The sequence below is a fragment of the Periplaneta americana genome, chromosome 8 (genome assembly GCF_040183065.1).
Source record: "Periplaneta americana isolate PAMFEO1 chromosome 8, P.americana_PAMFEO1_priV1, whole genome shotgun sequence".
Classification (NCBI taxonomy): Eukaryota; Metazoa; Arthropoda; class Insecta; order Blattodea; family Blattidae; genus Periplaneta; species Periplaneta americana.
The window spans coordinates 184509098-184581186 of NC_091124.1; the positions used below are offsets into that span (position 1 = coordinate 184509098).

At 35.9% G+C, this 72089-nt stretch overlaps 1 long non-coding RNA gene across 1 annotated transcript; it reads right to left on the reverse strand.

Moving 5' to 3' along the window:
• Positions 1-27789: 27789 nt before the first annotated feature.
• LOC138705286 (uncharacterized) lies at positions 27790-37159 on the reverse strand. The gene is made up of 2 exons (XR_011333682.1): positions 36449-37159; positions 27790-29387 (listed from the first exon to the last, which is right to left on the reverse strand). It is a non-coding gene; the product is annotated as an uncharacterized lncRNA (long non-coding RNA).
• Positions 37160-72089: the final 34930 nt, after the last annotated feature.

Below are 72089 nucleotides of genomic sequence, written 5' to 3' on the forward strand. Positions count from 1 at the left end.
CAAATCCACATTTCAAGCACTTCTAATCGTTTCTCTTCACTTCACTGTAACGTCTATGTTTCTACCCCAAACAATGCCACACTCCACACAAAGCACTGCAATAGTCGAACTTGTGTCCCGACCGTCCGAAATCGCAATTCTCTTTTGTTGAAAACAAATTTTCTTATATATTCAGGGTGATTGACGAAGTTTTACCGCCACTTGAGGATAGCCTTCCTGAGGTGAAATGGAGCAAAAAATGTAAATAAAAATAGGATCCGAGTTAAGTCGCTACAGGTTATTGAAAATTTGAATAATATCACTACAGAAAACACAAAAAAATGGATACAGTTCTCACTTGTAATTGCTTACTTGTTGTAAACTTCAGTGTGCTCATCAACTCATAGTTTTAATAGAGATTTTCAAATGTGTCTCCTTCCATCTTCACACATTTGGCCGCACGCATATGAATCGCGCGCGTCGCATTTCTCAACTTATGAGGGTTATTCTTGATGATTGCTGCAGCGTCCCTAATCCACAATTAATTCTTCACATCTGTTCACCTTAATCTGTTACACAAGATCCTTCACCCAGTCGACCTGGTTGGCAAGTTGGTATAGCGCTGGCCTTCTATGCCCAAGGTTGCGGGTTCGATCCCGGGCCAGGTCGATGGCATTTAAGTGTGCTTAAATGCGACAGGCTCATGTCAGTAGATTTACTGGCATGTAAAAGAACTCCTGCGGGACAAAATTCCGGCACATCCGGCGACGCTGATATAACCTCTGCAGTTGCGAGCGTCGTTAAATAAAACATAACATTTTTTTTTTCCTTCACCCACTTCCATAAGCAATAATCAAGGAGTGTTAAATCTGGGCACCTGGCTGGCCAAGGATGAGGACCTCCGTGACCAATCCGACGGTGTGGAAAATACTGGATTAGATAATGTCTCACTGCGAGGTTAACATGAGCAGGCGTCCCCAAGTCAGAAGTGGATACGAAATCTCGTTGCAAGAGGAACATCGTCTGGTAATTGTGGCAATTCGTTTTGTAGAAAGAGTAGGTACATGTCACCATTTAAGTTTCCGATAAAATAAATGACCCTGTTAGCTAATCATACAGAACACCACACCATACATTTACACAAAAGCGATGTTGAGAATTGGTTTTCTCCGTGACTTTAGAATTAATATCTGCCCAACTAGAAGACAATATGTGTCACTATCAAGATAACTGGTGTCAGCATGTGAGGCGTATGTCTAGGACTAGGATCCCTCGTGCAATCCTGCATTACCAAACTAGAGGGAGGACATCAACTGGACGACCAATGAGGAGATGGACTGGAAACTTTTGTGGACCGTAAAAGTTCTTCTGGGACTATAACCTGTGTGGCTGATGAAGATGAAGATGAAGATGATGATTATTATTATTATTATTATTATTATTATTATTATTATTATTATTATGGTCGGTCTTGGCCCTTCATGGGCTGTAGAGCAAAGGGTTTACTTTTTTACGATATATTGCTTCATTTTCTTTCGTAATATTATGTCAGATGTTATCACTTTTGACTAATTTCTTCTGGGGCCAACATCACATTGAGGTTTTCTATTCCCTGTGTAAAAAATCTCTGGTAAGAACACAGCCGAAATGACGTCAGTAATAGGCACGACTTAGTCTTAGGCAGCAGAGTTGTGCTGAATATGCTCGATTGCATTGTACATCCTCGGGCTCACGATATATATATATATATATATATATATAAGAAGTAGAGACCTTTTGCTCCACCTTCATGATCTTGGTTTCCGGGCTATAGAAACTGTGAGAGAAAACAGAATGGATGCCTTTACTCTTCAGAATACGAAATTACTACAGAATTCAGTACGAGAGGCCTACGATTATACATTTGACACTAATAGTGAAATTGTGTTCGTGAAGTGGGATGACAACAGATGTGTACCTGTAGGATCAAACTTTGATGTAGGGGCTTCTGCAAGCAGGTGGGACAGAAATGTAGGACAGAATATAAGTGGGCAACAACCACAGGTCATATTTTTCTAGTAGGTTATTTTACGACGCTTTATCAACATCTTAGGTTATTTAGCGTCTGTATGAGATAAAGATAATAATGCCAGTGAAATGAGTCCGGGGTCCAGCACCGAAAGTTACCCAGCATTTGCTTATATTAGGTTAAGAGAAAACTCCGGAAAAATCTCAATCAGGTAACTTGCCCCGACCGGGAATCGAACCCGGGCCACTGGTTTCGCGGCCAGATGCGCTAACCGTTACTTCACAGGTCATAAAGAAATACGGTAAGTACATGGGTGGAGTGGACCATCATGATTGGTTAGCAGGGAAAAAGTGGTACTGAGATCTCTTTGTCAGAATGCTGGATATGGCTATAGTAAATTGATTATCTACAGAGAAATGCATGGACGAGACTCCCTGGACCTACTTGAATTCCGACGATGCTTGGGTGTTCAATATCTCTAGATGTTTTTGAACTGCAACAGAATGGGGCGCCCTATTTCATCACCTCGAGGAATGAAATTTGGTATGAGGATGGATAGTAGAGGTCATTTCATGGCAAAACGACCCTCTCAGAAACACTGCCGGATAGAATGGTGTAAATGCAGACCAGTAACATTCCGCAAGAAGTGTGATGAAACTCTCTGTCAAAGATGCTTTGAGCCTTACCACACTCGGTAAAGACAGACATTATTATGGATTAAATTTATGAAATAGATACATTATTTTCGTTTTTTTTTTAAATATAAATAATTTGGGCTTTAATAGGTTATTGGAGGTAAAACTTTGTGAATCACCGTGTGTGTGTGTGTGTGTGTGTGTGCGTGCGTGCGTGCGTGCGTGTGTGTGTGTGTGTTTATGAATTGGTGAGTCGTGGAAGGCACTAATTACACTTTGTGTGGTTTCGGTAAATCAAAGGAAAGCGTCGGAAAGTTAGCCTTTTTAAATTTACGTTTATTTTATTTTTCAGAGTTGTAAAGAATGGATCATTGACGTTGAAAATTGAATATCAATTTTCATTTTGTATTTTACTGTAGTTACTCTAATGTATTGTAGTTAGTTCCTTTCAATTCTACTTGAAAGTTCAAAAAAAATAAATTGGCATTTCAGATTACTTTATTGTTCTGCAGACATAAAATTAAATTGCAACCTCTGAAATAATAACTGGACATAATGCTAAACATTATAAATCATTATCATCATTACAAAGTAAAATTGTTTGCTTCTTTGTTTGTGAATTGCAGTTCACCCCTTATAGCCCGCCTAACAGAATCAGACAAGTAGATGATTTTCATTTCATTTCCAGCTACTCGCATCTGCTACAAAAATCGATTTGTGGTCTCCCAAAATATAAAACACACTTCATTCTTAGTTAACACTTATGTAATCACTGATGAACTATTAAGTTATTGAAGAAGTAATAACTTAACAGTAAATCATTGGCAAAATTATCATTCAAGTATGACAGATAAAGCTATACTTAGCTTTGCATGAATGACATATGAACGGATAAGATAAAGTTCAGAAGCTGAATCAGTTCAAAGAAAAAAATGCAAATTAATAATGAAAGAATAACGACAGAATGAGTAGAATAAGAAGGCAGATATGTTTTGTACATTCTGCGTAAAACTATTTTCTAGAACCTAAGATCGTTTTTCTTTGACAAGAATCCGACTTGACGAAATCGAACACATTTAAGTGGATGCTAAATACCTTCATAAGCATAAGGGAAGGAGATTAATGGCGATATGAGTGGAGTGAATGCCGACACCTCGTACAGAGAGGCCCTTGTCCGCCATAATCCAGCAGGCCACGGAGCGAACAAACACAATGACCCTACTTGCCTACATCACGGTATTAACCGATTTCCCCAGAGTGATGCTTTCACTCAAGGGATAGTAATTCGACCACAGTGGGTCCATCACCGCTGGGATTTAAATTACACCCTCGGGAAATCGGGCACACTCCAATGCTAACAGGGTAAATTGTTAAAAATTGATACTCTGTTTGGCAATTCGAGATTACAAAAAAAAAAAAAGCGTACGAGATTGAAAGTAGTCTTATTGGCCGGGAAAGCTGTACAACAGGGACCGCTGTATTCCCAAAACAAGCGAAGTTGATCTCCGATCTCATTGACTGGTAGCAAGGGCAGCTCAGGGGTTTACAAATCACATTACGCTGATTGGAGGCATACCCGTGAACAACTGGAAAAGTTCGAAAAAGTGATAGTTTAATTCCTTCTTATTTTATCCTCTCGTCATGTGGTACACCTATCTACCGTGCCTCCCTTTTCAGTTACCTGTCATCATATCATAATCTCTTCACACGCACGCAAAATAGCCGCATACTAGCCATACCAACACATAAGACATCATCGTATTTATCATCATACACAATCTCGCTCTCGCGCTTGTGGAATACCCTACCCAGTGACATCAGAGACTGTCGGAATTTAGTAGCGTTCAAAAGCAAGCTTATTAAGCATTTTCTTACTGCGTAGAGGAGGTTTAATTTTTACTTAATCAATAAAAGAAATGCTTCTCTCTTCTTAACTTTTACAATAAACTGTCTAGCTTTTATTAATCAGTTAATCTTTTAGTACTTTGATTTTTATTGTTTTTGTAAATTTAATATTAATTGTAATTATAATTGTAATTGTATTCTTAATATTGTAGTTGTAATCCCCTGGTAGAGGGGAAGAGAAGGCCTGATGGTCTTATCCCTACCAGGTAAATAAATAAATAAATAAATAAATAAATAAATAAATAAATAAATAAATAAATAAATAAATACACAATAAAGGTTTTTCGCAAAAATCGATTTCGGAACTTTTAGAGAAAGCTAGAATGAACAAATTTTCCCTACAACACCAACACGGACCATAATATCACAGTCTAGTATATACAGTCGCGAAGCTCAATAGTAGTAAATATGCAAACATTAGTTAGTTGCTCACCACTAGGATCGCTAATATCGCCTCATTACAGGCAATGCAAAATAGTACCGTCACAGTCTATTGTTTCTAGCACCCTCAAAACTCAAGCTTCGTGACTGTATATAGTAGACTGTGATAATGTCATACTTGCTGACTGAAATTGAAACATCAACACAGAAAATATACAATGCATGTTTTCTTCTGCCCACTACTGCCGTGTGGCTGGTTGTAGCAGCGCCTGCAGTCCACAATTTTGTAGTAACCGTTAGCCTGCCTGACTGTAAAACAAGCGGACCCAGGTTTGAATCCTGATTGGGACAACTTACTTGGTTGAGTTTTTTTCTGTTTTTTTTTTTTTTTCTCAACCCATTAAGGGCAAATGCTGGGTAACTCTCGGCGGTGGACCCTGGACTCATTTCGCCGGAATTATCATCTTCATATCATTCAGAAGCTAGATAACCACAGCAGTTGATGAAGCGTCGTAAAATAACTCACTAAAAAATCAGCGCCTTCCTTTACGGTTGCAACAACTAGGAGCAACGACGCTAAATAACTGAATAACTTATTATCAAATAGCTAACCAACAAACTTGACTGACTGGATAACTACGATGTAGATTCTTGATTTTCGGCCACAAGAAAAAGAAACATGGAACGTTCGAAGAAGAGGCTGTTTGAATATTTCAATTTGAAACTGGCTTTAGAGTTCAATTGTTTGAAGGAAACTGTTTTTATGAATTTGTTTTATATAAGATTTTAATATGTTTAATTTCATTGGTAATAAAGTGTGTAATCACATATTTATTTCAACCTTTCAATAGGTAAATAAAAAGTTTTCCTAATGTTTAAAAGTTTTGAAAAGAAAATATCTCTCTGCAATGAAGAGTAATAGAGCAATGTATGGTTAAAACTGAACCACATTTGAACACTGTGAGATAACCTGTTTTCATCTGAACGCGTCTTATAGCCTGAGGTGTGTAAACACGTGGGGTTGTAAATTCGAATCCCCCGTGAGACATGATTGTTTGTCCTCATGTAATTGTGTTCTCCCGTGTCGCCATATCGAGGACTTTCCACCCCCTAATCTAAGACTCCTGGGATCTCAATAAGACTATTCCAAACCATTCAGGATAAGGGCTTAGATTGGTGGTTGTCAACCTGTGCTCCGCAAAACATTTAACTAAGGTATTGTATACACGTCACTTAACCTTACTGAAAATACAGAGTTGGATATATTTTGCTTTCTTCATCTAAATATTAGAGATGTGATATTATTGCAGCCGTGGCGAAAATGTAACTCACGAGCACATTGTGGTTCGCAATGATAGCTGTGCATGTCTCTTGCTTCCCCAACCCCCACCCTCTCATCAATGTAGTCAAAGTCCGTTCCATTCGTATTTGTCTCTGACCTGCGAGTGGCGTATCGTCTAATGTCTCTCTCGAAACCATGTACCTCTACAAAAACGAAAGTTTCAAGGAGGATGGGCGGACGCATTTTTTTGCTGACAATATGATGAGAATATTAAATGTATGATTTGTTCACAAGTATTACGAGGAAAACGGTTGTATAACATAAAACGATATTATACTACATGTTACGATGAAACATTAAAAGGTTTTTTTCAGCAGATGTACGAATAATGCGGTTAGATCTTCAATTTAAACTCACAGATTTACAATGTAATGTTACAATGAAAGCTAGATGTAAGGACTTGATAAATGTTGAACTTTTCAAATCTTTGCCAACAAATAAATACAAATATACAAAGCTTCGTTCTTTCGCTTGCTCTGTTGAAGCCAAGTTCGCTACAACTTACGTTTGTGAACAATTATTTTCAACAATGAAAATAGTGAAAACCAAATTTAGATCACGACTGACAGACAAATACCTTCGTGATCAACTACGACTGGCAGTAAGTGACATAATTCCTGACTTTTAAACTCTGTCGCAGAGAGACATTCTGAAGACAGTTAATTTTAGGTTGTGATAATGTGTCCTGTTTTCCTTTTTCATTTCTTTCTTCGTTACACGTACTAAACATTAGTTTGTAGCCTTGTATTGTATAAAATGATATATAAGTTCTTGACGTAAGGAAAATAAAATAAGTTAATAATTCAGATAGTTGCTTCACTTCCCCTTCGGGTGTCCGCCTCCCTCCACGGGTGCTATGCACGTTGCAGGTTACACAGTGGCTCGGCGCACGATTACATTTTCGCCATGGCTGCATTATTGGTATCACGTTCCAGGTATCTTTAAACACAATTCTCCGAATATTTCGTACCGATTCACTGAAACGAGATGGAGCTGCGAGAAAAGTAATTATGAAAGATAGTTTCGGTCTAGCCTCTACACGGAATTTTGAAGCTGATGAAATATGTATGTATTGTTAAAGATATATCAGTTTTAGGTGTAAGTCTCTTGTATATGGTTAACAAAACATAATTTTAAAGAAAACATACAAGGTGAGCCAATCAAACGGGCGATTTTCAGAGTCGTGTTTTTTTTTTCGGCTATTGTCGGTATTTTAATTGTTACATTCAACAATCTATTCTTCGTTCGATAGCATTTGTTTATAATGGATCGTTGGACGGGTGAACAACGTATTTTTGCTATTAAGGCACATTACAAAAATAATGATAGTTAAAAGATGCTGATAGAGTAAAGCGCATGACTTTTTGCCAACAATCCTTGGATGTAAATGTTAACGAAGACATTGTCCACAATATGCTGATGACTGATGAAGCTCATTTCCATCTCCCTGGGTACGTCAACAAACAAAACTTTCGTTATTAGTCACCAACTAACCCTTATTAAATGCATTAAGAACCATTACATAGTGTTAAAGTTACAATTTGTTGTGCAATAGTGTCATTTGGAATCATCGGTCTTATTTCTTTGAAATCGATAATGAGATCTGTTACTGTAATATCACAGCGATATGTCCGAATGATTCAAGAATTTATGTCTCCACAAATTTCCAACAATCCTCTCATCAGTAGGATGCTGCGACCAGGCACACGGCTAGACGTTCCATGGATGCATTCAGACGTTTTATTTCCAAACCACATTGTCTCACGATATGGAAACATATCCAGATCTGACAGCATGCGACTTTTTCTTATAATAATAATTTAATAATATATATTTTGATGTACCGAAGTACATATGATATTTCCATGCAGATATTCTGCGTCATCATATGATGAAAGAGCGATGGAAGTATCATATGTACTCCGGTACATCAAAATATATATGATATGCGTAATAAATCACTTGTGATTGAAGACGGCGCCTATACCGTCGGATCCCGGCCAACCAGTCACTCATTCGAGTGCACCTCAACACAAGTATGGACTTCGGTCCTGCGTTCATAGACATCTAAGACGTAGTGCAGAGGGCGGCCACTAGAGGGAACTCAAGAGATGGAGCTTAATCTGAGACGATTCTAACCGGCGTCGGGGTTGTATCCGGCGTGGCTTAGTGGATAAAGCATCAGCACGTAGAGCTGAAAACCCGGGTTCAAATCCCGGCGCCGAAGAGAATTTTTCTCCGTTCCATCACTCTTTCATCAATTTAATAATAATTTAATTATTTAATCTGGCAGAGCTAAGCCAGTAGGCCTTCTCTTCCGCCCAGCCAGACTCTAATTCTAATTATATACATTTGGTTACATAGTTATTACATTAGTATCTAGACCATAAAACAACATGAAAGTAAATAATGAAAGTTGGATAAGTAATGTTAGTGTGACAATAATAAACATTGGTAAGAAATAGTAATAATAATAATAATAATAATAATAATAATAATAATAATAATAATAATAAGATAATTTAAATATTTATTCTGTGATATATATATAACCATTAAACATTGAGAAACCTGAAACAGCTATTATTGTTAACAAGAATTGTTAGAAAAATATTTCGTTAGCCTATTCTTAAATTGGTTTGATGTCTGACAGTCCCTGACATTCCTCGGTAGGGAATTCCAAAGCCGAGGAACAGCCACTGTGAAAGAAGATGAATATGAGGATGTTCGGTGGGAGGGACTGGATAATATTGAGGAGTGTTGTGATCGTGTGTCTAAGTTATGATGGGTGGATAAATTTTGAAAACGAGACGCAAGATAGACAGGAGTGGAGAAATGCAATGTGTGAAAGAGAAGGGAAAGACAGTGGATTTTCCTACAATCTTCTAGACGGAGCCAGGACAACATTTCGAGGGATGGTGTTACGTGATCAGCCCGGCGAATATTGCAGACGAAACGGACGCACGTATTATGAACACGTTGTAGTCTCTGCGCCGAAGTAACGCTTATGTCAGTAAACAGAATATCACAGTAATCGAAGTGGGGCATCACGAGTGTTTGCACTAACATTTTTTTCATGGAAAAGGGTAGAAAATTCTTCAATCGCCTAAACGAGTGCATTATTGAGAATACTTTTTTGCAGGTTTCTGCAACTTGAATGTTCCAATTTAAACTTTTATCCATATAAATACCTAGATTCTTTACTGATTCCCTGAACGGAATTTCGATGCCGTATATTTTAATCGGGGAAAAATTTGGTATGGTAATAGTGCTTAACAAACGTGAATGGCCCAAAATGATTGACTGTGATTTTTCTGGATTTAGTTTAAGTCGGAATTTCAGTGTCCATGTCCAGATTGAGTGCAGATCGTCATTAATTTTAGTTATTGCATCATTTATTTTGTCAGTGTGGAATTTTATGTATATTTGAAGATCGTCTGCATAGAGATGGTGTCGGCAGTACTTTAGAGATTCCGATATGTCGTTTATATAAATTGTAAATAGTAAAGGGCCAAGAGCAGATCCCTGTAGGATCCCTGACCTCACGGCCTGCCAAGAGGAAGAACGATTTACAGCTATCACACTTTGTTGGCGGCCATTAAGGTAAGAGGCAAAGTCAATGTCTACAGAATCGAAGGCTTTGCTGAAGTCAAGTAAAGTCATTATTGTCAATTTACGTTCGTCCCGGGCCTTATGGGGTTATTCAAAGAATATGGTCTTAAAAAATTCACCTCTACAGAATATCGAAGAACCCAAAGAAAAAATTCGCCATGAGGTTAAAAACATAAATAGTGATCGACTTTACTTCGCAATATTTTAAAATCGATCTTAAACTAAAAATTCAATGGTGATCGACTTTACCCTATTTAAGCAGGTAACTTCGATCACAAGTCAAATAAAAAAAAATCAGTTTTTGATAGATTGTAATTCAATTCTTGTAACGTGTCTTCATAAGTGAAGGATATGACGACAAAATGCTATTTTCTGAGAAACTTCGCTCTATTGCATAACCTCAATATCATTAAAAAATTGCAAAATTTTGATCGCCTTTACCCTCTTCTACGGTACAGTCCAATGGGGTGTAGAGAAGGGCATCTTTGGACAAACACTAGACTTTCTAACAATGTGAGTTTCCCTGATGTGTGGTCAGCACAATGCAAGTCCACGAGGGTGACGTCTCAGGCGAAGTACAAGACGAGAGAAAAATATTCAATGTCGTGGTATATTTACAAAGATGAAGCTTCCAGTACGTCATAAGTGGCAGTTATTGATCAGTCAGATGACACTGAGAAATACTTTGAAATAGTTATATAATCCTGATACAAGTAACCCAAATTTTGTTAATAATGTTAATAATTGTACATTTTTTATAAATTACAAATAAATAAATATTTTGCAGTTCATTTTTAATTTTCAGAGAAGTCTATATTGTATCTTAACCGCACACAAATATTTATTTTCGTAAACATTTCATTACCCAAAATAACTGCACCAAATTTTTGACCTTCATTTAAATTCATATGATGCCAGTCAAATACTTGCTTGATCAATATCATTAGTAGTGATTTATTTATTCAATATTTGATCTTTTTCAGTCAATTCTGATACTTGACTTGCGCCATACCACACGTTCATTACAATTACAGTATTGGATATCGACAATACATCGCCATATTGGAGGAACAGCATTATCGACAAAATTAAATATACATCATTAATCAACATCAAACAACCCAGCGTATAATACATTGGCATTTATAATAAAACCATATAATCTTGAAAAATATTCAAATAATTACGTGACACAAACCATGATGCATACGTTTCTCAATGGTGGAATTATTATATATTATTGTGAAACAGAAATAGGAATATAATAAATGTAATTACTGTAATTTTGCAACTCTTCACATTCATAATACTTTTTATCTTAGTTTTATATTTTATTATTTTTATCACTTTTAAAACATGTCATTTTAGTATCTCATATGTGAAGACTTGCATTTATATATATATATATATATATATATATATATATATATATATATATATATGTGTGTGTGTGTGTGTGTGTGTAAATCAATATTTTTTGTAATCTATACGTGTATTTTAAGTAAGTGACAATCAAGGCAGTCATATAGAATGCCAATGTGTATCAGAGCAATGTTGTATTTTAATATGTCTCATTTTGCATGCCACTAAGTATGTTTTGTATTTGTAGATATTATGTAGAGAGCACTGATATTGCTGAAATGTACTTCGTATCTGATGATGTTGGCGTAGACCAACGAAAACGTTCATACGTCTTTTAAAATATGTAATGTAAAGGTATAGCACCTTAAACATATGCTGTGAAGTCAGTGACTGAAATAAATACTTTTAAGATAGAAATAAATAAATGTTAACTAACCAGTGTATATCAATGTTGTAAGGAACTCAGTCTATAATAGGTCACTATATATAGTGTCGTTCCGGTGGTCGCAGACTCGTTATTTTTCTAAGCGTAGGGAGCACTGCATTTTTACTGTTATAACTACTGAGAGGAGTTAAACACCAAGTTGAATTGACATCACGTGTTTTATATAAATGAGGGGCTATGTTCTGATATATCAGGACATTTCTTTGAAAATAATGCCCATACCTCCTTTAATATTTTCCGAACATATTGTGTTTAACTGGGTTCTATACTACGAAGCACATGTTTTTATTTTATCTTATAAAAGGGAACGTTATCTGGCGAAATACCTGCATTCAAGAAAAGGTTTGGGAACATTTAAAGGGCAATAAAAACCCGAATAAGATTAGAAGTCCGAAGATTTTACGAAGGCATGGCGGTAATAATTCGATCACAAATGAGCTGCTGGTCTGACAAACATTTTCTCTACAGAGTATCGTATACTGTTCGATTCTAGTAGTTATAGCCGACACAAGAAAAATCAGCTAGAGAGAGGGACAAATTTGTAGCCTCTTTCATTTTGGTGTGATCATCATTTCAATTTGATAGTTATCAAAATTATTTAAGTATTTTTTCTTTTCTCCATAGAAATATGATAACGGATATTTTTTTAGATAAGATCACTTATTTCCTCAAAGCAATATTATAATAGTGTACTTAGTAAAGTAGGAATTGAAAAAAGGAAATAAAGTTTCTATTGCATTGTGAAGGAAAGTACATTTGCTGTTAATAAGCAATTCGTGGAATCTGTATCAAAAATATTTTTTGTAGTCAAAAGCTATTTATTATTTATACAGGGACATCATTTTATTTTTACTTGCATTTTTATTGTACCTGCATTTCTGAATGTACTTCACTCTCACCCCTCCACTAATGTCCTTGCTCCCGTCAGACACACAAACTTACGGCCGCTGTTGCATTCGAAGTCTTCAAGCAGTGAAGTAAACACTGCAGTGTATAGTGTGTTTCATAAATATGATTGCGTTTTCTATAGAAAAAAGAACCTATATTAATAATATCGTACTAAAAAATTATATTCAAGAAACGGTAAATTCAATTTCAGAGAATATGCTTCAAAATGTTTTTAATAATATGCGTACTGAATTGAAGCCTGCATTGTAATGAACGGCAACCATTTTCAGCAACTTGTTTAAAAATTCAGATTAGCTTATTTTGAATTGAGGTGGCTAGAAGCAAAGGAATGCTAGTGACATTTGTAATAACATGAGTTAAGTGCATCCAGTGTAAGCAAAAGTATCTAAAATTTTAGTGGCAAAGGGATATTTTAATCGCATCACACATGAAAATTTAAATAAAAAAATTCACCGATTTTACGAAAGCTTAAATATTTAAACCCCATTTTCTCAAAAGTAACTTAAGTGCACTTACAGCCCTTTACTTATGACCCCCCTCAATTTAAATGCACTCTCTATATTGTATGATAACATAAATAATTAATATGCTAAATAAAGTAGACATTACATAACGAACATAGCCGCCTGAAAAGTTGAGTTTTTGAAAAAAAAATGTTACTACTCTACTGTATTTTAATAAATTCCGTAAAAGTGATGATCAAACTGAAAATCGTAATATCGTATTTCCCTACAACATAAATGGATACACTACTTTTCTCTCCCCCTATACCTAGTAAAATGATTTGTTTACATATTGCACGAGTAACATCAAACTCCTGTAATGGAAGGGGGAAACAGTGTTTCCGAGTATAGCCAGGTTAATGTTAAAAATGTTGGTAAAAATAAAGTGATGTCCCTGTACATTCTATTTGAATCACTAAAAAGAAAAATAATCAGTAAGAATACTGCATTATTACTGACTATTGTGCTTTTCAGTGGTTCAAATAGAATGTATAAAAAATAATAAACAGTTTTATGTCTCTCCTGAAAAGTTTGGAAAAATCACATACGTGGTATTAGATCTGGAGCTGTGCTCGGGCTTGGGTTGGATCCCTCGTTTGGTCTGATTGGTTGGTTTCTTCCGAGGTTTTTCCTAGCCTTGGGGCGGATGCCGAGTGGTCTATGGCGAGTACTCGGCCTCATCTCACTTCATCCCTGTTTGGTCTGATTACCTGGTTGGACTTTTTCCGAGGTTTTCCAAAACCATAAAGCAAATGCCAGGTAATCTGTGGCGAATCCTCGGCCTCATCTCATTTCATCTCACTACATCTCGACAAAAAATTGTAATGTAAAATTTTGACTTGTTTCACATTTAAAGCTTCAGTGTTAATGTAAGATCTATGGAATACAATAAATGAAATGAAAAAAAATTAAAGAGATCTAAACCATCGAAATTAGACCTTCGAAATCTTAAAAAGCCTAATTTATTTTACAAAATTGTGTTGGAATTGAACGGGTTACATTACTTCCTTGTCTATGCGGATGACGTGAATATGTTAGGAGAAAATCCACAAACGATTAGGGAAAACACGGGAATTTTACTGGACGCAAGTAAAGAGATAGGTTTGGAAGTAAATCCCGAAAAGACTAAGTATATGTTTATGTCTCTTGACGAGAATATTGTACCAAATGGAAATATAAAAATTGGAAATTTATCTTTTGAAGAGGTGGAGAAGTTCAATAATTTGGGAGCAACAGTAACAAATATGAATGATACTCGGGAAGAAATTAAACACAGAATAAATATGGGAAATGCCTGTTATTATTCCGTTGAAAAGCTTTTATCATCCAATCTGCTGTCAAAAAGTCTGAAAGTTAGAATTTATAAAACAGTTACATTACCGGTTCTTCTGTATGGTTGTGAAACTTCGGCTCTCACTTTGAGAGAAACAGAGGTTAAGGATTTTGAGACTAAGGTCTTTAGGAAAATATTTGAGGCTAATAGGGATGAAGTTACAGGAGAATGGTGAAATTTTAATAACGGAGAACTGCACGCACTTTATTCTTCACCGGACATAATTAGGAACATTAAATCCAGACGTTTGAGACGGGGCAGGGCATGTAGTACGTAAGGGCGAATCCAGAATTGCATATAGAGTGTTAGTTGGGAGGTGAGAGGGAAAAAGACCTTTAGGGAGGGCGAGACGTAGATAGGAGGATAATATTAAAATGGATTTGAGGGAGGTGGGATATGATGATAGAGAATGGATTAATCTTCCTCAGGACAGGGACCAATGGTGGGTTTATGTGAGGGCGGCAATGAATCTCTGGAGTCCTTAAAAGCCAGTAAGTAAGTACGTTGATGTCAATACGGTGAAAGAGTTTCAAAATATGTAAGTTCAGCTCTTCTTTAGTCAGTTGACCTCTTGTTTTTGAAGAGAAGGGAAAATATCTCTATCGACATTTATGAAAATCTAGTATAAGCACGTTATTTCAATTTTCTTCAAAGCCAGTGAGATTTGTGAAGGATAAAGCAGTTGTGTGGGAGATTTAGCCTGTCATTGTAATCCCACAATTTGCCACCATCCCCATATCATCATATCATAGTTTCTGAGTAGAGTGTGTAATTTAAAAGCGACTTTAAATAAGGACAATGCGTTGTCATAGGAACGCTGATCGCTTAGTATAATATTGAGAGAACAAAGAGGATTAGAGGAATGACGAGAAAATTCAAGCTCATGGGCTTTCTGCAAACTCAGTTGTCTGTTCATGATTGAGTTAATGCTTAGCTGCTCACGATGTGTACAATAGAATTACTGGGATGTGAGCCACCATTTTAGAGATCAATATTTGTTGAACAGCTGATAGGTTAGGTAATATGTTTGTGTATACAATTCTGGAGTCGGCGTGTGTGGCTACACCGAGAGAGTCCAATCCGGCTTTCGTATGAGGAGGGACGGATTTAGTATTAACGCCGATAGGAATAGTTCAGAAGTCCAACACAACTGAAATGAAGTTAGCAGCATATAGTTTAAATTTAACAGTGTCATAAAGATTACCCACAGTTTCACATTATATATTAAATTTATTGTTTTCCATAATAATTTAGTTTCTCATGTTGCTATCTACGCTATAAAATTGATTCCTATGTCATTGTTATATCTTAAAATTGATTTCAGTTACCTCGATCGGCAGGAGCACACACGCATGGATACACTTTCTAACGTGGACAGATTTGCATCAAAACGGACTTCACAAATTAATAAGCTTATACAAATTTATCCACATATCTTACAGAAATGGTTAAGGTGTCATTTTAAAGCAAATTACATCAATTTGAAAATCATGTTTGGTCCGATAAGCTGTGCCTTAATATTCAAATACGGTATTATTCCTGTTGAATCTTTCGCACACTACTTTTAACACTAGAATATAAATAATTGATTAAATGGCGATCTTACTCGTGTTAATTGTGTAAGCATGTGCGGCTTACAGCTGTTTCGGTGCTTCTTCACACCATCCTCAGAGCCTACTAGATCTCGGCGTCATCTCGAACTTCGCTGCCTGTTGTGTGGGTGCGTTCGATTGTTGAAAAGTGTTGAAATGTGGTGTCAAATAGTGTGTGTGTTCTGAAATTGATCTGTGTGTTGAGAATTTGATTAGGGTGTGTTTTAGTGTGTCTGTATATTTCGTATTGTTCTAGTGTGTTGAGTTTTTGGTTTTTGGGTTGTATGTGTAGGATTTCCATGTCTATATTTATGTTATTGTATGTATGGTTAGCATTAGTTATGTGTTCGGCATATGTAGATGTATTGTGTCCTCTGGTTATTGCTTTAATGTGTTCTTTGTATACAACCACACAGGCGTATACAAACTCACATTCAATAGTTGCGACAGTTTCTAGATTGGAGAGACAGGCAGATCATTCCAAACTCGATACAAAGACCTACTGATTTAAGAATATCACACACATAACAGAGGAAAAAAATATGTATATGCTTTGAGAAATGAGAAAAATTGTTTATCAAATTTCAATATTTCTCTGTTAGCCTACACTAAGGGTGAAATATTTAACTAATGTTTGCTTCAGAATTTACAATATGCATTATTTGATAACTCAGAAAAAATACAAAACATATTAGTGAAGATTGTAGCAAGTAATGTGCACCTGAAGAATGAGGTACACTTAGCAAAGTGGGAAAAGAGGATATCGGTTAGGGCCTTTCTTTTACACTTCGATAAGGAACTAATTAGTTGTCTTTTATTCCAGTGAATTCAGAGTGATTGATTATATAACCATGAAAATTTTTATTCCACTCTGAATATTAAAAGTTTAAAAATAATGAAATAACGTGCTAACGTTTGTACTGGAATTCTTCAATCGCACAGGCGTCACTACCATTAAAACCTTTCATTCTTCACTCTCATATAACAAATGTTTTCATCACTAGAAATAATAAAACTCACAATAATGTATCTGAAAACACTACGTTTTAAAAGGGAGTTACGTAACCATTCCGAAACAGTTTTACATGTTAGAGCAATTTTATTGGTGCTCTGAATTGTGTAACATTTTACGCGTTAGAGAAATTTGAGATAAAAGAGGTAAAAGAAACTAAAAGAACCATAATAATCAATATCTCTTTCTTAAGAATTCCGACAAAAATAATCTCACACAGGGTGAAAGTGACACAGATTGAAGTGGGTTATGGAAATCGTTGAAACGAATTAAAAACCTATTATGCGCTCTGTAATTAAGTATATGATTAATTATAAAATTAAGCTAAATGTCTGCATAGTTAGCAATAGCTCATCATCAGCTTCACATTCCCAACCCTCCTCTGGTGGCCATGATCTGAGTGTCGCTGACCAAGGATGCAAACAAATTTTACTTACACGTCACTAACTTCTCATACTTTTTAATTACCCTATTTCTTTGGTAGTTTTAAGGAAATTAAGCAATGAAGACTATCCATTATACACTGCAGCTTGAATTTTAAGACTCTTGGAATTAGTTGAAAGTGTTTCGACTTAACATAATAAGGTAACATGATAAGTACAGCTCAGGAGAGGTGTAATACCAAATATTGTAATATTGATTCTTCTCAAAGAAGCTTCGTCTGTAACAATGATAATTCTGCAAAATATGAATCTTGTATACGGTTTATTTCATATGAAATCGATCAGTAAAAAACTTCACAATTTTTTTATAACCTAATTTTTCCCCTATTTATACAAGGTGCTGAGGAGAGTGTATTTTCAAAAATATACTGTCGAAAGTCAAACGGTTTTCGTATTGTTGAGCGACAAATTTAGCGTATTTTAGAAAAACAAGCCTCTCTCAGCGCTCAGAACTCTGGAACCATTTACTGCAGAACATTGAACGGCAGCTCATTTTGAAGCTGACATTCGGTAGGTTATGTTAAGAAGTAATCCTTATTTTTATTGTACACAGAGAGACAGATAATCTGATTTTACTTACTTTTAGTCTTTTTGCCAATTTGTAAAAATGTAAAAAAATATTGAGAAGAAACCTTGCATTATTAAGAGGGATTCGACATTGTTTGCTTAGTGGTACGGCAATAAGTTTCGAGCGTATTAAATAGATTATTTTCACACGCCTGGACTTGAACGGCGCAGTACCGCACGCACTGGCCGTGAGCTGAAGATAAGCGAGCGTTGGGCGTCATTTTACTCCTGTGTTTATGAAAACCTGTGATAAAGCTACACCAGCTATGTACTACTAGACGAAACATCACGTGTTTGTCTCCTGGCCTTGCTTGTCTCGGCTAGCTCCCGTCTCACAGTCAGCTGGTTAGTTCACGAGCGTACAATTTCTTTTCTTTATTTCATATTTTCAATACTGTCTTATCAACATACCATCAGTAAAAATATATGTTTATTTGTACTTTCAATGCGGAATCTAACTATATAATTTTAAAATTTTTTTCCTAGGCAAAGGCGTCTTAATGAGGAAAAATCTAAATTTCTCCATTTCCATAAAAAGTAAGAAAATCTGTTTATATGTCAAAACAAACTTTAATTTCTCAGCATCAAAATAAATCATGATTTTTATCATTGGGTGAAAGGGTTTCGGAGCTACAACAGTTTAAAGTTGCAAATTTATGAAAATACGATAAATTTAAATATTTTAAATTTAAACACTATGAAGTTCTGATGCCTCAAACTTTGCACAAAGCATTGTATCACAGTTCTATACGTACAAAAAAAGTTTCATTGTATTTAGAAATTGTAAGGTCAATTTTCTCTATATTTCGGTCGATTTGAGATGGAATAGCTCATACACTGAGTAAGCCTATATGGCCACTCTCAGAATAGCAAAAATGGATTAAAATCATATGGCGCTAGACACCGTACGCCTTGGATATGGTACGGGCTTAATAACCGTTTTCTAAATAATGTCATAGCCAGAGGTAAGACGTTCGTACCGAAATTGTTTAGTTGTGTGAACTTCTACTACATATCTAGCGAATGAATGGTAGTGATGCAGCTCTCAGAAGAATTGCTCAGATGGTCTCTTTCCTTGGAGAAGCTAGAATCATTAAAATTATTTTTCTATAAATATTCATGAGTCTAAACCTACTAATCTTTCAGCTTCTGCAACTGCTATAAATTCTGACGGTAGAAATATTATAATTATTGTTCAATTGATGAAAGCAAGTAAAGAAAGATCAATTAATATACAAATTGAAAAGGACTAATTTGTATTTTCAAATATTTTGAAGAAATTATGTTGCATTAATAATACTGGTTATGTGAGCGGTGATTTTATCGCCATGTGATCAACAGTCAGTTAGTGTGTTAACTATTAATCTATAACTATGAAATCAATACAAAGGGATATTGATAAATAGTTGTCTTTGGTCCTTTGTTATAAATAAAATAAAAGCGGTTGCCATGGAAAAGAATATGTGATTTAGCGCTTCTATATTGTGAAATTTTACAGGAATTATGCCAGATAAAAATTCATGTTCCTGAATTCCGGACAAATTGGCTTGATAATATTGAGTACAAACACAAAGTCCTCCAAAACTCTAGAGTAAATTTATTTAGATGACGAACAGATGGACAATGCAATGGCAGTAATCGACGTCCTTTTTTTTTTTTTTTGCCTGAGATGCTGAAAATGTGAATAATTTTTCTAAAATATGTTTACAATATGATATAAATTTTCGTTATATTATGAACTAGACGTACCCGTGCGCTCCGCTGCACCCGTTAGAAATAAATATAAAGTAATAACATAATTAAAATAGGACATTTGATCCAGGGAACATTCGTGTTAGATAGAAGGATAAATCGTTTATTATGTTACTTAATTTTAAATGTATTTAAAAAATTAAAATGTGATCATTTTGATCCAGAGACTACTCATTTGGACATAAAAATTATTTTAGGAAATACAGGGAACGATTGTACAGAATAGCCTATCAAATTTTTTGTGCATAAGAAGCTATTTTAATCTTACCTGTCCTCGGTTCACTCAGAAGTTACTGTAATAACATTATTATAGCATTATGTCCATGTAGGGAATCTACACTTTCCAATGGTGAATTAATAATTAATTATACAAATCGGTTAATTTAGCTTCCGATATTACTTCATACAAACACAGAAACATTCTCTGTAGGTCTATGTTTCATAGCTTTCGATTGTTATTGTCCAAGGACCCTTATAGATTTATTTAATTCAAGCCACCTTATAACCCTCCTTAAAAAAGAATATTTTGAATGCCATATAGCCAAAATTCTAAGTTACAACGAACTTTATTTATATTCTAATTTTCATATATAAGATTTATAGGAAGTGAGAGCATTGTGAAAGGTTTAGGTGTAAGTGGAATAGAGAGAAAGTTGAAAGTGAGCGCAAATATGAATGAGTGAAAAGTGAAAAAGGGTTAAAAGAAATGAACAAGTGACAGCATAAAATTAGTACTGACATTTGAACGTTGGAACAGTAAATGAATATAAGAGACAGATAGGAGAAAAGGTCAAAGAACAAGTAAGGCAAATAATTCAATATGATAATTTGTAGAGAATAAGTGAAATTGAAATCTTAGTGAATAGTAGTTAGAGGAAAAAGGGGGTTTGAAAGGCATATGTAAATTTAGATATATTACGATTAATGATCAAATAGAGAATAGCAAACGAAATGTAGGAGAAATACTGAAAGGGAGATTGAACAAGTAATAATAAAAAAAGTACATAGTTTAATTGGTAGAAGTTGTGTAGACATGTACTGCAAATATGTGTTAATGTAAGTGTTAATGGTGGCACCGGATACAGAAATGTGAGGTACATCATTACATGTAAAGAAGTGCTGTGACCAAACATATCAAATATATCAATTATATTCTAATTTTCATATAAATCGGTTCAGCCATTATCGCATGAAAAGGTAACAAACATACAGACAGACAGACAGACAGACATAAAAACAAAAATTTAAAAAAAGCGATTTTCGGTTTCAGGGTGGTTAATTATATATGTTAGAACCAATTATTTTTGGAAAATCGAAAATCACAAGAAAAATTTCTGCTACTGATTTATTATTAGTATAGATATGAAGACGTAAGAAACATGAATAATCCTGATTTCATTAGTTAACTTTCCTCTAGATTTAACCGGAGCAGGTGCAATCTCGCTAACAAACGTTTTCGCGTGGCGCGATACATACGCCCGTGCCCATATGTAGGCAAATCAGTTCCTGATGCCAGTAACAACTCTGGAAATGCGTCCAAATATATCGACTGTCGATAATTCACTGAACTCTATGTGATAGTTGCTGAGGGGGTAGATATCGTCAGTCAGTACAGTCCCAACTGCCAAGGATGTCACGTGTCCAATTTATTGTTGGCGTCTAGTTTATATAAATGTGATGTCACTCACGGACATGAAAAACGAGACACTATTTTATATTTTATAGCCAAGATAATGCTTCCATGATTTCGGGTGTATGTCCATGTAATATATAATCGATAAGCAAGAAACGCTTCTTTAATTTACTGCCGGCTTGCAATTCATGTGACGTTGCCTTGATTTGTAGCTCTTATTGACACCGGTTACTCAGGGTTCAGAGGGGTAAGACCGTTCATTACTTTTTCGGGATTTTAAAATAATATTGCTTTCATAAAACAGAGAACTGAATTTCACACAAAGTGAGAGTAAAATTGAAGTAGTGAAAATAATACTAATAACATTAATGAAACAATAGAGGTATTTACCTCAGCACAAGTAAGGTATATCAACAAAACATTAAAACCCCTTTCAAAGATACTACAACCATGATATTCTTCATAGGTGAGCACAGAACTTTACATACGTAAATGTGAAAATTATTCTAAAAATCTGCAACCTTACACAATTGAGGACCTAACATTCTAAATAGGCTAAGTGCCAAAATCAACTTTCTGAGATATTGATAAAAAAAACACACTGCGAAATAGGTCTACATCAGCCGTGGAGAAAAAGTGACTCACGAGCACATTTTGGCTCGTAATGATAGCTGTGCATTTCTTTTACTTCCTACCTTCCCCAACCCCTACCCTCTCACTCACTGGAGTCAAATCCCGTGCCATTTGTATTTGCCTCTGACCTGCGAGTGGCGTATCGTCCAATGTATCTCTCGAAACCATGTACCTCTACAAAAACAAAAGTTTCAAATAGGATTGGAGGATGCATTTTTTGCTGCCAATATGATGAGAATATAAAATATATGATTTGTTGACAAGTATTACAAGGAAACGGTTGTATAACATAAAACGGCATTATACTACATGCCACTCATGAAAAAATTAAAAGATAAAGTATTATTATTATTATTATTATTATTATTATTATTATTATTATTATTATTATTATCTCTGTACGTCGATCCTTTTTCAGCAGATATACGAATAATGCGGTTAGCTCTTCAATTTGAACTCACTGATTTACTATGTGATGTTAAATGAAAGCTAGATGTAAGGACTTGATAAATCTTGAACTTTTCAAATCTTTGCCAAAAATAAATATCCGTAGCTTCGTTCTTTCGCTTGCTCTGTTGAAGCCATGTTCGCTACAACTTACGTTTGTGAAAAATTATTTTCAACAATGAAAATAGTAAAAACCAAATTTAGATCACGACTGACAGATAAATACCTTCGTGATCAAATACGACTGGCAGTAAGTGACATAATTCCTGACTTTGAAACTCTGTCGCAGAGAAATTCTGAACACAGTTAATTTTAGGTTGTGATATTGTTCATTTATTGTTCATTTCTTTCTTCGTTGCACGTACTAAACATTAGTTTGTAGCCTTGTACTGTATAAAATTATATTTAAATGCTTGACGTAAAGAAAATGAAATCCGTTAATAAGTCAGACAGTTGCTTCATTTCCCCTTCGGGTGTCCGCCTCCCTCCATAGGTGCTATGCACGTGCAGGTTACACAGTGGCTCGGCGCGCAATCACATTTTCGCCACGTCTGGTCTACATGTTGCGATACCTACAACGCCGTCTTTTGGCGCACGAATGATCACTTACAGCTGAGCTACGACGAAGACAATTTAGTATGACATTCTCATATGGATGCTCCTCCCTTAGATTTATGAAAAACTCTCACTTAGCTCATTTAGAATGTTAGTTCTTCAATTATCGAATATGTCATCGGCGTGTTCTTTAGATATCAAGTGGGACTTCTGCTCCGGGTCTGCTACAGGCCATAGTTTCGAATTCCGCTTGGGTTCATTGCCTGCTGTTTTCTCACACATTTTCTCCAACTGTAGGGAGAATCTCAGGAATTTCGTGGGAAATCCTGGAATTCAACTGGTTAAAATCCATTTGGCTGTCACCAATTGTAATGACGATGTACTGAGTGAATAATAAGCAGGGACCGGTTTTTTTATGTAATTATATATTATATTCCTTTCAACCTAATCGTATATAAATAACAAATCTTTGCGAATCTTGTAATTACCATTAATATATTAAAATTTGACACTACATATGTTTACATATTTATCCCACATTACATATTATGGCTTGGTATTACATAAATCTACATATTTAGTGGTTTTATTCATTTTTACTTGTCTGAAAGGAAGAAAAAAACTTCTGCTGGGGAAGGTTTTTTTTTTCCTTTCAGAGAAGTAAAAATGAATAAAAGCCTTTTTAGGTGTAACAAGTACCACGTCCGGCAGTGTACCGAGTGCCTGAAAACAGTGATCTAATTTAGCACCGAAGACTAACAAACACCCTATGCATACTTGTGCGCATTTCGTCTTTATTATAAAAAGCCTTTTTACATAACCAAGAAAGGATATATTTCGGGACGAAACATAACGTCCTTAGTTCCAGGAAATAATAGAGGCACTCACCTCATACCGTCCACTGTATATATGAGTGAACAAAAGGCAACCTTTCTCATACAACTGCCTTTATTGTAAAAGTCACTCAGGAAGTAGCGTTGCCTTCATGCGATGGATGGGACGAGGACGACATGATTTGTCTCGAACTATAATTGTTCTGCACACGTCTTAACAAGTCGTTTCCATGCAATTTGCAATCTTACCCACCCTCTTCCTAATTCTTCCAGGGAAAACCTGTCAAGTCTGACATGAGACTTTCAGGTTACTGCTTGACCTCTTTATTTTAAATTTAGCAGACCTATACGGAAATGGGATTTTCCGAGCAATTAGAAAGTATGGTTCTCGGCTGAAATAATCCTACCCTTCTGAATGAGACAGGAATGTCACTTTTCAAACAACAGTTTGCAAATGCATATAGTTTGAGGTTTTAGTAGATACTTTGTTTCTTACAGGGAGCAGCTAAAATGCATGTGTCCCACATCTTTTATTTTCTCCTGATCTAGTAAAGCTAAACAGTGCTTGCAGTTCTGTTGTGTCATTCATTTCACTCAGTTCTCTAATTTTAGTACTTACAGTATAAAGTGCAAGTGAGTTTATCTACTGCTTTTAACTGACTGAAGTTGGCCCCTGTATCTTCAACCCTAACGACAAAAATAAAATCATGGATTGCGATGGACGAAGCTTTCACTACAGATGGAAAAATAGTAATGTGTCAAGTGTGCGGTAAAAAAGTCGGGTGTTCTATGAAATCACAACTGGAGAGTCTTATACAGTGAAACCTGCCTTTGCGGTCACTTCATTTAAACGGCCACCTGGCCAAAAGCCAATTTTCTCTGGAACCAATTGGATTTTCCATAAGATCAATACAAATTCTCTCTCTATTTAGCGGCCACCTCATGCGCCGGCCAGCGGCCGGGGTCTATTTGGATTGGAACCTGACTATAACAGTCACTGTCCAACAAGAAATCTTTTCACGGATACTATCTGACATATTTTTTCGATGGTTAGAGGACAGGGGACAATAGCTAAGTGTACAACAGTACATATCTTGGGGTTAGTTGGTTACTGTTTATGACTCTTTTGTCATTTTCCACTCCGACCCTGCACAGCTATAAATTCTTACTCGTTTTTAAAGGATTGAAACACGGACTTTTTCTATCGAAAATGTGACAGTATGTTTTAGGTCAGTAGTTAACCATTCGAATTTTATTTTTTCCCTCCTCTTTCTATCTTTCTCTATTTGGAACAGCTTTTACGAATGTTTCTTCTTTTCATACAGGTTTTTTTTTTTTCAGAGCCCTCCCTAACGAAACTTTAAGTTTTAAGAGAAAAGAGTGTAAAGGGGGGGAAGTTGGCAAAAGACAAAATAACCCTGCTGCTTTTTTTTTTTTTTGTAATGCTGCAGGAGAAAAAGAACCACTCTTAATGATAGAGAAATCATTGAAACCGATATGTTTAAAAAATATTGACATGGGATTACTGGGGGTGAAGTGGACTGCCAACAATAAACTTGGGTGGCATCATCATTGTTTGAGAATTGGCTATGCAATTTCAATTCGAAGATTAAATGACAAAATCGCAATGTGATCCGTGAAATTGGTGCTTCTTCCTCCAAATACGACATCACACCTCTAGCCCCTTGAACAAGGTATTATTCAGTCATTTAAACTGAGGTACCTCAAGCGAGTTTTGAAAATGCTAGTTGCCAAGAATGGAGGAGGCTGACTTTAACATGCAGGATTGTTGTACGCGCACAGTACTAAAAAATCAACGAAATTCAGTATTTTCATGCTGATTCATAAGAACAGCAACCTTAATCAAGCGGCCACCTGATAAAACGGCCATTTTACAAGGTAACTTCAGATGGCTGCTTTAGACAGGTTTCACTGTACCTGCTAGATATTGATATTAAATATTTTCATGATTTTACATATTTTGGTACATATTCAGCTTATTTTTCTTACATAAATATGTACATATTTCACACCTTGATATTACATAAAAATCCGGTCCCTAATAATAAGCATTGGACCCACGCGCTCGGCTTGTCCGTCCGCGGTGTCGTGCCCCCGGGAATCGGATAAGTAGGGGATGATAAGGTAGTCCAGGTGAACGAATTATCAATCCTATAATCACTGCTGAGGATCCCAAGGAGCGGGAAAAGAACAGATTTTAAAGGAGTTGGTTATTCAACACACAAATTGCAGCTTCACGCTTGCAATAATAAGTAAACACAATAAAATAAACATAATGCTGAATATAATATAATAAAACATAATTTGAAAGAATTCTACATTAGTATAGTGAAAAAGTTGCTAACTTCTTTCGTAAGTTCCTTCCTTAAAGAAAGTCTGAATCTGGCTAAGCAAGTACGGACAATTTCCACTTACATATAAGTTGTAGAATTGCCATCTCCCGTTCTTGTAGCCAAGCTCTGAATTCGTCTAAGTGGTGAAGGGAATATTCGGACTTAGAATATTCGTGGCGTTGGAGAACCTTCTGAGCTATAGTCTGCACCCTCCTCCTGGCTCTGGAGTAGCGTAATGTAGTCTCTTCCAAGTACCGCCGATTGAGAGTGATGAGCCAGATTCATGGGGTTTTATAGTAATTATAAAAAGGGATACGCCCGAAATAACAACGTCTGATTGGTTAAGATTCTAGCTTGGGGTTGGAACTTCAGAAAGAAGATAGCTTTACAATTGGTTGTTCACCATTGAAATATCATCGATCCCTTATAAGGTCATGACAAGATATCCTGTAAACAGGATGAGTTGTGGTATAGTGACTTTACATAAAAGAGCAAAAATACAGTAATTTCTTATGACAAACAGGATATAGGTGCGCTTCTTCCTTTGTAATATCAAAGTACAAAAGTCACGTAATGCCAATAAACTAAATAAATTACAAATAAAAAGAATACAAGTTAACTATACAATACTGCAATCTTCTCTTACTTTCTAATGTTACAAATTTTAAGTGTCAGGTTCAAGGTGGGTTAACATCAAGGATAATCCTTAAACGAACTGCAAGGCCAGAGGCCCACGCTTAAGGCCAGGTGATCAATACTAATACAGGTCAGCTTAATTACAGGTGTACCTGGGTAATTGCAGGTATACCTGGGTTCGAGCATCACATTACTCTCACCTTTCAAAATGTTTGGGTATACTCAAACAAACATTTTAAGAAAATGGTTACAATAAAACATACAAAACTCAAATGATAATCTTAGTAAACATCAAAAGCCTGGGAATTATCATTAGGTTCCCAAGTTTCAACAGGATGTGGTCAGACTGTTAATTATTAAAATGTCTTTAGTAGTCGTCATATCACCACTTCCTCTGTGAAATAAACTAATTATACTTATACAAAATGTCTTCAGGCAACTTGCTTTACATATCTGACTTCTTTATCTTGTACTTGTTGACGGACGTTAGTGGCGTACAAACAATTGGGCGGATCCCCGGTTCGAAGCGGCCTGTTGCTCCTTCGGGTCCGGATCCGATGTTGTTACTTCCTCTTCGTTTAGCTCGTCGAGGTTCATTGCTACCTCGTTCCGTTGCGCCTGACGTCGAGCACGTGGTGTCGGCCTTGGATCTGTGAGAACTGAGTAACGCTGGCGTGCGTGCTGGAAGCAACTCAATAACTTCCGTTTAAATACTACAACCAATAATGTCAATGTCATTAAAGCCACTACAGTAATTAAAAACACATTTACTGTTGCTTTTTCGGAGCTATTAGGCTTACTTTTTAATTCTGAAGTAAGACCTGATACGTCGAAATTTTGTCTCGATTGAACAGCTTCACTTTTTGCTATCACTGTATTCAATGTCATTATTGCCTCATCTGACATAGCTTGTGGTAATTTATTAATTAGTACATTTTCTTCGTCACTATTTAGCAAGTCTTTGATGTCCGGCAATACTATATGCAAATTAGTGCGTAGGTTAAATTCGCTTCTTCCTGAAGAATGTGGAAATAATTTAAATGATTCAGAATGGATGTAGCAGGTAGAGCTGTTACTAATTATACCGGTGTTCTCCAACTTTAAGTTCATGACTTTGTTTTCGGAAGCTGTATACTCAAAGCCAGGGGTATAACAACGTAGTGTTACCTCTGTGGGTTGATACAGACTATAGACCCAGAACCGGTGATCTGGTGAACGTATCCACACAGCTGGAAATGGGTGATTCAAAATCAACCTGCTACAATGTTCTCTTATGGCTTCTGCCTTACCAAGAAACAAGGCTATAGCACAGCTGGGCTGGTTTTGCCTATACAATGTATAATCGGAAGGGCAGATGGTGAAATAACTCTTTATACACTTACTTAGCATAACATCAGAAAAGGTTGTGAAAAATTGTCGGTCCTCTGATACAGCCAGATATGTTTCTTGTATGTCAATAACCATATGTTTTTGGAGAGTTTTATGGAAGAAAGGCAAGGGATGTAATCGATATAATTCAAAATGACGATCTGCTGCTTTTAATGGAATATCAATGAATAGTCTAATACTATCTGATGTGGCTGCTGCATGTACTGTGGCTAAATCGTAGTAAATATACATATCCTCAACGGTAGTCGTAGTTATCATAGATGTCCCTGAGGTCAATTTTAATGAAACTTGTTGTAAAATATCTGATAAGTTATGGGGTCGGATTAATGACGTGGATAATTTGCCTAAAGATGTCATATCCAACGCGGTTAATGTCTGTGCAAGACAAGTTTTTATTTCAAATACTGCCATTTCTACTTCTCGAATCATAGCACTATAAGTAGTCTGTTTCTTAATTAATTGTTGGACGTCGCGTACATCTGTCTGTACTCTACTTAATCCTATTGAAAAGTTTGAAATAGAGTCTCTTAATACTTCTGCTAATTTGATAGTGTTTTGAGCATTCAAATGGGTTTCTTGGTCTAACGTTTTAATCCAAGTTAATTGGTGTTCTTCTACGTGTAATATCTTTTGTTGAAATCCCTGCAACTGATCTATTACATGGTTAATATTATGTAAGTCCCGAGAATCCATAGTTCCGAATAGATACTTTAATGTATAGCCTACCACATCTATAAGTCCTCGTCGTGTCCGATTTTGATCTTGTACTGAGGATACCTGTAATTGAAAACTTGTATCTGGTTCTGGTAAAAGTTTTGTTATATCTAGTAGTTCATCTGCTAGGTTATCTACTATGTCCCCAACTCTGTCTAGTTCGGTCCATAGCACAGTCAATCGTCCGAACATTATTCTAGGAATCTCTTGTCTAGCTTCTTCTAATATTTCCCGGATTCGTACAATTAGATTACGGTATACCTCTAAGTTAATGTTTACGACTATGGTCCACTTGTCGCCTGTCAGAAGGACGTCTCGATCTTTCAAAAACACTGCCCCCTTGTCTAAGGCCAAGTCTGCGTCTGGTTGTCTTGAGTCCTTCGTAAGTGTCCTTGTAAAACAAACGGCAAGCACTGTGAAAACAAAATACAAGCTACTGTACTTACTTATACCTAAAATATAGATATACTATATTTATTTAAATCCTAACCGAGTATTCAGAACTCTTTACGGTTATAGGGGCCTAAGCGCGTTTCCTATAACATTCTTATTACATGGAGTTAGAGCAAAAGTAACAAATTTCGATAGGTTAATATCAATCGTAGAAATGGACATATAAAATTTAAAATTAAATTTCAAAAATAATTTGGCTCGATGCTGCGGCTGAGTATTATTCAGGCGAACTCTACCGGCCAGCACGATAGTCCCAACTACATCATGCATGGAATGTTACGTCATACACAACTCCAAAATGTGCTCTACTCCGTTACATCCTCACATATGCGTCGTAACCTATTACGTAAGGGATATTGCAATGCTGCATTATTAAACGGCACTATATTAACTTCCTCGGTAATATCTACCTGATCGTGACTCGGTTCATTATTTAATTCACTATTTGCTACATTGGTTTCACCATTATCATCTTGTACATCATCAATTTCCTCATCTGAATCAAAAGTATACTTTCTAGGCTGATTTCCTCGATCGCGTAATTTATATGGGCTAGTAATAGTTTCTTTATCCTTATTTTGACGTCTAACAGAGGTCCCCGGCTCCCAATCTTTATCACTATCGTCACAACGTTTATTTACTGCCTTTTGCTTCTTCATGGCTGTCTCTGATAATTCATCATTAGCGGGCTCCATATTTTGTTCTGGGGTTTCCTCATTTCTTTCTTCACTCGTTATGCTAGGCGGGCTTATTATTACCGTAGCATCATTACTTGACATATGTCTGCTATTGCATTCCTTAAGTCTATTTATGTGAACGTTTATACATTTCTCTTCACTAATTTTGACGGTGTAAACCAGGTTAGATAATTTCTCAATTATCTCAAATGGTCCAGTCCAATGATATGCGAATTTCTTAGCTTTACTTCTGGAAGCTACGGGGTCATAGAGATATACTATGTCTCCTGCATTAAATTCGCGCTCCCTTGCTCGCTTGTCATAGTGAGCTTTGGACTGTTCATGACCCCTTTTGGATTGTTGTCGCACTACTTGAGATGCAACTCGAATTCTATCTGCTAATAGTTTCACATGTGCCTCATAGGAATCATAAGAATTTTGTTTTCTTCCCAAATTTCGTTTTACTTGAATGAAGCGATCTTCAATGGGTAACTTCATATGTCGGCCAAAAACTAAATAATATGGGCTAAACGTAGTTACTGTATGTGGTGTGGCTCTATACGCCATAATAGCATAGGGTACAAATTTATCCCAATTCTTCCCATCTTTATGAACATAATGTGATAACATATCAACTAATAATTTATGCATCCTCTCGCATACTCCATTACTTTGTGGATGGTACGAGGTAGTCTGAATTTTCTTAATCATCAATAATCTACATGTTTCAGAAAATAATTTTGAAGTGAATTGGGTTCCCTGATCAGTCAACAAGCGATTGGGTGTCCCCCATTGTGCTATAATTTTGGTCACAAATTCTTTTGCGACTGTCTCTGCACTTTGGTCCGGAATAGGGATAGCCTCACAAAATCTGGTGAAATGATCAACAAAAGTTAATAAGTATTTATTCCCAGATTCTGTAGTAGGTAAAGGTCCGACAATGTCCAGCGATACAGTATCCATGAAATCGTCGGCTGCTACCGCATCTCCTAATGGTGCTCTTTGAGATTTTCCAATTTTCCGTTTAGCACACTTATCACATGAGCCTATATACTCTTGAATGTCACTACTCATGGTCGGCCACCAATACTTAAGTTTTATGGCTGCAATAGTCCTCTTGGTACCTTGATGAGCCATAAAAGTATTATCGTGATAATGCTTTATCACTGTTGCTATTAGCGAACGCGGAATGACAACTTGTATCCCGTGTGCAGGGGAATGCCTACACAATAACCCATTATTATCTTTATGGAAGTCATCAAATTCAATTAACCTAATCAGCTGATCATCGGCTAACTGTTCTGACAAAATCAATTCTTCGGTTAAATTAAATTCTGAGTCTGAGGTCACAATACCAACATGTCGGCTTAAGGCGTCTGCATGAGGTAACTTTTTGCCTGGTTTGTGAATCACTTCATAATCAAACTCCGCTAGTCGTAGACTCCATCTAGTGAGCCTCGAACTCGGATCTTTTAAGTTAAGTAACCATCTGAGGGCTGCGTGATCTGTGTGGAGAGTAAATTTTCTCCCGTACAGATAACATCTGAATTGCTTCGTAGCAAAAATGACTGCAAGAAGTTCCCTTTCAGTGCAGCTATAATTTCTTTCAGCGGCATTCAACTGTCTGCTGCAATAAGCAACTGGTTTCTCTTCTCCATTTATTTTCTGTGATAGGACAGCGCCTACGGCTTCCTGTGATGCGTCTGTAGTTACAATGAACGGTAATGAAAAATCAGGATAACTCAACAATGGTTCTGTACTTAATTTTGCCTTTAGTTCTCGGAAGGCTTCTTCCTGACTAGTCCCCCATTTAAATTCAACATCTTTCCTAGTTAACATTGTTAAAGGTTTAGCAATAGCGGCAAAATTAGGGATGTGTCGTCGATAATAGGATGCTAAGCCTACAGAAGAACGAATATCTCTAACTGATCTTGGTTGCGGATAGTCCCGAATGGCTTTGATTTTCTGTGGATCGGGCTTCACACCTTCTCGCGATACAATATGACCTAGGTACTCAACCTGATCCGTTGCAAAAGTACACTTAGATGGCTGAATTTTGAAATTAATTTCTTGCAATTTTACAAACACCTTTTCTAAATTCTTCACATGAGTGGCGATATCTTCACTCATTATCAAGATATCATCAAGATAAGCCAAACAAATGGTCCCTTTCAGGCCCATTAATAGGAAATCAATACATCTCATAAACGTGCTGGGAGCATTCTGCAAGCCGAAAGGCATTCTATTATACTGATAGTGTCCCATGTGACACGTAAAAGCAGTTTTCTCTTTGTCTTTTTCATCAATTGGTATTTGCAAGTAACCAGAAGCCAGATCCAATACAGAAAATACTTTGCATTTCCCTAGAGAATCTAACGTCTCTACAATGTTAGGGAGGGGATAAGCATCTGACTTTGTAACGGCATTTAATCCCCGATAATCAATACACAATCTGTGCTTTACAGTTCCATCTTGAGATTTCTTGGGTACAAGTACAATAGGACTTGCCCATGGTGAAGTACTGGGTTCAATAATTTTCTTATCTAACATGTCATTAATTTGTTCTTCCACCACCGATTTTAACGCGTGGGGAATTCTATAAGGATTCTTCTTCACTGGTAAAGCATCTCCGGTATTTATGGAATGCTTCACTTCACTAGCACAGCCTATTTCTGGACTTCCTTCGACGTAAAACAAATGCTTATACTTTCGTAAGACGGCTATCATAAGTCTCCTATCTTTGCCCTGTAAGTGCCCTAATTTTTCATCTAAAAATTTCTCAAATTCCCATAATTCTGGTACATAATTGTCTTTAGCCCTACGTCGATTTGTGTTCCATGTTCGCTTTGTTTCCCGGTCAATCATATTCACGGTCCTATTACTGTTATTCATCTCATTAGCGATTTCTGATTCTTGATCAACACCTAGGTTTGCTACACTAGCTTCTCCTATAACACGGTGTTTGACTAAACTCACAGGTTCGGGCGAAAAATTAACAATTTGAATAGGTACGTAACCTAAAATTTTCTCACACTTTAATACATTAACAGCTTCATGTGGTGCGTTTTCCATAACTAATTTTTCCTCTAATTTTAGTTCTCTATTCAACCCTACATTCACCCCCTGTTCTGACGATCGTGAGCAAAATAAAACCTCACCATTATCATCAAATGTTGAACTTTCACACAACTGGTGTTCACAATTATTTATCTGCCTAACTTGACCTTGACTATTCACGGGAATTATAGTCTCCTTATTCAGCACCGGTCGGTCGTCCAACTTTCCAGTTGCAAACGCCGACTCTGCCGCACCATTCACAGACAGTATCATAAGGGATTGTTCGTCCGAACCGACTAATTCATCCGGTGAGGGGTTTTTGCTTTGGGAAAGACCTTTTATGTTGGTAGGGAAATTTTCTTGGCCACTTGCATTACAATGAGGAACACAATTATTACTTTTATTACGATCACAATTTTTCTGGCCATTCATGGAGACTTTTCGAACGTATCCCGATCCGTGATCATCCACAAGGGAACTATGTCCCCGAGCATCATTGACAATTGTCCTAAAATTACCAAGTTGACTAATGCTGCGTGCTACATGAATTCCAGGTAGCCCATCCTGATCACTGGTTGGTTCTACCAATAGCACTTGAGAGGTCTTTGGGTTACAACTAAGATTATGGCGTCCCATAACCTTACCTCGGACTATTTTTACTGTATGTGGTGGTAAGACAACGGACTCGGCTAGCAAGATAGGTCCGCTCCAGTCAAGCTGATCGTGAGTCGATGACTGCGAGGCCATTGCAGACACAGAACCCGATTTTCCAGACACTGATGCGACATTGCACGATTGTAGATCAGTGTTGATCAATGTCACAGTTTGCCTGCCTATTACCAAGGAGTTCGACTGGACGTCTATACGCGCACCAACATAGCGCAAAAAATCCATCCCTATGATGCCTGCGGCGCTGATTCGTATGTCGCTTATCACAAATTTAAATTCAAATTGCTCACTTCCCATAAGGAATTTGACCGTCTGGGTTCCAAATGTTTTTACCTTTTGCCCGTTTGCACCCCTGATCACTACATCAGATTCTGTAATTAGCGCTGAGCTTACTGTGGGTTTAATTAATGATACTGTGGCGCCGGTATCCACAACGAATTCCCAAATTTTCCCCTCTATTTCTAAGTCTACCCGAGGCTCGCTAACTACCTCGTTTAAAGCAGACGGCGCTACCAGAACTGAGTGTGACTGTAATTCGGCTCCTACGACGGGGTTTTCTTCGTAGGACCTATCCCGTTTGGGTACTGTCGCGGATGCCCCTCTGATCCCTTCCTACAGTCCCGTTGATAGTGACCCATAATCCCACAGTTGTAACATTGGATGCTCGATCGGTTACTATTTGAATTTCCACGTCCCGGAGCTAACCCTCGCCCCCTTGACCCGTTATACCGTCCCCTAGTATAATTTCCCCCGGGTCGTACATCTCGACCGCGAGCGAATCCCCTGTTGAAATTCGGCTCATATCTGCGGTTGTTGCTCCATGCTTGATAATTACCCGAATTTTGTTGTCTGTTCCCTGCTTGGGCTTGAACCATAAACAATTTCTTATCTTTTTGCTCCTTCAAAACGGATGCACCTTCATCCTTTTCCGTTTGATACACTTGATTCGCTATTCGTAGCGCATTATCAATTGTAGTGGGTGCCTGAAATCTAACTTCTCGGCCAACAGTTCCACGTAAACCATGTATGAATGCGGCAACTAATCGCCTATCTGCTTCCTGCTTCAAAATCTCTCTAGTATTGGCATCCTGATCATGCACTATTGTCTTTAAGCTTAGTCTTCGCACTCTGTCGCAAAATTCTTCTGGTGATTCGTGCTTTTCTTGCATGGCATTTTGTAATTTTAAGTAGTGATATTGCATCGATCTCTTATCTTTAAATCTAGCAATAAAATTTTCCTTGAAGTCTTTAAAAGAAATATCTACTGCTTGTAATTCAGGTGTGGTGTCATAATATGTTCTCGCTGTGCCTCGCAATTTCAATATGGCAATCTGAACTGCATCTTTATCTGTAAGTCGTCCCATGGTGGTAATTCTTTCAATTTGGTCAAAGAAACTGGTAACTGGTATACTATACGAGTCCCCTTTCCATGGCTCTACTAATTTGGTTACGCTTAAGTCTTTGGAAATTAATGCAGGTGGATCGTTTCCTTGCGGCATCTTGTTGGTATTTGATTACACTAGTTATTTAATGGATACCTTCCCACTCGTCAAGTATGGATTCAACGCTGCTGTCTACTGGTCATCTGTTCAACAGTTACGTGGTCTGTGTACCTACGCTTGTTGGTGGGGTTTGAGCTATTATGCTGACTCAATTCCTCCCAACCAGCTTATGTGCGCATTGACACCCTCGATCCTGCTATCAATTCGTCGCTAAACTCACCACTCTGGCAATACTGGGGAAGATAGTCCGTACGTTCGATTTCCAAAATAGGGTAGTCGAATTCTGGTGGTACGTAGCGTATAACTAGTCGTATGTCTACTTCGAAAATTACCTCTAACCCTTGCGAATGTTCGTAACGGTATGTTTTTAACGCTGGTGTCTTAAAAGTTTTAAACGGTCTACCTGCAAAGGCAATATCAAGGCGAGATCCTGCCTTCAAAGCAACAAATTTCATACGATGCTCTTGAATTAAATTCGTATTAATATTAGTATGTTTTCTAAAAAAAATGTCTCAACTAAACTTTGGGCGTAATTGCTTGATCCTTCCAAAGCTAAAGGATGCGATACCCCAATTACATGTACAAAAAGGACGGTAAATTCTGTATCACCTTCGGATACACCCGAACAACATTGAAAACAAGCCATACAAAATTAAATCAATGCAACCACATTAGATAATAAATTCAAAACAACAACTAATAAAAATTCAAAAACACAAATAAAACATAAATAAAATAAACACATAAACCACCCCCTGTTAAAATCTGACACCGCTGCTACCAAATGTCGTGCCCCCGGGAATCGGATAAGTAGGGGATGATAAGGTAGTCCAGGTGAACGAATTATCAATCCTATAATCACTGCTGAGGATCCCAAGGAGCGGGAAAAGAACAGATTTTAAAGGAGTTGGTTATTCAACACACAAATTGCAGCTTCACGCTTGCAATAATAAGTAAACACAATAAAATAAACATAATGCTGAATATAATATAATAAAACATAATTTGAAAGAATTCTACATTAGTATAGTGAAAAAGTTGCTAACTTCTTTCGTAAGTTCCTTCCTTAAAGAAAGTCTGAATCTGGCTAAGCAAGTACGGACAATTTCCACTTACATATAAGTTGTAGAATTGCCATCTCCCGTTCTTGTAGCCAAGCTCTGAATTCGTCTAAGTGGTGAAGGGAATATTCGGACTTAGAATATTCGTGGCGTTGGAGAACCTTCTGAGCTATAGTCTGCACCCTCCTCCTGGCTCTGGAGTAGCGTAATGTAGTCTCTTCCAAGTACCGCCGATTGAGAGTGATGAGCCAGATTCATGGGGTTTTATAGTAATTATAAAAAGGGATACGCCCGAAATAACAACGTCTGATTGGTTAAGATTCTAGCTTGGGGTTGGAACTTCAGAAAGAAGATAGCTTTACAATTGGTTGTTCACCATTGAAATATCATCGATCCCTTATAAGGTCATGACAAGATATCCTGTAAACAGGATGAGTTGTGGTATAGTGACTTTACATAAAAGAGCAAAAATACAGTAATTTCTTATGACAAACAGGATATAGGTGCGCTTCTTCCTTTGTAATATCAAAGTACAAAAGTCACGTAATGCCAATAAACTAAATAAATTACAAATAAAAAGAATACAAGTTAACTATACAATACTGCAATCTTCTCTTACTTTCTAATGTTACAAATTTTAAGTGTCAGGTTCAAGGTGGGTTAACATCAAGGATAATCCTTAAACGAACTGCAAGGCCAGAGGCCCACGCTTAAGGCCAGGTGATCAATACTAATACAGGTCAGCTTAATTACAGGTGTACCTGGGTAATTGCAGGTATACCTGGGTTCGAGCATCACAGCGGTATACCAGGCCGATGCCGGCGCCGGTGAGGGGTGTGGGGTAGTTCGCAGTAGAGTACAAGGTAAACCTACCTACGAGGTTCTCCACATTAGTTATTACTAGGGAACGTATTCTACTTAGGAGAGATTAAGGACATTATATAATCCATTTAGGAATTTAAAAAGTATTTATAAAATTAACGATTATAAATTTTAATTTTAGTTAATAATCCAGTTTAGGTGGAGTTTATGTACAAAATACTGGCGCTGACAAATAGTGCTCCTGAAATGAAGATTCAAATTATGAGACTAGTGATTGGTCAGTTTCATTTCGCATAACGGGGATGCATTGGCACGAAAACTAATTTATAAGTCCTCGCCTAACCCGAACAACCTACCACTCCTTTTATGCTAGGATGGACTTTTCAAACGTACTTCAGTCCCAGGAAATTACAGTAGGTAAAATTTTCTTCCCTTCCTTTGTAAGACCAATATGACACGAACTTGCCAGACCAGTGTTTGTGTGTAATATATATATATATATATATATATATATATATATATATATATATATATTTACATTTAAAATAGCATTCTTCTAGTTTTTTTAAGCATATTTGCATTTTCAGTACCGGTATTTTTATTTTAAACACACGCAAAATACTAAAACGGCGCCTTTTAGACACAAACATAGTTTTTTGAGCATTTATAGGAGTTTATGACACATTTAGATGTTTTATGTCCTATAAAATTTTATTAGGAGGATCCTGTGGACATTAAATGTAGAGGTACCAGAATAATATACGTCTAGAATGTAGCAAACAAAATACTCAGTGTAAATAGATTTCAAATTATTCACATTAGAATAGCAAGTAGAAAAGTAGCAAAAATGAAGAAATGTTATATGTACAAAAATTTCGTAATGCCGTCCATATAATGTGTAACACATGAAGAATCCACTGCAAGAATGATGGATGTCACTTTCTAGTCGAAAATGAACCAAGACTGTCAATGCATAGCTTAAGACATATAGAATGTACATAGAGAGTTATATGGTATTAACACTGATCGTCATTGTCCAGTAATGATCGGAAAATCACAGTTAAGCTTTGAGCGCTAAGCATTTTAAACTTTCAATTGCGTCTCCTGCAAAATGTATTCCAAATGACATCCATCATTCTTGCAATGGATTCTTCACGTGCAATTAAGGAGGATAGTAATGCCAAAGAAAGCGTTTCATAGATAAAGGAGCATCTTCTGCGGACCTCTGGATAAAAAAGTAAAGAAGAGGCTAGTGAAATGCTTTGTGGAATGTAGCATTGTATGAGACAGAAAAATGGATATTACGATGAAATGCAGTAAAACGACTAGAAACATTTGAAATGTGGACGTGGGAAATAATGGAGCTTTTGAAATGGACAGAGAGAATAAGAAATGAAGCTGTGTTGGAAAGTAGTAGTAGTAGTAGTAGTAGTAGTAGTAGTAGTAGTAGTAATAGTAGTAGTAGTAGTAGTAGTAGTAGTAGTAATAGTAGTAGTAGTAGTAATAGTAGTAGTAGTAGTAGTAGTAGTAATAGTAGTAGTAGTAGTAGTAGTAGTAATAGTAGTAGTAGTAATAGTAGTAGTAGTAATAGTAGTAGTAGTAGTAGTAGTAGTAGTAGTAGTAGTAGTAGTAATAGTAGTAGTAGTAGTAGTAGTAGTAGTAAAATAGTAGTAGTAGTAGTAGTAGTAGTAGTAGTAGTAGTAGTAGTAGTAGTAATAGTAGTAGTAGTAGTAATAGTAGTAGTAGTAGTAGTAGTAGTAGTAGTAATAGTAGTAGTAGTAGTAGTAGTAGTAGTAATAGTAGTAGTAGTAGTAGTAATAGTAGTAGTAGTAGTAGTAGTAGTAGTAGTAATAGTAGTAGTAGTAGTAGTAGTAATAGTAGTAGTAGTAGTAGTAGTAGTAGTAATAGTAGTAGTAGTAGTAGTAGTAGTAGTAGTAATAGTAGTAATAGTAGTAGTAGTAGTAGTAGTAGTAGTAATAGTAGTAGTAGTAGTAGTAGTAGTAGTAATAGTAGTAGTAGTAGTAGTAGTAGTAGTAGTAATAGTAGTAGTAGTAGTAGTAGTAGTAGTAGTAGTAGTAATAGTAGTAGTAGTAGTAGTAGTAGTAGTAATAGTAGTAGTAGTGGTAGTAGTAGTAGTAGTAGTAGTAGTAATAGTAGTAGTAGTAGTAGTAATAGTAGTAGTAGTAGTAGTAGTAGTAATAGTAGTAGTAGTAGTAGTAGTAGTAGTAGTAATAGTAGTAGTAGTAGTAGTAGTAGTAGTAATAGTAGTAGTAGTAGTAGTAGTAGTAGTAGTAGTAATAGTAGTAGTAGTAGTAGTAGTAATAGTAGTAGTAGTAGTAGTAGTAATAGTAGTAGTAGTAGTAGTAGTAGTAATAGTAGTAGTAGTAGTAGTAGTAATAGTAGTAGTAGTAGTAGTAGTAGTAGTAGTAATAGTAGTAGTAGTAGTAGTAGTAGTAGTAGTAGTAGTAGTAATAGTAGTAGTAGTAATAGTAGTAGTAGTAGTAGTAGTAATAGTAGTAGTAGTAGTAGTAATAGTAGTAGTAGTAGTAGTAGTAATAGTAGTAGTAGTAGTAGTAGTAGTAGTAGTAGTAGTAGTAGTAGTAGTAGTAGTAGTAATAGTAGTAGTAGTAGTAGTAGTAGTAATAGTAGTAGTAGTACTATTTATTTATTTAACCTGGTAGAGATAAGGCCGTCAGGGGTGGGTGGATGAAGGATGATGCTGAACCTGATCAGGAAGAAAAAAAAAAGAATTGATTGGGTCACTGACTGAGAAGAAATATCCTACTGAAGGATGCACTGGAAGGAATGGTGAAGGAGAGAAAAGTTCGGGGCAGAAGAAGATATCAGATGATAAGCGACATTAAAACATATATATTGAATAAGCACTCGTGGACAGCTGATATGGGGTGGTCCTCCAGCTTGGGGGTTGGACGAAGGGCTAACAACCAATAACCGTAAAAAGCAGCTTGTTACAAAACCTAACAATTAGCCCCGGACGATTAGGCAAAACGCGGAAATTCTACTTGAAGCAAGTAAAGAGATAGGGTTGGAAGTAAATCCCGAAAAGACAAAGTACTGTATATGATTATGTCTCGTGACCAGAATATTGTACGAAATGGAACTATGTATAAAAATTGGAAATTCATCCTTCGAAGAGGTGGAAAAATTCAAATATCTTGGAGCAACAGTAACAAATATAAATGACACTCGTGGGGAAATTAAACGCAGATTAAATATGGGAAATGCCTGTTATTATTCTGTTGAGATGCTTTTGTCATCTAGTCTGCTGTCAAAAAATCTGAAAGTTAGAATTTATAAAACAGTCCTATATTACCGGTTGTTCTTCATGGCTGTGAAACTTGGACTCTCACTTTGAGAGAGGAACAAAGGTTAAGGGTGTTTGAGAATAAGGTTCTTAGGAAAATATTTGGGGCTAAGAGGGATGAAGTTACAGGAGAATGGAGAAAGTTACACAACGCAGAGCTGCACGCATTGTATTCATCACCTGACATAATTAGAAGCATTAAATCCAGACGTTTGAGATGGGCAGGGCATGCAGCACGTATGGGCGAATCCAGAAATACATATAGAGTGTTAGTTGAGAGGCCGGAAGGAAGAAGACCTTTGGGGAGGCCGAGACGTAGATGGGAAGATAATATTTAAATGTATTTGAGGGAGGTGGGATATGATGATAGAGACTGGATTAATCTTGCTCAGGACAGGGACCGATGGCGGGCTTATGTGAGGGCGGCTATGAACCTCCGGGTTCCTTAAAAGCCAGTAAGTAAATAAGTAAGTAAGTAAGGTTCATATGAGGAGACTAAGAGGAAGGTATAAAATAGGGAAAATTGTAGAGTGCTGAGTTTTCTAGTGAAATACCTGTCTTCGGTTAAAGAAACTATGAATGAATGAATGAATGAATGAATGAATGAATGAATGAATAAGTCGATTAAAGTTGTCCAAAAATAGAATATACCTCTCAAAGTATGTTATCACAGACACTTGCTACTTGCTCCATTGCAAAGGGTTCTCACACAATTTTATTTACACCCCACCCAGCTGGTGACCTTGGCCGAGTTGAGTAAACGATATCGACATAAGAGGAGAACGTTGCATAAGTGTTGTAGCTAGCTCAGTCTTTTACTGCTGTCCAGCCTCGTTTTAAAACTCTGTATGGATGTGAATCTCCTACACGGAAATGTATTCGGTTCCGTCATAAATGACAGTCTGTTTTCTTATTTTGGATGTCTTGGGATAAACTTACCTTCGAAGAAATGTAGAAAGATCAAGACAGCTTTGCATTAACGTTCTGCCATATATTCCAACTGGGAGAAAACAGGCCAGTAGCCCAAGCTCGGAAGTTGATGATGATGATCTACAAGAATAGAGTAAAACATTCCTTAACATATATTTCTCCATTGCAAATATCTTTTTCAAAAAACATTTTAAAATTCTACTGCACATTAAAACATGATCTTGCCCTTGTCTAGCGAAGCTATTAACGCCCCTCTCTCATCACGCGATCTACTGGAGCTTCAACATCCTAAACGACTCCGTCCTGCTACTGTTTAGTCGCGCTGCGGGTTGTGACCTTATGCTCCCTCATGTTTCAGCTATTAAATTAGGTACATTTTCGGCTTCTCCCCACCAATGTTCTCTAAGTTCCTTCAATGTAACGGTGAAAAAAGGAGTGAGACAAGTGGCCAATCGCCTTGAAGTTCACACCTTTCTTCCTCTCGACTGCTAATTCACTTGCAAGAATGCGCAATCGGGTACACTTTAATTGTATTTCCTCCCATTCCATTCTCTTTCATTTTCATTTTGCCACAAGGTTTTACAGAAAAGAATGATCGAAAGCGAAGATTTTTGTAACGAATGTGCGTAATTGCAAAAGATTTTAAGTACTGTTTCAATAGCAAATATATATATAAAAAAAAATGCATTTTAGTTATAATTTACAGACGTGGACAAATTATTAGACAAAATTAATTATATGTGCAACAAAGCTGTATTTATCGGCAGAAATAATGAACAAAAATGCATTTTGCTCAGAAATAATGAACAGAAAATAGAGTCTGGAAGTTACTAATATTTCGTGAACATTCCTTTGTTCTTTATTAACACGTTGATTTTGTCAGGGATGCTGGAAACCAAAATTTGACACTTCCTTTGAATATCAGCATCATTTAGCCAGATATCAGACAGTGCTTGAATGAGTCCATGTTTTGTTGTAAGCCTCTTTTTGATCACTTTCGTCTACAGTATATATCACAGATTTTCAATTTTGTTCATGTCCGGTTTTCTTGCAGGCCATGAGAGAACAGACTGTTGAATATCTTGTGCAGTATATAATTAAAACACCAGTAGTACCAACACAGCCAGATAAAATATACTTAACCGTTGGAAAAATATACCAGAAGATGTAAAAAATCACATTTACGATAATAGAGACTCTGTGAATTATACCGATAGTTGATATGACGAATTATATTATGTTTCCAAGAAAAGCGTTTTGTCTAATAATTTGTCCACGTCTGTATTGCAAGGAATGTGACTCAATTTTGTTATGTCAGAATTATGATAATCCCATATTTTATTATGTAAATTCTGCACTTAAGAATCGTTAAATCAAACAACGTTAATAATGATCAGTAGATTTTCTGAATATAAAGAGTGAGTAAACACACTTAAACATTTTATAATGGAGAAGATAGTAATATATATGTATATATATATATATATATATATATATATATATATATATATATATATATAGAGAGAGAGAGAGAGAGAGAGAGAGAGAGAGGGAGAGAGAGAGAGCATTAAACGAGGTATACAGAATGAGCCGTAAGTAATGTCATTAATTTCACGAGGTTATTCTTTGAGATATTTCAAACAAAAAAGTTTAATATAATTTTGTTCGTGTTTCTTTCCTTTTCTAGATAAAAATTATCTTACAGTATATTAAACAGTTCATAGCAAGTTTTTTTTTGGAAATCCATTGATTTAATTTCCAATATGCTCAGTCAATTTAAGAGAGCACTGTATTATGATAGTAGATGATTGAAAGAATTTTAGTTCTTGTCCTTTAAACATGTTAGAGAGGCGTTGAAGGAAAGCAAGAGTGGTAAGGCTAGTGGACCTGGTGGTGTTACAGCAGAGTTATGGAAATATGGACCTCCTCTGTTAGTAAGGCTTATTACTAAGATGTTCAACCAAATTCTTGAAGGAGATGAAATTCCAGAAGACTGGAAAATATCATATATTTCCGCTATCCATAAAAAAGTGGATAAGAAGGACCCTAACAACTACAGGGGAATAAGTGTCATGCCTTCCATTAGCAGGATTTTTAATAGTATCATCAAGAATAGATTAGAGGAAGAAATAGAAGGGAAGATATCGGAAGATCAGGCAGGCTTTACTATAGGAAGGAGTTGTATGGATAATATATTTAATTTGAGACAGATAAGTGAAAAAATGTATGCTAAAGGAAAGGAAACACATTTAGTATTCATTGACTTAGAGAAAGCATACGACTCGGTTCCTATAAAGCAGTTGTGGGAAGAAATAAAAGGTATTGGTGTTAGTTTACCCCTAATAGCGTTAATTCAGAGGCTATATAAAGACTGTCAAGCTGCTGTTAAGACAGGAAAAAGGTTATCAGCTGCCTTCTATACAACCAAAGGCTTGAGACAAGGCTGTAGCATATCCCCTACCTTGTTTAAAATATATATCCAGCAGATACTGAATAACTCATGTCGAGGAATGGGAATTCCAGTTGGAAATGAGACAGTGCACTCGCTGCTATTTGCAGACGATCAGGTGATAATTGCGCAATCTCGAGAAGATGCAAAATGTATGGTAAGGAAACTCCTTGAAGCATTTGAAGCAGGGGGACTGAAAGTTAATATGAGTAAAACCGAATACCTGGTGATAGGTGGAGATGGACGAAATATAAAGTTGCCCCAAGGAATAATTAAAATAGTGAAGGAGTTTAAATATTTGGGGTCGGTTTTGCATGAGACTGGAAACTGTAAAGCGGATATAGATTATAGGATAATGCAGGGTAGAGGAGCAATAAAGATGTTGAATGGAGTGCTATGGAGCAGGACAATAACAATGCAAACAAAAAAGAGAATTCTTGAGGTTATAGTGGAAAATATATTGACTTATGGGGCTGAAGGTTGGAGTCTATCGGAAGGCCAAAAAAGTAAGATACAGGCAGTTGAAATGGACGGCATAAGGAGAGGTGCTAGAATATCCAGGCTGGAAAAGAGAAGAAACGAGGATGTTAGAAGGATAATGAACATGGAAGAATCGGTGATTGCAAGAATTGAGAGTAGACAACTTCAGTGGTATGGTCATGTAAGGAGGATGGATGAGGGGAGGTGGCCAAACGTGCTACTTCAGTGGTCTCCAGCTGGTAGAAAGAAACGAGGTTGGCCTAGAAATTCATGGAAGGCTGGAATATTGAGGATGATGAATGATAAGGGACTAAATGAGCAGGATTGGAATGACAGACGCAGATGGAAAATGGGAATAAAGGGTAACCACTGAAAAGTGGAGAGGCCCTCAAGAGTAAAAGTAAGTCCTTTAAACATGTAGAAATCTGATCCGAAGAAATGAAACTTTTCGTTCTGCAAAGGAATTTTATAATGTTACATTTGTTCGGATAAAATTTCTGCAGCTTTATAGGACAAAACTAAAACTCTTTGAAACATGTATTATCATAATACACTGCACTCTTAAATTGACTGAGCATCTTGAGAATAAAATCAATGCCTTTCCCGAAACACGCCACGAAACTTTTCATATAAAACATTTTTTACTTCGAAAAGAAAGCAAGAACGAGCAAAAGTGTATTAGGCCTAAACGTTTTTGTTTTAAATATCTGAAAAATAACTCCCTGAATTTAATGACATTACTTACGATTCACCTTGTACTGTAATCTGAAACATATTCGTAGTGTTGTGCGCAGGGATTATGATAAGCAATCATAACTTTATTATGACCATAAGCAATATATTTTTACTTTATTTTAAAGCAACGAAATCGTATTATTAATACATGCATACATGCTTTACATGCGAAAGAGCTCGCTTCCTGTTTCGACAGAGTACAGATTACAGTACAGTCCAGTCCTTGAATAAGGTAGGCATGCGTACGTTTGCATTTGACTCATAGCAAGAAGTTAGTCTTAGCAACAGCTGACACATAGCGAAAGATACATATTTTATGCAGCGTCTCTCGCGAGACATTTTAATTGGCAATGATTCCGCAACTCTGGATTTCCATTGGTCAAGTCAAAAACAGATTCAGTCGTGAAAGTTCCTTGAATCCATATTGTTCTAAGTAACGACCGGAAACGCCGATTTGAAAGAATGGTTAAGAATCAGAAGCGTGGTGTTTAGTGAATGCAATACCGTTTTTAGAAGATTCGCGGGTAAAATAGCGTTACTCTGTTACGTCACAAAGGACGCGGTTCGAGAATTTATAAAAGGACATGGAACGTCGAAAACGAGGTCATTAGTTATTGGTCAAGACAGCGGTCATGGAGTAGCGAAGTTCTGAAAATGGCATCGATAATGGGATCAACTGAGAACAGCATTAGGGTTCGCCCTACTATCTATTGTAAGTAAAATCATCAGTTCATTCTTTAGACTTTTCATTTAACTAGTTATCTTGGTACTTCAGAATAAACAGAAATTTTCATACTTTCCAAATCGTTCAACACTCAATATTTTATTTTATTAATAAACTTAGTAATAGTGAATTTCTACACTTGTGGTTATTTCGAAACCCTGAGATCACATTCAAGTAGGAATCCCTCCTATCCATAAGAAAGAACAGTTTATAAAGTATAAAGCAGTGTCTGATTCGTTTGTGTTGTCTTGATAGAGATTATAACTAGCGATTATCTCAAAGATACGCCATCCGCCCTTGTCGTAGCAAGTGGCACGACAAAACACTGGTGTCAGATGTGAAGAGCTTAACAATAAATTATGGTGTCAGAAATGGTATAATAAATATTGGTGTCAGAATTAGTATAACAAAAATTGGTGTCAGAAATGGGTACAACAGTAGTGTTAGGATATAACATAGAACACATTTTATAACATTTCATTAATATTTCCTCTTACGAACCTTTCTTAATAGCGCACACTTTTTAATTCGCGTAAGAATTTTGTTGTTGAGGAGTTCCACTTTAAGGCTGGTTCACAATAAATCGGGAACGAGAACCAAAACGAGGAGGGAAAACGGAGAACGAGCACGTGAAGATTTTGAATCACAATCAACCGGGAGCGGAAACGATTAAGGCTGGTTCACAATAAACCGGGAATTGAAACGACAACGAGAACGAGAACGGGAATATTGTTAAAATAAATATATTTAAATGTGAGCATTCACAATTAACTATTGTGAATGCTAACATTTAAATACATTTATTTTAACTTTATTTCCGTTCTCGTTCTCGTTGTCGTTTCCGTTCCCGGTTTATTGTGAACCAGCCTTTATGCATAATATGAATGTCAATAACACATAAAATCGATATTACGCATTCTGGCGTAATTTGTGCGAGATTGACCAATGGCGTTCTCTCTTGAGTACAAGCCAAGCGAACATAAACACAGGCTAACTAAGTTCAAAATTTATGACCCAGAATGTTTGAGAATTGAATTAACCTGGTTATCTGATCACAAATACGCGTAGCATATATTGAAAATGATTCTACTGAATTTATGAGTTGGTTACAAACAATGTATGAAAGGAAAATTATGTCACGGGCTCCTTGCTATAAAATATAGGACGTCCAAATCGTCTTTTGATGACAACAGAATGTATCTAGTAGGCTGTGATCGGAAACGAGAACGGCAAAGTTAAAACTTGGCCAACTCTCACGTTCCCGTTCCCATTCCCGTTCCCGGGCTCCGGGAAGCTTCACCTTAATTATCGTGAATGCTCACGTTTAAGTACATTTTAAAAACCTTCCGTTCTCGTTGTCGTTTCCGTTCCCGGTTTATTGTGAAGCAGCCTTTACTGGGTAACAAAATAAAAGAACACAGTACTAAAGATAACAGTTTGATAACCACTCCTTAGTAAAATGTGTAATTATATAAATTGTGAATTAATACTCAAGAAACTTGATGCATAAATACACACGCAATAACACCCAGACTATCGCAATAGTTCCCCTACTGTTCCGGTCTTGTCCTTCTCAATCGCGAGTGCGATCCCCGTTTGGATTTTTTCGAGATATTCCCCAACAGTAACGCGAATGTCAGGTAATTTATGGCGAATCCTTGACATCATCACGCAAGTTATCATCTTGCTTACACCAATTTTATCAATGCTAAATCACTCTCAGTAAACTATTGTCGTAACACGAAAATTATGATTTCTAAACATATGGTAATTATTCCTAGTATAATATTGGTATAAACATATTTTAATAAATAGGTACCAAAACCTTTTATATTATTTACTAATTTATTATTAGAATTTCATACCTCCAACTAGTAAAATAGCGTTGGAAATAATTCACGAAAGTAATATGATTTTCGACATACGACAGTATTTTACCGGATTTCAGAAACAACCTAGTAGTTGATACAGGACGTTAAATAAAGAACTAAAAACACCTGCCAGAAATTCATTCGTAATTGTAACCTACACAGACAAACTCACACACACTCACACACATACATACCCATCTCGAGATAATCAATAGAACCACAGGACTAGCGGTACGTATTACAAACTCAACAATCCTGTCTGTGGAGCGACAAAGATTTGATTACTAACGGAAGAAATTCTAGTCTTTGCTATCTGTCTATTTCTCCTTATTGAATTTCCTGCGCTTTAACCAACAGATTGCTTCCAGTGAGCTAATAGGAACAGCAGTCCAATCAGAATTGCAAACAGTCGTACTGTAAAAGCAATTATACAGGGTGATTCAGAACCTCTGCAACAAACTCTGGGGATCGATAGATCTCGCATTTAGGATAATTTTTCGTAAAACAACCAAAGTTCTCCGATGTCTCGTTTAGGAGCCAAGCGACATTGATGAGATGAGACATTTTAATTCATTTTCAGGCTGCATTCAGTCTCTTTGACAAATAAATAATAATAATAATAATAATAATAATAATAATAATAATAATCATCATCATCATCATAATTCTTTATATATACTGGCAGAGTTAAGGCCATAGGGCCTTCTCTTACACTCTACCAGGTCACAAAGTATACAAGCAATGAAAATTTAACAAAAAGTTAAACAGAATACTAACATATTACAAAATAATAATAATAATAATAATAATAACAATAATAATAACAATAATAATAATAATAGCATAATAAAATCGACACTAAACAACATGAAAATAATACCATAGTAGAAAAAAAAGAAAGTAAAATAAGTGGAATATAGTGAAAGCAACTCATTTAGTGCAAATGGTTAATATGGAAAAACGTAAGGAAGAATATATCAAAATGGAATGTAGGTAATAAAATAATAATAAAAAAAAGAAATACGACAATTAAATAAAATTCACGATAAAAAAGGCTATGATAATAAATTCATCGGCTGATAAAGAGAACAAAATGGGGGAAAGGAAGGAAAAAGAAATATATAGCCTATATTTTTACAAAACTATCGCAGAGAAAAGAGCTTATAACTGAAAGGAATCTAATTCAAAAAATGTAATTTTAATTTATTTTTGAAACTAGACAATGTCCGAGACTCTCTGACATGTTATGGTAGAGAGTTCCAGAGATGAGCTGTAGAGACGTTGAAAGATGAAGAGTAGAAGGATGTCCTGTGTTCAGGAATGCAGAGTGTGATATGGTGTTGTGAGCGAGTATCTATTTCGTGATATGAGGACAAATATTGAACACGAGAAGCTAGGTAGCTAGGGTTAGAGGTTTGAAGAATATTGAAGAGTAAAGTGAGAGAGTGAATAGTTCGTCGCTCTTTGGGACGGGTCCAGGACAGCATATTACGAGAAAAAAAACAACTATTTATAATGAACATTTGAAATTTGAGTGAGGAATTGAAAACAGAAAAGCAATTACGTTAAGAGAATGTCACAAAGATTAAAGATTTCAAAACAACATCAAAGACGCTACTTCTGAAAGAAGAGGAAGAGTCGTGCTTTTCTAATTGGAAGAAGTTATAAAGTATTATTATTATTATTATTATTATTATTATTATTATTATTATTACCTTCTTCATTCATGGATAAGCGTTAGTCTGTTTCCAATCTTCCCATCCAGCCCGTGGACGGCCAATGTTTCTCTTTTCTTTTGGTGTGTAATTTAATAATGTATATTTTAGGAAGTCTGTCATCTGCCATTCTTTGTATATGTGCATACGAATTACGTTTCGAATTATTTATTCTATCAGTTAAATTAAACTAGTGGCTTGTGCAGCAAATACTGCTGCAAACTAAGTTTGTTAGGCGTTCAAATAAAAATTGTTCAGATTTATTTTCAATGAAGAATACTTGTCTTTTTGATAGTTATTTGCTTCCATAATAATGAAACATACTCCCTCTGAATGGATTTTTTTAGGCCAAATACTTTTTCTTGAACCTATCCAACTTCAGTTTTTGAGTTTCAACGCGAAAACGCAAGTATCGATGTTAGGACGATAGCAGTAGCTATTTCAGGTCATTGTGGATTGTAAGCAAAATTAAAAAAAAAAAAAAAAAAAAAACGTCAGGTTTGCTAAGCTTTCGAACAATAGCATTTTCGTACAGCTGCTGCATGTAGAACTTGAAATGTAGAGCGTAAAATCATTTTATCCTACTAAGAGATCTTGCTGAAATGATCTGGAGACTACAAAATTTTCTAGGCCTCTTATTTTATCAGTAAGTAATACCTTTTTATCTTTCCTTAGGAACTGTAATTTTTGCGCTCTCTCGAGCCAATACTGAAGACAATGACACATATCAATATATACACTACACCGCCATTAAGTATATGAAAAAGACCCAACCCCACTGGGTTAATAAGTATATAAATATTTGATTTTTAATAACAATATTATTATCTTACTTAAGTTTTGTAGTTATATATAGCAGCCACTCAGTAAATTATAGAAATGAAGATCTAAATTAAGATATTCTCTACATTTACTTACATAACCTCAAAACGTTTCACTTTCATGTCATCAATATAGCTTCAATATTATGTACAATTAATGAAAAATAGATGCATTATGATATTAACTATAATAATATTTAATTTATAATGGTAATAATGTCATCAAACCACCTCAAGTTTCGTAGATTTGAATATCCAATACACAGCTGTACTCAGAAAATTATACACTGCAGAATCAGTTTTTAATAACTAATTGAATTGAGCTCTAAATATGTCGGCAATCCTGCAGGTCATGGCCTTCGTGTAATAGCCTATTGTTTATTGTAGTATGTGTTTTGTTCTGAAATTCAATCAAGTCGGCCGTGATTCAATAAAATTAGTTCTCAAAACTGGATGGATTTTGGAAAATAGGAAAATTATGTAGGAAAATTGACATTTCACTGAAAACTACTACTTTTCCGAAAAACTTTGGATGCCAAAAATGAAAATGAGGGGTCACTCATTAAAATCAGCTGTTTTCCCGTAATTTCCATTACCAGTTCAAATTATATATATATTGATATGTCTGAAGTCTCTCTGATATCTGAACTTCGTCGTTTATCTAAAAGAGTCAATCCCGCTACTGAACGTAACAACTTTATCTCCGCCGCTTCAACTCTTCTTTTATCGCACCTTCTTATTGTCCAATTTTCACTGCAGTAAGTCAGCATGGCAACAGCCATCACCTTATACAGGAACATCATTTTATTTTTACTTCAATTTTTATTGTACCCGAGTTTTTGAATGTACTTCACTCCTACCCCTTCTACTAATGAAGTTCAACCGTCCTCCACACATATCCAAGACCGCATATACAGACATAGTAGCCTTACGGTCATAGTAAACAGTACGTTCCAAAAATATGTTCGCGTTTTCCAGTGACGAAAGAGCTTTCAATATTGCATCATTTTCGCACAGGTACTGTCGTCCATTTGCCTACGTCGTATCCCGGTTTCCCCCATCACATTTTATTCGCCAGCTAGTGGCTAGGCTGTCTTAGCTCTTTTCTGAGAACATTAATTTCTGTTAGGAATTGGACGTCTACGTAATATTATACAAGTGTTTAAAATAGCTTAAATAAAAGTACCTCGTTAAGTAATTAACTGTCACGTGATTTTCTCACTTTCTACGACCCTACGATATAACCACTTGGACGGACAGCAGATAGTATGTCTGAGTAATTTTATCTTTTCGGATCGGGCAGAAGTGAAGACTGAATTTACAGTACGTAAGGTACTCTTTTATAGAGTAGGCACAGAATTATTTCAACATGAGTTACTAGTATGAAGGACGAAACTGGTAATTGGGATTGGGTACAATAGTCTATAGTGCAATAATATGCACATTAGAACTGAAGCCTGTATCGAAATGAACGGCCACCATTTTCAAAAATGTGTTAAATATCCATATTATGATTATTTTTCAATTTAACTTCATTCTCTATATTGTACGCTAATGTGCTGTAGACAGTATAATACACACTGAATAATGAATACGTCCGCATGGAAAGCTCAGTTCGTGAGTAAAAACACTTGTTGTTAATACTGTACTGTATTTTGATCAAACAAAAAGTAATGGAAATTATCAAACTCAAAAGCGCGATATTTCCTAGTTTACGTAAATGGATGAACTACTTTTCTTCCCTCCTATACCTAGTAAAGTGATTTGTTTGTATATTACGCCAGTATCATTGAACTCCAGTCCTGGAAGGTGGTAGCAAACGGCGTTGATCCAGAGGTATAGCCAACTTAATATTAAAAATGTTAGTAAAAATAAAATGATGTCCCTGTAGAACTTCATTTGGGTGCATCTTCTTGTCTTGCCTTTTATTGTACGTTGAATGGTACCACACAATCTATTAAACTCATTAATTTTAATGTTTACCTCTGATTGAGGTTCTGGCTCATATGCAGGCCTACATGTATTATCAGACAGTACATCTCAGTTGACGATATAATCAGACGAAGAACAATTTATTTGTATACATCCAAAGTGTGATTAGTGTAATAGGAATCAGCAATATATGCAATGGAGAGGGAAAGGAACTGGCGACTCTACTCTATTATCTCCTGGCCTAGTTGCCTCATAAGTGGTGCCTTATTGGTATCACTTGTGATGTTCAGACCTGTTTTCGGACAGTTGACTAAACAACAAGAACAACAACTACTCTATAGGCAGTAACATTAGCTGTTGCCATGAAGATATTAACAATAGCAAAGGAAGTTTTTAATAGGAAAAGGAACATCTTCTGCGGACCTCTGGATAAAGAATTAAGGAAGAGACCAATGAAGTGCTTTGTGTGGAGTGCGGCATTGCATGTGACAGAAAGTGGACAATACTACAAAGTGAAGAGAAGCGACTAGAAGCATTTGAAGTGTGGATATGGAGAAGGATGGGGAGCGCGAAATGGACAGAAAGAAATGAAGCTGTGTCGGAGAGAGTGGGTGAAGAAAGAATGATGCTTAAACTGATCAGGAAGAGAAAAAGAAATTGGTTGGGTCACTGGCTGAGAAGAAACTGTCTGCTGAAGGATGCACTGGAAGGAATGGTGAATGAAAGAAGAGTATGGGGAAGAAGAAGATATCAGAAGATAGACGACATTAAGATATATGGATCAAATGCAGAGACAAAGAGGAAGGTAGGAAAAAGGAATGATTGGAGAATGCTGGGTTTGCAGTGAAAGACCTTGCTGTTGGGCAGAAAACTATGAATGAATACTGTGTGTTTGTGTATAGTTGTCCCGGTTTTACTACTTATCCTCCAATCACAATCTAAACACCAGGTCACAGGAGAGCCAAATCCTAGCAATTCCTGCCCATAGAACATCCCACTATTCATCCTCTTTTGCTGTCTCAGTCCCCCGTGAATGAAATTCTCTACCTCAGAAGATTAGAGGCTGCCAGACAATAACCACTTTCAAGAAAAGGCTAAACGATTTCTTACGGGCGCAGTCAAATTGAAGTTATAATTGTGATCGAGTTTAATAATTTAATTTAATTTAGGTATGACTATCATTACTATTATTATTATTATTATTATTATTATTATTATTACATAATTAGTTTATTGGTGTTGTGAAGATGAAAAGAATTGTCATTGTATTATATTAATTATGTATTATATTGTCTTGTATTGTAGTACTGTATTGCTTTGAATTGTATTGTATTGTATTGTATTGTATTAATTATGTTATATTCATAGCATTGTAGTAATTTTCTATCATACTGGTTGAGTGGAAGAGAAGGCCGAATGGCCTTAACTCTGCCAGTTAAAATAAACCATTATTACATTATTATTATTATTATTATTATTATTATTATTATTATTATTATTATTATTATTATTATTATTATTATTATTATTGGCGGCCGCGTAGCTCAGTTGGTAGAGCAGCTGGTTACGGACTGGAAGGAACGGGGTTCGATCCCAGGTGATGACAGGATTTTTGTCGTTGCCAAACTTTCAGAATGGCCCCGAGGTTCACTCAGCCTCCTATAAAATTGAGTACCGGGTTTCTCCCGGGGGTAAAAGGCGGTCAGAGCGTGGTGCCGACCACACCACCTCATTCTAGTGCCGAGGTCATGGAAAGCATGGCTCTACCTCCATGCCCCCCAAGTGCCTTCATGGCATGTTACGGGGATACCTTTACCTTTACCTTTCATTATTATTATTATTATTATTATTATTATTATTATTATTATTATTATTATTATTATTATAAGGATGCATATGTACACATATCTCGAACAATTCCCGACGAAGAGACTTGGGCTACTATTCATCAACAAAGAACTACCAATTTGAAGTTCAAGGGCCGTATTCATAGACATTCTTAGCGCGGGCTTTCGGTGGATGATCAGCGAACTAACGTTTTTCGTATTCACAAACCAGTGTTAGCGATTTGATATGATATGATATGAATCCTGTTTAGCACGCTCGTAGCCCGGGCTAGCGAAATGTCTATGAATAGTACCCTATATCTTTATTTAACCTACATTTAAGGTACAGTGTTATTAAAAACTCAATAAAATGGTAGTATGTGACAATGGAGAAGCGTTTAATGTGAATATAGGGAAAACTTATGCACCCAAAAGAAAATTGACACGGAATTAGATGTCCATCAAAATTACCTCGAGTTTTCTCAAGCCAATCACATGTGGTTTTGATTGTAAATCTTGGGCGGACTAATAAACGTCGCATAAACCAAATACGTAAGATATAGGCTACACGTTATACATATAAATTTACATACAATCGTTGAATCCTTCCCCTTCGTTTTAGAAGTTTGAGGGGAAGAAACTTGTGGGAAATAATGCCTTCTGACACTGAGTGCGGGATAGAGACAACTGTGGACATGATTGGCAGGGAAATCCCCTAAAGAAAGGATCCTTCTTTCGTTTATCCGGCCCAAATCCATATGAATCGAACTCCAATTCTGTAGGTCGATATAGTACCAATACAAGTCCTGGTTGTTCAACCGCAAACTTGTCACATCTGTGTAGTCTTCTCCTATATTAATATTAGTACTACTTCAAATTCCAATTTATGACGTAAACTTGACAAAAGTGTATATAAGTTGTATTTTTTTAAATACTACTATTTGTTGGAGATATTTTGTGGACCTAATAATTAAGAAGTTGGAAAATTGATGTTCATTAGCACTTAATATTATAAATAAATGCATCCAAATACTTCAAATACAATAGATGAAAGTTGCTAATGCCAATTTAAGTACTTCCATCACTTACCGGCTGTTATAATTCGTGAAGACGTGTAATTATAATTGTCAATTTATGTAATATAAAAAAGAACGAATTAATCGAAACCAATCTATATTTATTTTGAAAGATTATACATTTACTTGCCATTTAGGCTTATTTTATTTAGTTTCTATATAGCCTATGACAATGATGAGAAAGCAAGCGCATTTTTCTGACCTTGACGTCGTGCGCGGGCATCAAGTGCTAAGTATGGAAAGAGGAAGGATTGTGTATATGAATATGCAGCCTGTTGGATTAAGAAAACAGTGGTGCACAAACTTCAAACGGAACGTGAAATTTTATATCGTTATTTTTATATGGCTTCTTTCTGTTTGATATTATCTGTAAAATAAAAGTACTAATACCAATTTAATATTTCAGTTGTGTTTTAAACGTTAATAACATAATAAAGAGTTAAGAAGGAATATTCACTTAAATTCCACTGTACTAAGTGAATGAAACACATCATTCTTAAAGAAAGTGATATCCCAAAAAAAGAGATTGAGTATGACATGATAAGTTGGAATTGATATTGATGGTACCTTTAGCCTTATAAAAGTAATGAATAAACTAATTAAAACAATATTACAGTACAAAGCAAAGTTACCTAGGTGCTGTATATGTTTTAAGTGTAACTAATATTACATAACAAAACTCTTATCGCATTATGCTTTTAACCCTAGATGGACCAAGGGAGGGTCAATTTATGTCCACACGTTTTTGGAACTATTGATATTATAGTATAGAACATATTCAGACCATGGTGTTCTCATTTTGTGTCAGAAATAGTATAAAGTTAATGATTCAATAAAGAAAATCAAGTTTTTTTGGTTGAAAACCTAATTATATGGACCAAATTTCGAAGTGGTCACAAAATAACCCTCTCTTGGTCCAACTCGTAACAATTTTTTTATTCGAAATTATAAATATATGTTACAACAAAAAAAAGTAAATCCATGCCACTACAGCCCATGAAGAGCAAAGACCGACCAGCTGGCTGCTAGCCTCACGTCCACATGCCGAAGCAGAGGTGTACGATCATCCAACCAGAACGGAGGTATCTTGTTGTTAGCACGATGATCCCCTCAGCCGTTATAGCTGGTTTGAGGAACCGGTTTTTCGCTACTTATCGTAGCTCCCCAAGTACATTACGATGCTGGGTGGGCACCGGTCCATACACTGGCCGAAATTTGATGAGAAAATTTCTTCCTCCATGAGAACTCGAAGTAGCGCGCATTCTGTAATGCGAGTCCTAGGCAGGATGCCTTAGACCACGATGCCACGGCGCGGGACTCTGTTACGACAATGAACTTATTATTCGCAACTCCAAACATATGTTGTAACAATGGACTTATTTTGAAACCAACATTATATTACGAGGCGCATCCATAAAGTAACATTCCCACTCGTCCCACAGCTAGCAAACCATATGTTGCGGGAAGCGACTGCGTGTACGTGATAGAGTAATGTCCTGGCATGGCGCATGCGCTAGCGGAACTTCCCGAGTGCTCTCAGTAGCTTCGTTTCATTGGTTGAAGATGGAAGCTCCTATTCCAGCTCCCGCTGCGTGTGAAGTGCGATCAGTGATAAGGTTTTGAATACATAGGGCATAGCGCCGATTGAAATTTATCGTCAACTGTGCCAGGTCATGAGCAAGCAGATGGTGCATCGCTGCTGTAGACAATTTTCAGCAGGACGCCAAAATGTGCAGGACGAGGAGCGCAGTGGGAGGCCAACCATCATCACAGACGACCTTGTGGAGCAACGCACCATCTGCTTGCTCATGATCTTGGGCCCATAGACCTGGCACAGCTGACGATCAATTTCAATCGGCGCTATGCCCTGTGCATTCAAATCTTTATCACTGATCGCACTTCACACGCGGCGGGAGCTGGAATAGGAGAGTCCATCTTCAACCAATGAAACGAAGCTACTGAGAGCACTCGGGAAGTTCCGCTAGAGCATGCGCCATGCCAGGACATTACTCTATCACGTACACGTAGTCGCTTCGCGCAACATAGTGTTTGCTAGCTGTGGGACGAGTGGGAAAGTTACTTTATGGACGCGCCTCGTACATTGTTGAAATTGCTGTATGGATTGAAAACTCATTTTATAAACAGTGTTATTCTGTCTCTGACCGTGGTATGATTCAGAAATATGAGCAGATAATTATATAATATGGAAAGTGAAACGGAAGCAGTTTTAGAACATTACGAAGACCAAAGTTATGATATTGTTGATGAGTGTCTTAGTGAAACTGAAGATGAAGTTCAACAAATTGAAGACCTGGACTGTGATTATGGTAATGGTGATAATGATGGGTTTACTGATGAAGTTGCGTCTAAAATTGTGCAACACACAAACGAGGAAGCAGAGAGAAGGAGTGTCTAAGAAACAAGTCCAACTGAAACCCTTGCATTCATAGATACTCTCATTTTGATGGGCGCAAATAACTACAACAACCTAGATTACCATGACTTATGGTCCCAAGAGCTTGGAAGGTCAGTATACATAGCCAGCATGAGTCTGAACAGATTTCGTGATCTTCTATCATCAGATTTGATGATTAGAACACAAGGCAGGTTGGAGATCTAATGACAAGAAAACAAACAGGCGGCGCTTTTATCTACAGGAACTGGGGTTACAACTAATCAAACCAAATGTGGAACATGGTGCTGCAAATATAATTGGACTGCAGAATAATATCATTATGTCAATGGAAGCCATCCTCAAAAAGAAAATCACAAAAACAACGCAGAAATAGCAGCAGCTATTAGGGAAACGGAGATGCCATACATGTAGCAAATAGTTTTGCACCAAGAGTGAAAAACTAAATAAATTAGGAAAAACAACCATTATTTGTGGAAAATGCTACTTGTATGTGTGTGGAAAACACAGTCAAAAGACAAACACACGCTGTGAGTGTGTGAATGAGGTTGATAAGTCTGAATGAAGATGTGAATAATGCATAAGAATTTGTTCAAGCATTAACTTTCAATAATTAATTTAATTTGACAATTTTCAAGATATAAAAAATATTTGTTTCTCAATATACATTATTTCTTACTTAATTCATTCAATACAGAAATAATACTTACGCAAAAATTGTAAATACAACCATAAAGCTAAAATATAATGGTGGACATTAATTAGCCCTCCCTTGGTCCAGCGTGTTACTAAAAAAAGCTTGGTCCATCTAGGGTTAAGGTGATATTAGTGAGCAACTTCCTATCATCAGAATATTAAATTATTTTCTCGAAATCTGCTGAAGCTATAGAGCTGACATTTTTACAACACATGGGCACATATCTTTTGCTTATGATGTAACAGTAGTTGCTTTGTTAATTCATTCCCTTACAAACAATTTCCATGCGAATATTTTCAAAATTTTCAATACACTATCTTCAGTAATACGTATTTACGGTATATTAGATTTACGAAAACAGTCTGTAGGGTTACTAAATAAATAGGCCTATATCTGAAAATTTCACTTTTCTATAAAAATAAGTTGAGAAAATATCTCTTTTGAATAAAAAATCAAACTTGTGAAAAATGAGCTTTAAAATTAAAACTTAAATTCTTATAATGCACTTATACTTCTCAGACAAATCTAAAAATTAACATGGATACAATTTTAATAAGTTCTCTTTCCTTTATCCATTGAATCAGTGCTGGCCATCCCTGTATATAGCTCGACCAAGCGTCATATACCACCTCTTTGGATGTCTCTTTCCTTTTCGCTGTAAAGCGCTCAGGCTCTCCTGAGCTCTAAAGCGCGCGCCTGCTCCTATGACCATCAATTGACATGACTGGCGAGTGAATTTAATTTATTTGCAAATTAATATTTTATAAAATGAAATTAAATCCGTCAGCCGACTGCTGATTTCACGTCCACATGTCTCATCAGAGATGAACGATCATCCAACAGGTACAGTGATAGCGTGTGGTCAGCACAATGGTCCTCGTTCATAGAAATAAACATACCAAGAACAGTACAAAGAAATACGTGAAGAATGACAGAAGCAACGATGTTAGGATCATATTTAAATTACGGAACTGATCATAATGTTAGAATAAATGTATATATAGTACTTAAAATATTGTTGTATATTATTTTATTGCAAACTTACGACAAAATACGTGAGGCAAGGGGAATAATGCCAATCGAGGTAATGACGCCAACTACTCATATTTCACACAGTTTTCAAGAAATTCAATAGACGACACACACTGCACCTGTAGTCAGAACAGCAAAAACTCGTACCTTAGGCCGTCATTCTTGAGGCCCATGAGTTAACATGCAGTACCATTTTTGGAACGCTTCTTCTAAATTTTCAAATGTAAGTAAAATTCTATTCTGACCATATAATAAGATCGTAGTACAATGTTAGTGACATTGACTCACAGTAAACTTTATGCACTTCCTTAACCTTTACAGGCGATTTGTATTGTATTGTATTGCACTTATTAACATTCCATGGTATTCACACATTGCTTACAGCTAGAATATGGAACAAGTCAAAAAAACTTAATACTATTATAAAGTCTTAATTTATAGTCACAGTCTAGATGAAATATATACAGAAGAGATTTACAATATAGTCTACTAGTACAACACGAAGTTTTAGTATCAATTTCATGAAGTGTTATTGAATGTCATAAATTCACCTACAGAATAGAAGGCGTGAGAAATTAGGTACTTCTTTAATTTGGCTCTAAATAATCTTATGTTTTGAGTTTAATTTTTTTATATCGATAGGGAGGCTATTAAAAATTTTTACTGCCATATACCGCACTCCTTTTAGATAGCACAATAGACTTGTCGATGGAGTATGAGAGTCATTTTTGACGTGTATTTATGCTATGAACTGTTGAATTAGTTACAGAGATTTCATGATTACATACGAGGAAGATTATTAATGAAAAGATATACTGACAAGCCATGGGCATTATTTGTAGTTTTTTTTAAATAGTCCTACACGATTCCCTACATTTGGCACCTACTATTATTCTAATTACTCTTTTTTGTAATAGAAATATATTGTTACTATCTGTGGAATTTTCCCAGAATATTATTCCAAAACTCATTACCGAGTGGAAGTATGCAAAGTATATTGCTTTTAAGGTATTGATATTTACTATCTTTCGCATAGATGTAATAGCAAAACAAGTTGAATTTTGTTTGGGGGTAATTTCTTTAATATGATTTTTCCAATTTAACACATTATCGATTTTTAAGCCAAGAAATTTGGTTGTTGTTGTTGTTTCTAATAGGGATCTATTTTTAATTATTGCGCTATAAATTTGCGACGTTGAATTTGGACAGGATTTAAATTGAATTATGTTAGTTTTGTTACAATTTAATACCAATTTATTGACTGAGAACCTTTTCAGGGAAATCTGTAATTTTATCCAAGATTGAAACAAATCATCAGGGGTCATAACTCCATGTTTTGGCTGTGAAAGTTTTATAAATTGATGTAGTTCAATATTCTGCTTCTTTATGTTATCAAGTGCTGAGAAAACCATACTTCTTACTACGTATGCCAAGAGTTCTTAAGAAGAAGAATCAAAGTACAGCGTGGCCCGAAGAGGTGTTTACAGCTGCAGTCAAAGGGAAAATTTGTGTATCCAAAGTTTTCCTAAGTAAACAGAAAGTTTAGTTTAAACATCACTGTTCTTGGTTCATTTAAAACAAAATGTTCGACTTCTTTCAATTCTAAAGTGTTCCTAATTTGTGACCGATAATATTTCAATTTCCATTGACAATTCGACTGAAGTTTTCAGAAAGCTGAGATAATACTGCATCTTAATAAAACTTATTGTATAAAGCTGATTTACGTCATCTTTTGTTATATTTATGTACCATGGCGTTATGACTCATAGGCTATAATACCCACAACGCCAAGTTGCAGTTTAAGACAATATATTCCTTAATTCCTTTTATAGCCTACTTTAATTTCTGACAAATCACCACTTTGTACATTTGATAAACATGTCTGGCTTTGTAACTGTGAGTTTATATCTGAACAAAACAGCATTACTTCTCCTTGAAAAATACACAAACGTTAACAGGACGTCATTCCTCCAAGGTAACACGCACCCACGCGCGCACACACACACACACACACACACACACACACACACAATAGATTCTCGATTATCCGAGGTAACGTGAACTAAAACTTCCTCGGATATTCCAAACGCGGATAAAACGGATAGTTACTGAAAAACTGTTTTGATTTGAATTTAGGCAAACTTTGTAGGCCTACTTAATAGAGTAAATAGAATGAACAAATCAGGTTAGGCGTTTAAAAAATAGAGTGCGTTTAGGTACATTTAAGAATGCAACTAACCTGCAATACTGTATAGTATTTACAGCAATTTATTTTTTTTATCGGGATCGGATAACACGGAACTTCGGTTAATCGAAACTCGGATAATCGAGATTGTATTGTATACACAGGGTTAGTTAAAAGTCTCGCACCACCTAAATAACTTTTGAAGCATATAGTTTAGGGTGATATGAAACTTGGTATGTGAGGATAACCATACACTAAGAACTCAATAATGGTATTCCCGAGTTTTTTCTACTTCCGGTTTAACCGAAAGTAACTCCAACTCTCTTATTTTAAATGGAACACCCAATGTATTTTTCTATTTTTGAATAGTGCTCATTAAGAGCTTTTCAAAAAGTACCCACACTCAATACTTCTGTAGAAATTCAGTGTTGCTAAGTCAAGAAAACAGAAAAGTATATCGAATATTAAAATAATGCAATTACTCCTTCCTTAACAAAAACAAGTCCACACCTGTGGAGTAACGGTCAGCGCGTCTGGCCGCGAAACCAGGTGGCCCGGGTTCGAATCCCGGTCGGGGCAAGTTACCTGGTTGAGGTTTTTTCTGGGTCTTTTCCTCAACCCAATACGAGCAAATGCTGGGTAACTTTCGGTGCTGGACCCCGGACTCATTTCACCGGTATTATCACCTTCATATCATTCAGACGCTAAATAACCTAGATGTTGACACAGCGTCGTAAAATAACCCAATAAAATAAAATAAAAAAACAAAAACATAACAAAGCTAGCTCACCTTCTAAATTATGTGTTCAAATTGGTAGCCCTCAGATGCTTTACAATGTGTCACTCGAAAATAGAAACCATTTAAGGAATGATTTAACCAGGCTGTAGGAATATCTTGCACCACTACCATTTTTATTTAGCAACACTGAATTTGTACAGAAGTATCAAGTGTGGGTACTTTTTGAAAAGATCTTAATGAGCTTTATTCAAAAATTAAAAAAAATATATTGAGTGTTCCATTTAAAATAAGAGAGTTGGAGTTACTTCCGGTTGAACCGGAAGTAGGAAAAACTTGGTAATACCATTATTGAGTTCTTAGCATATGGTTATCCTCACATATCTAGTTTCAAATCACTGCATCGTATGCTTCAAAAGTTATTTAGGTGGTGCAATAAAGCACCACTTCGATACACATTTCTGTTTTCTTGACTTAGTAACACTGAATTTGTACAGAAATATCAAGTGTGGGTAATTTTTAAAAACCTCTTAATGAGCTTTATTCAAAAATACAAAAATTTTATTGGGTGTTCCATTTAAAATAAGAGAGTTGGAGTTACTTCCGGTTAAACCGGAAGTAGAAAAAACTCGGTAATACCATTATTGAGTTCTTAGCATATGGTTATCCCCACATACCTAGTTTCATGTCACTGAACCACATGCTTCAAAAGTTATTTAGCTGGTGCGGGACTTTTAACTAACCTGTATATTGTTTAGATGATTGTACATGCAATGAGTGAAAAAGGAATTTGAGAGACATCAGTCGTGGCATATTTCAAGGTATTGTGTCAGAATTTGTCTACCAGAACAGGAGGAAATCACAAAAAGACCAATTTTTAATAATAAGTTAATAATTGCTGACTCAGACAGACCCACCGGTCTATGAAATATGAAGACAATGCAGCTTCTTCGGTCATGTCTTTGGTTTAAAAGTTGGAGGCAGATAACACAGAACTTTTTCAGAACTACTGAAACATTAATGTGAGAAAATTTTTGAGGTAATGAATACAAAAGCGAGAAATTCCTGAAATGGCTTCTCTTTCAGAAAGTAGGTTAATTAAAATAAGCATTTTCTATGCAGTAGTTATTACACGACGTGGTAAAACAAGGGAACACTTAAAAGAGATTGCATGTCCCTGCTTATTTCTTTTTTGAGGTAAAAGCGTGCTATAGACCAAGAACTCATCAATCTAAGGAAACCTGAGGTTGCCCTTGGTGCCGGACAACGCTCTATATTGACAGGAAAGAAGAATGGTTGATTCCACCCTACCCATCCACAATCTAACTCTGCATCCGACAACCCACAAACGTACTTTAAGAGGGAAGACCCTTGAAAGAGAGTGAAATGAATGTGACAGCAGAAACGGAGCTTCCTGAGAGACGTCTTACTCCGAGAAATGCAACAATACGAAGGCTGATACTCGACTTAACCTGTCAAGTTCAAACACATTCTTCATCCGCGATGTTTTTCTACCGTTATGTTACTCTCTCATTACAACAAAATAGTTTGAAAATGTATACTTACAGTAAGCTTTTATGGAACATACGCTACTTTTTTTTTCTCTAAACTCAGCCTGCAAATAAAGGTTATATTATTTGTATGCTAACAGATTAATGACTAGGAGTCAAAGTTAATGGATGGAATTTTGCAGTCAACTGGTCAAATGAGTCTCTAATTAACGGAATTTCAGAATTTTAATTTAATAAATAATATCATTGCCATTATCTACATGAAAGGCATGACACAGCAAACGTCAGTAACAAAAAAAAAAATTTAGCATATGTGTTTTACACTTGTTTAAAATGTCAGAATTATTCATTACATAAATCTACAGTGTAGACAGAAAAGTTACCTTTTATCTGTATATAGAAATTCTGTAATACAATTGAAGGGTCGAAGGAAAGAACAAGCTAAGTAACTTTTTGTTTACTTTTGTTTTCTTTTTGTGCCATATGCTAGCTAACAAAATAAAGCATCTTTCTAGTAAATCAGAATGGCAAAAATTCTACATCGTAACAGGTAACTTCGGTCAGCGCGTCTGGCCACGAAACCAGGTGGCCCGGGTTCGATTCCCGGTCGAGGCAAGTTACCTTGAGGTTTTTTTCCGGGGTTTTCCCTCAACCCAATACGAGCAAATGTTGGGTAACTTTCGTTGCTGGACTCCGGACTCATTTCACCGGCATTATCACCTTCATCTCATTCAGACGCTAAATAACCTGAGCTGTTAATAAAGCGTCGTAAAATAACCTACTAAAATAAAAATAAAAAACAAGGTAACTTAAACTAAATGAGATGTAAACTAACAAGGTATTAAAGTTAAGAAATTCCCACCACTAAAACAAAAAAAACGACTAAGCATGTTCTTTCCGTGGATACTTCAATTGTGTTTTGCTTTAAGACACGAGTATCGGAATTACATTTCACTTCAGCAGAGCTTTTACTAAGGACAGTTCAATTCAAAGCGTAGTTTCTATTACGTCACTTGAATAAATAATCATTATCATTAACAGTATAATTCAGTTAAGCGCAAATATTATACAATTTTCTGTAAAATTAATTTAAATATAGAAATCTAAATATTATTAGTAGATGATTTTAATGAAATGCAACAATAGCATGATAGTTTCCAAAAAATTTATTAGATTAATTTTAGGATTATTATGAAAATACAGTAAATAAAATAATAGTACATTATGCAACGAGCTTATAATGATAGTAATTAAGACGCGAGGATGTTTATGAAACGAGCGCAAGCGAGTTTCATAATTTTCATACGAGCGTCTTAATTACTATTATAGGCAAGTTTCATACGACTTTTTATGCTCGACCATATTTCTAACTTGAAATTATTCATAAGTATTCATGTAATTCTTACGTGACTGAGGAGCGAACTGCCCTTGTGCAATCTCGCAAATTGTGAGATGTGCGCAGACGCGAAAGTATTGATTTTTTCCGGGCAACGAATGTCGACTACCTTGATCTAGAGAGTAAGATAAACGTTAAACTTGATATAACCTTGAAACTGAATTCGACATTGAAAAACGAGATAACAAATTGAATTTATTTGAATATTATTTACAATTAACGCTAATTATTATAGTAATAGAACATAACCTTCTGCGACAATATTGGATTTCCAGCCTGCGTGACGTTTTGCTAGTTGTCTTTCGATTGCATATCGAATAATCAAAAACTTGAACTTCAATGAATAGGTGTACTTTAATGACGTGCATTAAAGGACTGCTACCAGGTGTATAATTACTATATAATGCCTCACTTTGACTATTGTGATGTTTTATATAGTGACCTAAGTGCTGAACTTTCTCAAAAACTTCAACGTGTACATAATGTCTGCGTCCGATTTATTTTCAATATCCGCCGACATGATCATATATCGGAATATTTTCTACAACTCTTCTGGCTCCGCTTGCAAGATCGACGATTAGTACATTCTCTTTGCCTGCTATATCGAATTATACATGATTCCACACCCAACTACCTTGCCTCTCGGTTTACTCTCCTAGCTTCACATCATAATCGTAATACACGTTCACAGCACAATCTATTGCTATCAATACCACGACATCAGACATCTCTGTACTCAAGTTCTTTCTCAATAGCCATGGCCCGCTCATGGAATTCGCTGCCGCTGGAAATCAGGGGTAGTCTTAGTCCCCAGTTGTTTAAAATTAGGTTGTTTAGAAATATTTTAGATGCACGGACCTAGTTTTTAGGTATAATTTTTATTTCTTATTATTATTATTATTATTATTATTATTATTATTATTATTATTATTTTACACAGTCATTACTTTATTTTTCCATTAACGCTAATATCTAGGTAATTGTCATTGCCTCAATGTAACACGTGCTGTGCTGATCATACTAATTGTACTATTCCTTTAGTTGTGAGATTATATTCATATGTACTAATTTTTTTTTCTTTTAACTTAATACTTGTATACTAGAATGTATTTTTCTGTTTGTAATTATGTATTCAGTCTCTTTTTTCTTATTACATACATATTTTTTTATTATTGTTATTTCAAAGTTAATACTGATTGTGTATATGTATTCAATCTCTCTTTTCTACTTAATTATGTTTATTTTTATTTTTAAGTTCATATTTATATACCGGTATGTATTTTTTCTGCATGTGATTTGATCCTGGTTGAGTGGAAGAAAAGGCCTGATGGCCTTAACTCTGCCAGGGAAAATAAAACTATTATTATTATTATTATTATTATTATTATTATTATTATTATTATTATTATATTTCGGCATGGTCGAGCATAAATACATTTTTATAATTATTATTCCTATAATATTGTACTTTAGTACAGAAATAGAAAAATTGTTACTACGGTACTCAGTGGAGTATAAAGCTTACTGTGAGCAACGTTTATTGCAACACTTAATGGCAAGGAAGAAGTATAAGATTTCTGTTTTATTAAATTTGAGCACAGAAGTGTAATAAATATTGTTACTAGATTATTTCGTACGAATGTAACTAAATTACAAATTTGAAATTTAAAGCCTAAAATAACACGATTATTATAGTTAATGTAAAATAATATATGCCTGTTAACTATATTTCGATGGTCTAGAACAGTGATCTTCAACTCGCGTATGAACGGGCGCGGGCAGTGCTTGGCTGATGCTAGCTTATTGTAGCGGGCAGAGACTCTTTAAGATTAATACAACTGAGCCAAATCTCTTTTGGTCTTGAATGGCTGAATAATTAATTCCAATAAAAACATGGCATATTATAATCACCGTCATCTGAGTTGCATTCCAGGTCATCATTGTCCACTTCTTGATCGAAGGACAGAATGACTGGCGGGTACATATCCATCCTTTCACGGGGAAGCTCTGGAGAGCAGTCGTTTATATTCACTTGTAATAAGTAAATATTGTGACAGCGACGTGAGATTCGAACTCACGACCAGCGTCCCGCGAGAGAGCATATCGCGCGGGCTTCACGGGGAAAGGGGAAAGGGGCCTACACGCGAGGGGAGGCTGCGCGCGCAGCTGCTACTTAACGCAGTGAATATGGAACGACCTTCCCGACTATTCCAGAAGTCCATCGAAGTGGAGATATCGAGATAATTCTCTACACACCTGTAGAAATTTCTCGCAACTATGATTTTGCTATAAAAGAAGAAGCGCCAGCGAACTCGAGCAGAGTTTTCAGTTATTCAGTCAGTGAGTAAGCCAGAGCAAGCAAGCCAGACTTGTGTGCCGGAGTTCGACTCGACTGTGCGTCCGCATCTGCGTCAGCATCCGAAGGCCTGAGTTCGAGTGCAGTGGACCGCAGTTGGAGGGACCCGAGTTCGAGTACAGTGAACTGTCTCTGAAGGTCTGTGGTTCGAGATACTGTGAACTCGAGTGACTGAGATAGAAGAACTGTGAACTGAGAACTGGTAGTTCTGATCTGTAAATACTACTGTGTAAATATTAGTTAAGATTAACAGTTCATTGTTGTGCGTAATAGTCCAAGTAAGTTGTCATTGTCGTCGGTGGAGTGCTATAACGAATACTGTGTTGAGTGAAGATCCAATTGTTGACGAGAGCGTTTAAGGTGGATTGTAGAAAGGAATTATTGTGGTGAATAAATTACATTGTTGTTACTAATAAAATTTACAATATTATACACTAATACAGTACAATTCTCTAAATACATCTGTAATATATTACCTGTATCTATTATGACAAATGAATTAGTCATAAACAGAAGAAATGCAACAACACTCTGTAAACAAAGCACTTGTATTAGTTTGCCTCTCAGCCAAACAGGGAGCAGCACTGACTTGAACTGCACTTATATCAAATTTCCTCTGAACACAAGCAACATTAAGGATTTAGAGTATACACTTATCTCACTTTTTATAAAAAAAAAAGGTCACTCTTACCATTTTGCTTCTGAGTGCCTCATTTCTAATTAAAAATAGGCAGGTATGGGACAGTTCCTGAAAGTAAAACCCATGTGGTATTACTACATGTTAGGAACTGAAGTAGTCTGTAATGCATTACGTGTTTGTTGGACAGAGTAAAATGTTCTATGTCCTCATCTTTAGAATAAAAGTTGCTACTCATAGCCGCAGTGTTCTAAGTCCATCACCATAAGTCCTATATTTCCTATGCTTATAAATTATACTAATATTTTGTTTATTAATACGCTTTACATATGCAATAGAACTTACGAAAGAAATATGGTCGACGTAGAATTATAAACAAAAACAAATTGATTACCACAAAACTTTAACAGCTTGTATTGTAAACTAAGGTAAATAGGACTCAGAACAATATGGTTCTAGACCATTGAATTTCTCTTGAATGATACATTTCAAAATTATTACTCACGCCCCTGAAGATTGCTCCACACAGCGTCACTCCTCACACTAAAGGAAAACATCTCAGAGAAGTTCTCAGAAAACAATCATTCCAGTCATGGTGCCAGCTCCCACATAAAGGCAAAGGCGTTTGTACATTTGAAGAATGCCCCAAAGCCAACTCCTGGATCTCCTCTAAAAAGTGTCTTTCGTCCTCGGAATACATCAATGCCATCAAGATGTCTTGCAACGTCACCACAGTGAGATCTGTCCCTGGCAGAACCTTCAGTACTACCCGTTGTCGCCATCCCAGCTGCAGCGAGACTGAAACACTTGGCCACGTGCTGGGTTTCTGTAAGAAGGGAGAGCTACTGCGTAACAACAGACACCATCGTGCCCGTACAGCAATTGCCAACCTGCTAAGAAACAGAGGATGGGAAGTACATGAGGAGATTCATTGTGTGTCTGAAGATGATTCTCATAGAAGAGTCGATATAATTGCCATCAATAGAAGAACCCAGAAAGCGATGGTCTTAGACCCTACGATTTGCTTTGAACGAGACACGAATCAAGCACTGCAGATTAATGATGACAAGCTAGCTAAATATGTACCTTGTCTTCCATATCTCAGTGAAAAATATGGCATTTCGCTTTACAACTGGGATGTTGCAGGCTTACTATTTGGAGCGAGGGGTTGTTTACCAAAATGTACATGTAATATCCTTAAATCCTTTAAAATTCCCTTTTATGAGGTTCAGAAGATTTTAATGGAAATTCTGAAGGCCTCTCTTCAAATTCTACACTATCATCTATATGTCAACACGTAAATTTTTGTTTTAATATACAAATCGAATCACTACTTTGCTCGTTTCATTTCCCTTTATCTTTTATGTTTGTTAATTCCGGATCCCAGTGGCCAACCTCTCTTGAGAACGGATGATTTGAAATAAATCTTAGTAGTAACTACTTAACAAGTATTTGAATATTATCTTCCGTTCTAAATAAATATTTTCAAAATACTTTAGTGACTTACATTTAAGACTGATGGCTTTGGTTATAGTATTTATTATATTTGTTGTTTTATGTATTTTTCAATACTTGATGTTTATCTGGAGGGAATTTTGTGTTAATTTGATGAATTTAAATTAAACAAGTCCATTCCAAATCCAGAACACTTAAACGTTACATTAAAACTTCAGGAATACCGTGGAAAAGTCAGGTAGTTGTATTTAATACTGAGAAGAAACTGTGTGCGCCGCCTTGCTTTGTGGTAGAAATTATTCTGCAATGTACGTACGTATTCCGATTTACAGAATTTCCAGTGAAAATGTGAAAGGCAAACTTCTGAATTTTGAACGCTATCCGTCTTCTTTAACCACACTAGCGATGTCAGGGGTTGCGTCTCAATGAATAATTTCAATATAATTCTCAAGAAAGTTTAGTTATGAATATTCTACGGTTTCCCCTTTCAAGTTGGCAGCCCTACATGTGCTTCAAGATCTCCACAACACTGCTGCTAAGAACGTGATGCGGCTTCTAATTCTCAGAAATTATCGACTTCATCAGTCATGCTAAATCCGGAACATAATTCAGACAGGAGTTCACAAATAAACACCAACAAGACTTACTTCCGGCAATGGAATATGACGACAATACTCCCTCAGTTATCTTTTATTCGATGTAATTATGCATGAAATCATGTTGAAGCTTAAAATACAACAGAGGCAGAAGCTGGGAACAAAACAGATCTTAATCATAATCCGTTGATGTATTTCTTTCCACCAAAAGCAAAAGAATAATTTCAAAATCCTCTTGCATATTAATATCCACTGAAAAAAATATAATACAATTTTGTTATTCCAGGTTTAATTTGTAATTCAGTAAATATAAAATATTCTTTGTTTTTCTATGACTATTACACTTTTACTACGTCATACTACTTTTGACCAATAAAACGGTACGAAAGGACGTCTTTCAACCAATCATGGCTGCTTATCGCACAATTTTATCGCTTCCCTAGCATTTGTTTATTTTTATCACTACCCTAGAATTTGTTTCTTTGTTTGCCAACATTTAAAATTACACTGGTCTGGACATCAAAAAACAGAAAATTACAAACCACTCAAGTCGATGCACAGCACTTTCAAATATGACTCGCATTGGCATCCAAGAACAAGAATTAATAAAGATCACTGGTCATATATGAAGAGCACCATTCGGAAATCCTGAATAAGTTGAGGGATTCACCATGCACATGAACGAGTTCACTTCCTTTACGCACACGTCCAATAAAACATCAGCTGAACCACCAACCACTAAAACATTGAAATTTGAAAATTGTACTTTCAATAACTGTTTCTTTTAAAATTATTCATGTTTATTTTTTATTTCATCATCCCTAATTAAAACTTTTCTAACACTTGTTTATATTATTTTGGTTATGTTTGTTATAGCTTCTGCTATATGATATTATGGATAGTTACGTATCTGAGAATGTTTAATACTAAGATTTATTGAAAATCATCCGTCAAGTGACGTTGGTTACTGGGATGCGGATGATTGAAGTGGAATGCAAATGTTTTAATAAAAATGAAACTGAATCATAAAGCCTTCTTGGCTAGTAACCGTATACAGAGTTCAATGAAGATTCCATAGTTGGCACACATGACAACATCACATAATCATAACACACCACTGCCATCTAGCATGCATCTAGCGTAATCTTTGTAATGTTGAGACGGTACAATAATACATTTGAAGACAGTTGTATTTTCGTAAGTCAATTAATATTTTATTGTATTGGAGTACTTCGTAACTTCTGATCTTTATACACTTTCTTCTGATCATGTAATAGTCAATTAAATCCCACTCGATTTTTGATTTTCTCTAGATAAATCGAAACCTCTAGTGAGATTACTGTTGATAAATTATCTAGCTTTCATTAGTCAGGTAATCTTTTCGTACTTTGATTTTTATTGTAATTTTAATTGTAAATTTAATACTAATTGTAATTTTATTTGTAATTGTAATTGTAAATTTAATATTAATTGTAATTTTATTCTTCATATTATAGTTGCAATCTCCTGGTAGAGGGCAGAGAGGGCCCGACGGCCTTATCTCTACCAGGTTAATGTACATACATACGTACATACATACATACATACACACGTACGTACGTACATACATACATACATACATACATATACATACATACATACATACATACATACATATACATACATTACATAACCAAAATAAAAATTGAAGAAATAAATTAATTTGGACATACAGAAATCAAATATTCAAAATTCAATTATATAAATGCGTACACACACACATACGCACAGTCTTATTGTGGCATATTATTATGAGATTGTATGTTGGTCTCATACTAAACATATGAATAAAAAGGTTTGAAATGGAAGTAGAATTTAAATCGATACGTATCGAGATTCCTGTGACGTGGTATATAAACACAACACGTATCTCAATGTCTGTTCTGTACCGAGAAAAGACGGGGAATCATATTTATAATGGACAAAAGTAGATCAAC